At 45.0% G+C, this 72,089-nt stretch overlaps 2 non-coding genes and 2 pseudogenes across 2 annotated transcripts; all 4 read left to right on the forward strand.

The window, feature by feature from the left end:
- Window positions 1-23,284: 23,284 nt before the first annotated feature.
- On the forward strand, window positions 23,285-23,392 carry LOC138459862 (5S ribosomal RNA; annotated as a pseudogene).
- Window positions 23,393-23,499: 107 nt separating this feature from the next.
- On the forward strand, window positions 23,500-23,618 carry LOC138462980 (5S ribosomal RNA). The gene has a single exon (XR_011265567.1). It is a non-coding gene; the product is annotated as a 5S ribosomal RNA (ribosomal RNA).
- A 106-nt stretch (window positions 23,619-23,724) lies between these two features.
- LOC138455003 (5S ribosomal RNA) lies at window positions 23,725-23,843 on the forward strand. The gene has a single exon (XR_011261652.1). It is a non-coding gene; the product is annotated as a 5S ribosomal RNA (ribosomal RNA).
- A 106-nt stretch (window positions 23,844-23,949) lies between these two features.
- Window positions 23,950-24,067, forward strand: LOC138459391 (5S ribosomal RNA; annotated as a pseudogene).
- Window positions 24,068-72,089: the final 48,022 nt, after the last annotated feature.

Below are 72,089 nucleotides of genomic sequence, written 5' to 3' on the forward strand. Positions count from 1 at the left end.
GTTGATCAGTAGTGCAAGGTGACATGTGGGTTGGCTGGGGGGCATGCCCATGGTGGATGGGCGGCCTGCGGGACATGAGCATGGGTGCAGGGTAGTCCCCCGTGGTGTGGGCTGCCTGCAGGGTCCGTGGAGGTTGTGGAGCGTACACCTGGGAGGGCCCACACGGCCAATTCACGTGTGGTACTCCCCAGAACCCCTGAAATACACGTACCCTGATGAAATCGCGTGTGGAACTTCCCGCGCACCCCTGAAATACACGTACCCTGCTGAAATCGCGTGTGGAAATTCCCGCGCACCCCTGAAATACACGTACCCTGCTCGCACTGGGCCAATCGCGTGTGGAACTTCCCGCGCTCCCCTGAAATACACGTACCCTGCTGAAATCGCGTGTGGAACTTCCCGCGTACCCCTGAAATACACGTACCCTGCTAAAATCGCGTGTGGAAATTCCCGCGCACCCCTGAAATACACGTACCCTGCTCGCACTGGGCCAATCACGTGTGGAACTTCCCGCGCACCCCTGAAATACACGTACCCTGATGAAATCGCGTGTGGAACTTCCCGCGCACCCCTGAAATACATGTACCCTGCTGAAATCGCGTGTGGAAATTCCCGCGCACCCCTGAAATACACGTACCCTGCTCGCACTGGGCCAATCGCGTGTGGAACTTCCCGCGCACCCCTGAAATACACGTACCCTGCTGAAATCGCGTGTGGAACTTCCCGCGCACCCCGGAAATACACGTACCCTGCTGAAATCGCGTGTGGAACTTCCCGCGCACCCCTGAAATACACGTACCCTGCTGAAATCGCGTGTGGAAATTCCCGCGCAACCCTGAAATACACGTACCCTGCTCGCACTGGGCCAATCGCGTGTGGAACTTCCCGCGCACCCCTGAAATACACGTACCCTGCTGAAATCGCGTGTGGAACTTCCCGCGCACCCCTGAAATCCACGTAACCGGCCAAATCGCGTGTGAGACTTCCCGCGCACCCCGGTATACACGCACACGTATTTTTTGTCAGCGGGTGTCCGTGTTTGTGGGTACCCCTTTGCAGGTCATTTGTCCTGGAGGGCCACAGTATAGGACATTCATCATGGCAGTATATAGGTGCTATTTGTTGGCGCATCTTTTGGCGCACATTTCTTACAGCCGCAGAGACGCTACCGCCTGCTTTCTTGTGGCAGTCGTGTTTGTGCCTGTGCGCTGGTTTGAGCGTGCGCTTTTTTGCCCTATTCTATTCCATGAATACGTGTTGTAGGCGAGCGTGTGGGCGTTCCGCGCACTTGTGCCCTGTACTTCCCCCGTGACGCCCACGTTTTGGCAAGTTGTTCCCCATTCCGAGTGTTACGCCCGTGTTCCGCCTACTTTTGTTGCGTGCGCCGCGCTATGTGCGAATTTCGCTGTGGCCTGTGCGATTTTCGCTGTGACCTGGCACACGCTGTTAGATGGCCTGTGCGCCAACGTGCGCCGCACACTTTTTTATCGCACATCCGCTGGTTTTCTCACGCACGGACTTCCATGAATCGACGTGCGCTGCTTTTCGTGCGATTTTTGCACTTGCACTGCGATTTTCGCTATTCCACTGCGATTCGCACGTTTTTGCCCACTTGCGCCGCGCTAATTATTCCATGAATCGGCCTGTTAGTGGGGCCGTGGTCGAGTTAGGTGGCTTAGTTGGGATTAGGTTCACTGGGGGTTCTTCGTCTGTAAGAATAACTTCTGTTAATGTCGAATCTGCCCCTGCTGTTTGAGTCGCCCTGTCGGGAAGAGTAAGGCCTCTGTAACGCTCACCTGATTCCCGTAGAGGCGCCGGTCTTGACTGGGCGTATACCGTATCTTCAAAGGTGATGTGTAACACACGGCTGGCTCTTTGGGCTGGACCTCTGTGCACTGTATGTCTGACTCGAAGGGTAAGATGTCTGCAGATAGAAAATATGGGATTAATGAACTGGGTTATTGAATGTCTCTCTCTTCTTCCCTTTCTCTTCTCCTGTAGAACCCCAAAGGTTAACGCTCTCACCTTAGGTAAGTGAACGCCGTGCTCTCCATCTGCCTCGGGGCAGGGTGCTGTAACCAGTTTCTTCACTGGATAAGGGGAGCAGGCCTCTTGACTTCAGAGGACTGCTGTCCGTCGTTTACTGCACGAACGGTAAGTTTCGAGTAATTCTAATGTCTTTAAAAGTCTTTAGTAATGATGTCTCTTGTTTTGCAGGGTTCCGGCGATGGCGGATGACGGGCTGAAGTGAGTTGAAGATGGAGCCCGTGTGATGAATAGAAGCGCCTGGAAGCACGTAAGTAAGCGCTTGTTGCCTGCTTCACAATGCGCTCTAACTGTCTTTTTATTTTGCAGGTACAAGTTCGGAGCGGCTGCAGGGTGCCGGAATACCCACTGGGTTAGATGTGGAAAGGAGTAATGGCACGTGAGTATTAAAGTTCCCCAATGTCTTTAAACGCACCTTGTTTTGTCTTTCAGATGCGGGATGCAGCGCCGAAGGCCTCCGGAGCGTGCGAAGAGTTGGTAAGCTTTTGTCTTTCAGATGCCGGAATGCAGTGCGAAGACCTCCGGAGCGCACGAAGAGTAGGTAAGCCTTTGTCTTTCAGATGCCGGAATGCAGTGCGAAGACCTCCGGAGCGCACGAAGAGTAGGTAAGCCTTTGTCTTTCAGATGCCGGAATGCAGCGCGAGGCGTTGGTGACAGCCGATGGACCAGGTAAGTGAAGCGCTGTCACTGAAGACCGTAATGCTAACCTGTTCTTTCTTGTCTTTATAGGTGTTGCTGAAGACTGGATTCAGGATGGTAAGCCTTTTTCCTTAGGCCCAGGATCAGATGCAGAAGACACGATGAGCGTTCTGCTGCAGAGGATGCAGAATAACGCAAAGCAAGATTCATCCATCGGGTGTGGTTTAAATAGCCTCCTGTAGTGCTTAGGTGTCTCCTTCCACAGCCACGCCTAGGTAAGAAAAGAGTTCCTGCTTTCCAGAAGAGTTCCAGTGTTCTGAACCTAGGGAGTGGCTCCTGCCCCACCCAACAGGAAAAGTAGTTCCAAACAGAAGAGGATCAGAGGCTCAACTGGCAGGCAAGTAAGCAGCATGGTCTGCTGCAGGTAAGTCCACCCAAGCATTATGAGCCCGGCGCTTCCAGCGCTGGGACTGGGCATATTTATGAGCCTGGTGCCACTGGCGCCAGGACTGGGTCCAAAAGGTCCCAATTGGGACTGGTTGGCACTCGGAACCCGGGTTATGGATCTGCTTCCAAGGGAGTTGGGAAAACCCTTACCTTTTGGAAGCAGAGATCATGACAGTACCCCCCCTCAAGGCCCCTCCCAAACCGGGCTTCTCCGGGGGTTTTGGCTTGTCAGGAAATGTTCGGTGAAATCTTTTGATTAGGCGAGGAGCGTGGACATATTCAGCAGGTTCCCAGGATCTCTCTTGGGGGCCGTAGCCTTTCCAGTCAATTAGGTAAAATAGTTTAGATTTGGAGATCTTGGAGTCCAGAATGCTTTTGACTTCAAACTCGAGTTCTCCATCAACTAGGATGGGTTTTGGAGATTTAGTTAGTCGGGTTTGAGGTTGCACGGGTTTTAATAGAGAGACGTGGAAGACCGGATGTATCTTCATGTGCGGGGGCAAGTCCAACTTGACCGCTACTGGGTTTACTATGGTAGTGATGGAATAGGGACCAAGGTATCTTGGGTTGAATGTGCGTGGCCCTTTTAGAGGTAGATATTTGGTGGATAACCAGACTTGATCCCCTACTTGATATTGAGGGGCTTCCTTCCGATGTTGATCTGCTCCTTTCTTGTATTGTTCTTTAGCCCTTTGAAGGTGAGAAACAGCTTCCTTAAAGGCTTGGGTGATTGTAGAATGCAGGTAGTCTACTGCTGGTGTTTCAAGATCTTGGAGGGGATCCAACTCCGAGGTTCGAGGGTGGCTGCCGTATAAAAGAAAAAACGGGGTTTTCCCAGTTCCCGAATGGACAGAGTTATTGTAGGCATATTCGGCTATCCAAAGGATGTCTTTCCAAGTTTTTTCAGTTTGTTGCAGCATGCAGCGTAAATACTGTTCCAGAGTTTGATTGGTCCTCTCGGTTTGTCCGTCGGTCTGAGGGTGGTGACTGGTCGATAGTCTCACATCAATTTGAGCCGACCGACAGCAACTTCGCCAAAAATGAGAAATAAATTGACTACCTCGATCCGAAATTAGAACCGAAGGAAAACCGTGCAGTCGGACGATGTTTTCGAGAAATTCTCGGGCCAGAGTTGCTGCTGTTGGCAAGCCTTTGAGCGGAATGAAATGCGCCATCTTGGAGAATAAGTCCACGATTACTAGAATCGTATTGTATCCGGAACATGGAGGTAGATCGGTGATGAAGTCCATAGAAAGCGTATGCCAAGGGCGAGGTGGGATGTCAATAGGGCGTAAGAGGCCTGCTGGTCTTTCCTTTTGACTCTTGTTTTGGGCGCATACTCCACAGGACATTATAAAGTCTCTGATATCTTTTTTCCAAGACGGCCACCAGAAGTAGCGCTTGATCTTTTCTGAGGTCTTGGCCATACCGGGATGTCCTTCCATTAAAGAATCGTGATAACAAGAGATTACTTTTTTCTGTAAATCTGTGCTGGGCAGGTATAATCGTTCTTGGAAATACAATAAGTTGTCCTTTACTGCAAAGTCCTTTCCCTGCAGATGCCAATTCTGTATGTCTGCTGGAGTTACAAGTTGCCTGGCTTTATCCTTAACTTCCTCTATGGATTGTGTGGCGATTACACCCAGAATTCTTTGTTCGGGAATGATTGGTACAGGTTTAGGGTTGATCAAGTGTTCTTCCACTCCCATCCGAGAAAGGGCATCAGCTTTACCGTTTTTTGTACCAGGTCGATAGGTAATTATGAAGTCAAACTCGGCAAAGAATAATGCCCAACGGAGTTGTCTAGAGGATTGGGCTTTTGCGGTTTTCAAATATTGCAGGTTTCGGTGATCCGTAATCACAGTAACAGTGTGTCGGGCCCCCAGCAGATAATGCCGCCAAGCTTTAAAGGCAGACTTGATAGCCAGAAGTTCCTTGTCAGTAATCGTGTAATTGATTTCAGGAGGCGAGAATTTGCGGGACCAAAATGCCACGGGATGCAACTGATTGGTTACCGGGTCCTTTTGTGATAGAACTGCCCCCATGGCAAGGCTTGAAGTATCAGTTTCCACGATGTAGGGGAGTTCGGGGCGAGGGTGTTTTAAGATTGGTGCAGAGATGAATTTAGTCTTCAAATCCTGGAAAGCTTGTTCCGCCTCGGTAGACCATTCAAAACGTTTGTTTTTCTTTAACAAGGCAGTGATGGGCTGGACTATTCGAGAAAATTCGGGGATAAACTTGCGGTAAAAGTTAGCGAAGCCTAACATGCTTTGCACACCTTTTACGGAGGATGGTGATGGCCATTTGAGAACTGCATCGACCTTCTTTGAATCCATACGCACTCCGCTAGGTGATAATATGAATCCCAAGAATTCAACTTCAGTCACGTTGAAAACACATTTTTCCAACTTAGCGAAAAGTTTGTGTTGACGCAATCTTTCGAGGACCATTTTCACGTGTTTCCGATGTTCAGATTCCGATGAAGAATAAACGAGGATGTCGTCAATGTAAACAACAACACACACATCTATGAGCTCTCTGAGGACATTGTTCATAAAATATTGAAAGGCGGTCGGGGCATTGCAAAGTCCGAAGGGCATGACCTGATATTCAAATAGCCCATATTTGGTGCGGAAGGCCGTCTTCCATTCATTGCCCTCTTTTACTCGTACCAAGTGGTAGGCTCCTCTAAGATCCAGCTTTGTATATATGCATGCTTTTCTGACTTGGTCCAGGAGTTCAGGGATCAAAGGTAACGGATATCTATTCTTGACGGTGATCTGGTTCAGGGAGCGATAATCTATACAAGTTCTAAGGTCTCCTTCCTTTTTTGGAACGAAGAACAAAGCTGAAGAAGCAGGGGACTTGGAAGGACGAATAAACCCATTTGCCAGGTATTGATCCAGGTATTGTCGAAGGTGAAGGTTCTCAGGCTCGGTGAGGGCATAAATTCTACTACAAGGAGGAGTAGATCCAGGTATCAGGTCTATCTGGCAGTCATAAGACCTATGAGGAGGTAGAGAGTTAGCCTGATCCTTCCGGAAAACATCTTGGTATTCTAGGTATTCGGGAGGTAACTGGGGAGTCTCTGAAGAAATTGCTGCCAGTGCAACACCAGGTGGAGGGTGACAAGTAGAGACACATTCTGGAAATGTATTTATTTATTTATTTATTAAATTTATATAGCGCGCAGGCAGCCCGGGGGCATTGTGGCACTGTTACTTGCAAGGAAGACTTAGTTACAATGTGAGCAGGTTGTGCCTTGGGTTACAGTAACTGGACCTTTCTTGCTCGCCAATCGATCAGAGGATTGTGTTTCTGTAACCAAGGTATTCCTAGAATAATCTGAAACTGAGGAGCCTTGATCACATCGAACACGATCTTCTCATGGTGTCCATCTTGACTTACTAGCGTCACTTCTTGAGTGGTATGCTTTACTGGTCCGGAGGCTATCTCCGTTCCATCCACCGTAGTAATGACGTCCTTTACAGCCTTGGGACAAAGAGTTAGATTCATCTTCAAAACCATTTCATGATCCACATAATTGACGATGGCACCGCTGTCGACGTAAGCTTCAATTGCATGTAATCGATCCGGATTATCAGGGCTAATGAGGACCATAGGTATCACGAAATGCGAGGTCACGGAACTGGTTTTCACGCTCGGCAAGAGGACCTCTATTCTTGTCGGGCAAGGTCGTTTCCCTGCTCAGAGTTTGTAACTTTGGTAACTGCAGCTCCTACTGCCTTCTTGGCAGGTTTCATCGGACAGTCTCGAAGAAAGTGCCCTGAGGTTCCGCAATAGAGGCATAATTGCAACTGTTTTCTCCTTTCCCGCTCCTTTTGTGTTAGAGGACCTTTCAGGCCCCCTATTTGCATGGGTTCCCCGGAGTCTACTCCTTTGGAAGGAGTCGGCGGTTTGGAAAATACTCGAGCATCAAACTTGGAACGATCGGCCTTCCTGTTCTGCAGTCTGTGATCTATTTGAACGACTAAGTCTATATAGTCCGAACAATCTTGTGGGGGATTCACTACTTGGGCTAACACATCTTTGAGCTCTCCACGTGGACCTCTATAAAACAGCGTAATCCTTTTGTCCTCAGGCCATTGAGTTTCCACTATCAGTCTGTTGAAAGACGCAATATAAGCCAAAAGGTCTTGATTACCTTGTCGCAACGAAAGAAGCTCATTGTCCAAGGCCTGCCCCTGTGAATGTCTTGCGAACAGTTTTTCCATACTGAGCTGAAAAGCTTGAAAATCATGGAGGACCGGATCATCTTGATTTACTAGAGGGATCGACCAGTCTGCCGCATTGCCACTAAGGTACGAAAGCACGAAAGCTACTTTAGCTTGATCAGTTGGAAAGGCTGCTGGCCGGCATAAGAAATGCAACCGGCACTGATTGATAAATACTGCAAACCTCTTTGGGTCACCAGAAAATCGTTCGGGCGGAGCCAGAGGTACATTCCCAGGTAGGTTGATCTGCACTGGATTCATAGAGGATGTAGAAGGAAGATTTCCCCCAGATGCGGGTAACGGGGTCTGTCCGGGTTGTGACTGTAACAATTGTCTAGCGAGATCATCTGTTCGCTCCTTGGAAATAATCAGTTCCCTTCTTAGAGCGTTCGTTTCCTGACGGGCTGCATGCACTTCTGCCCTTAGTTCCCCAAGTAACTGGGCTAGCTGGTCGGTATCCGAGGTTTCCATAGCGCCTGGACGGGAGTTTTGCGGTAGGCTTTGCGTTCTGTAACGCTCACCTGATTCCCGTAGAGGCGCCGGTCTTGACTGGGCGTATACCGTATCTTCAAAGGTGATGTGTAACACACGGCTGGCTCTTTGGGCTGGACCTCTGTGCACTGTATGTCTGACTCGAAGGGTAAGATGTCTGCAGATAGAAAATATGGGATTAATGAACTGGGTTATTGAATGTCTCTCTCTTCTTCCCTTTCTCTTCTCCTGTAGAACCCCAAAGGTTAACGCTCTCACCTTAGGTAAGTGAACGCCGTGCTCTCCATCTGCCTCGGGGCAGGGTGCTGTAACCAGTTTCTTCACTGGATAAGGGGAGCAGGCCTCTTGACTTCAGAGGACTGCTGTCCGTCGTTTACTGCACGAACGGTAAGTTTCGAGTAATTCTAATGTCTTTAAAAGTCTTTAGTAATGATGTCTCTTGTTTTGCAGGGTTTCGGCGATGGCGGATGACGGGCTGAAGTGAGTTGAAGATGGAGCCCGCGTGATGAATAGAAGCGCCTGGAAGCACGTAAGTAAGCGCTTGTTGCCTGCTTCACGATGCGCTCTAACTGTCTTTTTATTTTGCAGGTACAAGTTCGGAGCGGCTGCAGGGTGCCGGAATACCCACTGGGTTAGATGTGGAAAGGAGTAATGGCACGTGAGTATTAAAGTTCCCCAATGTCTTTAAACGCACCTTGTTTTGTCTTTCAGATGCGGGATGCAGCGCCGAAGGCCTCCGGAGCGTGCGAAGAGTTGGTAAGCTTTTGTCTTTCAGATGCCGGAATGCAGTGCGAAGACCTCCGGAGCGCACGAAGAGTAGGTAAGCCTTTGTCTTTCAGATGCCGGAATGCAGCGCGAGGCGTTGGTGACAGCCGATGGACCAGGTAAGTGAAGCGCTGTCACTGAAGACCGTAATGCTAACCTGTTCTTTCTTGTCTTTATAGGTGTTGCTGAAGACTGGATTCGGGATGGTAAGCCTTTTTCCTTAGGCCCAGGATCAGATGCAGAAGACACGATGAGCGTTCTGCTGCAGAGGATGCAGAATAACGCAAAGCAAGATTCATCCATCGGGTGTGGTTTAAATAGCCTCCTGTAGTCCTTCGGTGTCTCCTTCCACAGCCACGCCTAGGTAAGAAAAGAGTTCCTGCTTTCCAGAAGAGTTCCAGTGTTCTGAACCTAGGGATTGGCTCCTGCCCCACCCAACAGGAAAAGTAGTTCCAAACAGAAGAGGATCAGAGGCTCAACTGGCAGGCAAGTAAGCAGCATGGTCTGCTGCAGGTAAGTCCACCCAAGCATTATGAGCCCGGCGCTTCCAGCGCTGGGACTGGGCATATTTATGAGCCTGGTGCCACTGGCGCCAGGACTGGGTCCAAAAGGTCCCAATTGGGACTGGTTGGCACTCAGAACCCGGGTTATGGATCTGCTTCCAAGGGAGTTGGGAAAACCCTGACCTTTTGGAAGCAGAGATCATGACAGCCATCTTCTAGCTGTTCTTGGACATGGACAGGGCTTTGGACTGGATGTGTCAATGTGGTCACAGTTTCTTTTTGAGGCTCTCGGACATGATCGGGACTTTGAGCTGGATGTGTCGCTGTAGTCGCAGTTGCTTTTCAGGATCTTCAGTTGACGACTCTCCCTCATGCCTGCAATGTGGGTCGTTTTTGCTCAGAGGCGACTGTTGCTCCTTGGCCCCCAAATTATTTGTCTCTTTGGAGAGGAGGTCGTAAGAAGTAAGAGGAGGAGGTGTTAAAGGTGGGATAAACGTCGCTTGTCAGTCCAGCCTTCTGTGTTTTGACAGCGGGGGATAGTCCTTGATAGCTTCCAGGATTTCCATATCTGTTATTTCCGTGCTGCGGGCAAAGCGGCCAGCATTGATGCCCTTAAAGAAGCTCATTAGTGAGGGTTGAGAAGGTGTTTGTTTGTTCTCTTTTCCCTTCTTCGTAGGCAGGGGCACGTCCACTCTGCTGATAGTATCACTAGGAGTCTGGTTAGTGGATGGGTGGCCCCTCTTTAACAGTTCTTTTTTTCCACTGCGGATGTTTGTCCTGATCTGTGGGGCAGAAAGGATGGGTCTATGTCTTTTCCTTGGATTTATGTTATGCGGCAGGGCTGTTGCAACTGCCCCTAGTTCTGCCGAAATTGACTGTATTGCATCCGCCTCTGCTCCTTGGTTCTCTTCTCTTAGCTGGTTCTCCGTAGCCATGCTCTCGGAAGGCAGTTGGAGTTCCTCCGGGTGCAACCTCGTCTGACTATCACCAGCGCCGCAGAGGACTAGGGCCCGGACTGCGATGAGAGAGCCGGGGACGGCCTCTCCCAGCCTCTCCCCCGATTCTTCGCCTCTGAGCACCTGGGTCTTTCGAACACCGCCCTCGCCGACATCGCCGGGCGTGCTGCCTGCGGCGTGCTCAGTGCCTGTGAGTAGACCTCGAAGCTCCACCACTAGGATGCGCCGACCCGATCCCCGGGAGTACCAGGTAGGCGGTCCGTAATGGGAGACTTTTCGGGGTTCGCCAAGATTGTTGACGGAGTTCCAGTGCCGTCAGTGCTCTCGAGGCCCTTCGTAGGATCCTTCTGGGCTTGGGCAGTCTGTTGAGCAATTATAGGTTGAGTGTGATGATCTTCTGTTAACACATCCTTTGGCGCCTTGCATAAATCGAGCTTTGTGGGTCTTCCTTTTTTCCCTCTCAGGCTTTTCGCTGTTGCGCGCCTTTGATTACTTGGGGGATCTGAAGGTGTCTCTCCATCAGATTCCAAGTGAGGGCGCTTACTGCGCAACCTGCGCCTTTCCTCATTCGGGGGGGAGTTAACGGTGAAGGCAGCCCTCACAGCCTTGACTGCCATGACTGCAGGACTGCCACTCCGCGTCCGCTCCGCGTAGAACAGAGGGTTTTGTAGGTAGATTGTACATGCTCCTCCTCCAACAGTAAATGGCAGAGGACAGACTCTGCAACTGGAGTAACCTGCAGGACTGCCACTCGCCGCCACTCCGCGTCCGCTCCGCGTAGAACAGAGGGTTTTGTAGGTAGATTGTACACGCTCCTCCTCCAACAGTAAATGGCAGAGAGGACAGACTCTGCAACTGGAGTAGCCTGCAGGACTGCCACTCGCCACCACTCCGCGTCCACTCCGCGTAGAACAGAGGGTTTTGTAGGTAGATTGTACACGCTCCTCCTCCAACAGTAAATGGCAGAGAGGACAGACTCTGCAACTGGAGTAACCTGCAGGACTGCCACCCGCTGCCACTCCGCGTCTGCTCTGCGTCCGCTCCGCGTAGAACAGAGGGTTTTGTAGGTAGATTGTACACGCTCCTCCTCCAACAGTAAATGGCAGAGAGGACAGACTCTGCAACTGGAGTAACCTGCAGGACTGCCACTCGCCGCCACTCTGCGTCCGCTCCGCGTAGAACAGAGGGTTTTGTAGGTAGATTGTACACGCTCCTCCTCCAACAGTAAATGGCAGAGAGGACAGACTCTGCAACTGGAGTAACCTGTAGGTAGATTGTACACGCTCCTCCTCCAACAGTAAATGGCAGAGAGGACAGACTCTGCAACTGGAGTAACCTGTAGGTAGATTGTACACGCTCCTCCTCCAACAGTAAATGGCAGAGTGGACAGACTCTGCAACTGGAGTAACCTGCAGGACTGCCACTCGCCGCCACTCCGCGTCCGTTCCGCGTCCGCTCCGCATAGAACAGAGGGTTTTGTAGGTAGATTGTACATGCTCCTCCTCCAACAGTAAATGGCAGAGAGGACAGACTCTGCAACTGAAGTAACCTGCAGGACTCCCAATCGCCGCCACTCCGCGTCCGCTCCGCGTAGAACAGAGGGTTTTGTAGGTAGATTGTACACGCTCCTCCTCCAACAGTAAATGGCAGAGAGGACAGACTCTGCAACTGGAGTAACCTGCAGGACTGCCACTCGCCGCCACTCTGCGTCCGCTCCACGTAGAACAGAGGGTTTTGTAGGTAGATTGTACACGCTCCTCCTCCAACAGTAACATTTCCTAAATTTGCGCATTTTGATTTCATCCTGGTATTCTTTAAGAAAAAAATACACCTTGTCATAGTTTTTTTTTCCTTTATGGATGCTGCATTCTTCATAATTTCAATTTGCTTTTTTACTGTCTCAATTTCTGAGTGATCAATAATTTGATCAAGCGTTCTGAACTATTGGCAATATTCTCCTCCCATTCAGCTGCAAGGTCATGATCTGCAGGGTTGGTGAAACCTGGGAATATCAGGATTCTTAGACCACGTGGTATGATACTATTTTTCAAATCATTTTTAAGCGATGCCTGCTCCCAAAATGTATTGATTTCCCGTTTACATAGACGTTCCAATTTGATAAACTGATGGCCTACTTTTTAAGGCATTGCTAACACTGCCCCGTGGGGCAAAGAGGGCTGCTTTGTCCTCTTCCCTGTTAAGGAGATATTCAGATATTTTGGTTAGTGTCACTGAGGCCTGGCCTGGCTGCACTGACCTAGGATCAATTGACGGATGAATTGTGAGTGGGGTGCCTAGTATTGCAGTGCGCTCAAGGCCTTCATTAGAGATAACCTTGACAGTTCAAATTAGGACACATATTTGGTAAATAGGGTGTGCAGGGCTGCAGTACAGGTGGAAGTGGTGGGTGACCCCAACGCTCCTCTATGAAAAATATGTGAAGTAATTGTTTCCCTCTTCCGCGCTCTACACTCCTTGTACGTACAAAGAGAAAAGATATGCAACCATAATTGGGATTGGCTGAAAACAGTGACATTTTATTGGCACTGGTGCCAGATAATTACGTGCAGTAACGTCACAAATTAAACACAAACAATGAATTCAGACATTTGGTACTACTAACAATCTGCAAATTCATTTACTTCACGGGTTATCAGCTTGTGAGCTTTGCAAATACAGAGATAATCTGCTGAACCATTCACCGATATTCAGAAAGATCCCATTCACAAGTATCCACTTGAAAGTGAAACACACAAATACCAATGGCAGTTTCCTTGGTACAAAGTTATTGGATGCTAACAATGTCAGGGTCCAGAAATTCCAAACTCAAGAACGCCAACATGTGTTTCGACCCTATAGGTCCTCGTCAGGGCATGATGCACATTATGACTCTTAAGTTTAAATTCAAATGTGCCATTAAGACTGATTGTACATATTGATAGCAATCAAAAAAGAACGCATAAATGCACTGGGGAGGGGGAGAGGGCGGAAGAGGTAAAAAAAAGAGAAGAAAGGAAGAAACAGAGAAAAAGAAAAAGAAAACATATATATTCATGATGTAATTGTGACATCTTCAGTGATATTCACCGTTTGCAAACTTATATTGTGCAGCTATTTCTATAACACATGTTTTGATTTTGGAGCTAGAAATGAAAAATTCGAAAGCTTTCCCCAATTGGTTAAAATACTGTGTTCCAGCTAGCACAGAATAAGATGGAACATAACAGGAGCCCACATCAGGTAGAGAGTTTATTTCAAAATCGTTGACCTTGTTAAATTAATAAGATAACGTGTGAAATTAGTAAAAATTAAGTAAACTCATGCTGTTTACCTGTGCAGTCTTGTGCGAAATGTATGAAGGTCAACTACTGAACTGGATAACAATGTGATTTCTTGTTTGTTTCATCTTTTGAACTCGGCGATGCCCTGTCTGATAAGAAGAAGGCGCTGTGTGATCATTTTGTCCCTGACTATTTATAACTGCTGAGTTACTAGGCATGGTTGCCAGACATCTTACCTATTATGTTAGCTGTTCCGTGTATCCCATGTATGCAGGTGAAGAATCTTCACTCCTGTTTATTCAAAAGTTCCGCCCGAAAAACAGCGCGGCTGTCATTATTTAGATTGCGTGAGGGATTTTGTGTACCACACACAGCTATGACTTAAATAAAACATATGCGTGTTATCATGGCATGTTGTGGCAAGATAAATAATTTGCCCCTACTAATAACTGCGCGTACCAGATTTTCAAAACAAAGTATTTCTACACGGGAAAGCGAAGGTCTTGCCACTTGTCATAGTGTCCACATCTGTAATAAGATTGCAATGGGGTTGTTTTAGCACATGTGGAGAGGGAATTTAGTTCCAATTATTCAGACACAATAGAAACTGTGCTTACCGAAATAGTGAGACGTTGCAATTACTGCATGAACATATCACATTTTCACACACCGACTGTCACTTAACAATGTTCTACAAATATTATCCACCTGCATTTCCTTTACTTATACAAACATTTTTACACAATACTACTATAAATGCACATATGCATTGTGTACTAAGAGAAGCGTATTAATGAAAGGGGGAGTAGGGATGGGCAGGTGCTGCTGGGGGCCCGGGAAGGAAGAGCCAATGGGTGCCAATGTCGGAGTCCACTACCTAAGTGCTGGGGTGGAAGAGTCTTAAGGGTGGGGCGCACAGCCACCAGGCAGTGGGCCAGCAAGAGTAGTGCTGAAGGAGGGAAGTTACTAGTGTCAATAAGGTATAGTGCCTCGAACCTGAAAATCCAATGTGGTACCAGGCCACCACTCTCAGTGGCAGTGGGATTAGTTAGCAGAGAAACAAGTGAGGGAAAGAGGAAGAAGAAAGCAGAGTTTTGAAATGTTTCCAGGATTTAAGGAAGTCTGGGTCAAAGTCTAAAAGGCACAGGGACACCGTTCCAAAGAAAGGCACCAGCTAAACAGAAAGATCTACCTCCCCTCTCTGTTTGGAGAAGCATTTCACAGGTAGGCAAGCAGAGTTCAACAATAACAAGGCTATAGGAGGAGAGTAAACAGGGACAGAAAGTTGGAAATAGTAGGCTCCCAGGCCACAGAAACCCTTGTGTATCATGCAAAGGGTCTTCAATTTCATCATTTCAGCCACCTGAATCCACTTTCGAAATGTTAGAGCTGCTGATATACAATTCCTAGCCTTCAGGCTAAGCATAATCCATGCAGCCCTATTCTGAATTAGCTAAAGGGGCCATAGGAAACAAAGGAGGAAGTTAACAAAGAGGCTGTTGCAGCAGCGCAGCTTACAGAAGACCATGGCTCTCGAAACATTTAGCTTCTGAAGGAATGTAAGGAAGCGTAGAATTCCTGTGAAGAGGTCAATCTCAAAATGGCCTTCTTAAAAAGGTCCAATATTTGAGGAGTCAAGGGAAGAGAGGAGTTCAAAATACCCCCAAACATTTTTGCCTCACAGGATGGTGACGATACAGAGACCAAGGACAGAAGCCAGCAAGTAGGCAGGAAACAGGGCACAGGTTCCCCAATAAAATAAATCTACATCTTACTGGCATTCCCACAATGATCGGTAGCTGCACACCATGCTTGGATGGCGGTCAGGCAATCAGGGATCAGACAGGCAGAAAATGATGTAGTAGAGGGAAGTTTCAGGCAAACCTGTGTATCATCACCATAACACTGAAAATTAGGAAAGAGCAGCTGAGATGAGCCAGACGGGCAAGATACATATTAAAGAGGCACAGCCATAGGATAGAAACCTGGGAGACAATGCAGGTACAAAGTGTGGTGGTGGAGGACAAACAGCCCAGTTACAGCTGGAAAGGGTGGTTATTCTGGAAAGAGGTCAGCCAGTCCAGTTCCCGTCTGTGATACCAAAGGTATCATGCAGGCGTTCAGTAAACATAGAATGGTTCACTGTACCAAAGACAGAGAAGAGATCAAGGAGAACTATCCTCAATTGTACTATAGTCAACAATACCATATACATTATGTCATTACACAATATTACAAATATGGTATACTCCCCTTATACTACCTATAATAACTATGCACATATTACTATAGTGTACGTGGCCAGTGGCCAGATTCTTGGGGGCATGGACTACGGTCATGCCCCCAAGAATCTGGCCACTGGCCACAACCACCACAAGAGAATTAAACGATACAACAAGTATGTAAAATACACCTTCAAATAACAACACTCACCCAGACCCACCTTCCCACTGCCAATCCCAATAACATCCATGGATCAAAAATTTCCAGCACACACACTATGACCTACACAGCTTTTTTCACCAATAAAAAGAGCCCTATATGAACTTTTCTTCCACTACTCCACCCTTTCCAATCCCTCTTTTGTCCACAAAATAACCCCAAATGTATTTTCCAGGCGTCTTCTCCTCACAGCGCTGTGCGTGGACAAAGGCCCTGATCCACCCATCTAATATGGCCAACATTTCAAAAATTATAACAGACCTCGTATTTTCAAACATCCAATCAGCATGCACCCCTCTGAAAGCTTTGGTGACCATTCATTGCATGGCACCAAAGTTAATAGCTGTCAAAGAGTACTCTTTCTAAAAGTGATGCATACGAGGATAAAGAAGAACACGGTAGAGGAAGTGCTGACCTCCAGCGTCCAGAGACAGGGTGTGTCGGTTCTTTAAGACCATAGGGAAGGTCCCAAAGGGTCTGGCTGCCCGTGTTGTATGTATTGAGTGTGGGGTCATACTCAATTGCAGACTACACTTGCAGTACTCCTTTGGGATCAGCCTTTATCACCGCCACACCAGATCCAATCACCCAGGTGCTCTGAGAAAAGTTGCTCCTTTCTCAGGTAGAAGCAGGTTAACGTCCTCTACCCCATCATCCTCAACCGCTCCTGCCACCACACCGTGTACTCCTGTCGGGCAGAGGATCCACCAGCTGTCTCGCATGCCATACAAGAGGCTGTCGATACTTACCTTTCAAGGGTTATAGTTTTCGGCATGTACTGTGACACACCACTCTACAGGACGAAGCAGTTTTAATGGACTTTTGAGGGTTCAGTCAAGGAGCACAAGAAACACTGCCCCTACTTTAGGCCCTACTTTCCCTCAGCCACCTTACCTCCTTGCCTCTCATGTGACCGGTCTCCTAAACGTGAAACTGTTTTACATTAATTGCTACTATGTTGGAATTTCACTTAAATGCAAGAAAATATTCAAAGCGGTGGCTCCGCTATGCTCCAGCCCATATTGGTTTAGCATTTGACCATTTATTTTGCGAGATACACGGCCTATGAACAAAACAATTCGTACCCACTTCGTGATAGTCCTCTTATTTTCCAACCATGATTGTAGTTTTTGTTATTAAGTGGAAGTATGTATTGGATATCTTGCGTGGGATAATGCAAGTCGCAATCTATGCATGTCGGATAATGTGAATTAGGTGTTGGTAGATCATAACTTACATAGTAACCCATTTTTTGACACTTATTAAGAGATTATGTGGTGGCACTACATGGCAGATCTTGCCCGGGATACCACAAGTCCCAATCTATGCACAATCTATGCACATCTATGCACATAAGATTATACAAATTGAGTATTGGTAGGCCATTAGTTATATAGTAACCCATTATTGGACCCTTATTAACAGATTATATGATGGAAATAAATGGCGGATCATTAATTTATAATATTGGACATATGACTCATGTGTGGTTTTTGTTATCTATGTTGAAAAGTTTGTCTGGGGTCCCCCTTTTTCTATTTTGAATATCATGGACCAAAAGGTTTCCTAATACAGATAGGTAGGTGTGATTCATAAACATGCAATTTTCAAAACATGGGACATTGAGCTCATGCTCTTTGTTTAGGCCAAGTTTCAGACACCTCAGTTTACATATGGTCATGCTTCCAACTGCCATAGGTGTAGTTGTCGGTCTCCTCCTCTGGCATGCAGTTTTTCATATAGTAAGCCCACAAAATTGATATCTTTGTTGTTGTCATTCTGATGTTGGATTTGCCTATGGACGGCCAATGGTAGATTATGGTCCTGGTTTTTCAAATTTTCTAAATGTTCAAAGATTCTAACTCGCAGTTCTCGGATAGTGCTCCCTATAAATACTTTTTTGCACATAATTCCATACACTACGTATTTAGATTTGCAGTTGATAAAATCACTTATTTCCATCTGCAGTCCTCCATGACAAGTAAAGATCTTGGTTTGAGAAAGGGCAAACTTGCAAAAATGACATGTTCCACATTTGTGAAATCCTTTGCCTTGGCTGCTCAGCCAGGTAGCCTGCTTGTTGGGTTCAGATGGTAGGAAAGAGGGACTGAGTTTGGTCCGAAGGGTTGGTGATTTGGTATAGATAATGTTTTTTTTTCCAAAATGTATTGAGAGATACAATTTACCAGTGTCGCTTCAACATATTGTATTTGACTGCTGTCATTCGAATATTTAGTGATAAAGTTGACCGTGTCTGGAAATTGATTTTTGGTCTCCATTTGTTTGTTCAATAATTGGGCTCGATCTAAATTGTTCATAGTACGTTTTGCTTGGTCAATGATTTAGGTGGAGTACCCTCTTTTCTTAAATCTGTCACCACTTCGCTCACATTCTAAGTGTAGAGTCACGTGAGTACTGTAGTTTCGTCGTGCTCTATAAAATTCACTGTTAGGTATATTATTGATGACACTTCTTTTATGGCAGCTCGATGCATGTAGTATCGCATTTGCGGCTATATGTTTCCTATATATGCTTGTTTGGAGTGTGTTTTGCTCAATTACTATGTTGAGATCCAGAAATACTATGTGCGAATCGTGAATTTGACCAGTGAATTAAATCCCAAAATTATTGTGATTCCAATATTGAAATAAGCCACTGAATCTGTCAGATGGTCCATCCCATATTAGCAACACATTGGCCCTCATTACAAGTCAGGCGTTAAGGGTTTAACGGCGCCGTCGGCGCCGTTAACCCTTAATGCCTGATTCACACTTTAACGCCTGCTTTTTGCAGGTGTTAAAGTCCAAGGCGCTAAGCGACCTTGGTGCTAATTACGGCATCGTAATTTACGGTGCCGTAATCAGCGCCTTCCCCATCCCCATTATGCCGTATGGGGCAAAAATGGGAATGGGGAAGGGCAAATGGTGAATGGGGAATTACCGCCCCACTCACCTTGGAATGGGGCGGTAATTCCGCCATCCACCATGGCGGAATCCGGCATGGACCATGGTGCTAATAGCACCATGGTCCACCGCCTCACTTGTAATGAGGGCCATAATCTATATAGTGTTTCCACATATGTATTTCTCTTGAAAATTCATGTCCCTGGTGGATATGTGCATGCTCAAAAAATGCCATAAATAAGTTAGCCAATGCCGAGGCATATTTAGCACCCATGGTTATTCCACTAGTTTTTAAATAGTACTGTTGATTGAAAATGAATTGATTGTGACTCAGTTCCGAAATCCAAGAAACTTTTAATCATTTGGACGTGTGTTGTATATGAGGCAGAACAATTTCTAAATGAGACATCTATCGTTTCAAGTGCTAGGCGATGTTGGATAGATTTATACAATGATTTTACATCCAAAGTTTCTAGGTGGAATTGTGGTTCCCATGTGATTTGATTCAAAAGGGTAAGTGTATGAGTCGTGTTTTTAAGGTATGCCAGTATATTTGGTACTACGTCTTTGATTACTGAGTCTATGTTTTCAGATAGTCCATCGGTGGCCTAACCCTGTCCGCTCATGATTGGTCTAACAGGAGGGAAGTGCTAAAAACTTTTATGTACCTTCGGCAGAAAATATATTATTGGCATGAGGGGTTTGGGTCTGATAAGAAAAGATTTTTTTGTTTGTCTGTTAGTAGACCTTTGACGTGCCAATGCTGTACTAGTATATTCAAGTCTTTTACTGTATCTGATGTTGGGTTGTGGGGTTATTTTCTATAGCACCAGGTGTAGATAGATGCTGATTTCCCTTTTGAATGTAATATTTTTTGTTAAGAATGACAATATTGCCCCCATGTCTGCTTCCTTGATGTTAATATTCAGGTCTTGTGATAGTTCTTGTAAAGCTTTTCTTTCCCTGAAAGTCAAATTGGATTTTTTGCTGGTAAAGTCTCTTGTTCTTTCATCCATGTAATCGTGAATGTCGTTAGAGACTGCTTGTTAGAAAGTGTCTATCACATTTTCGATGGTTTTGGGTGGCATGAATTGGGAGCGTGCACAGTGTTCCTGCATGTCTATATTCCTATGGTGAATACCTAGTTCATGTTTTATTTCCTACACAGATTTTTCCATGCCATTCTCCAATGACAGTAACATTTGGATATTTTCAATATCTTCAATGCTCAATTTGCTTGGGGCTTCCTGCCTTATAGTAGGTTGCTAGATTACTGTTTTATTGTGAATTTTGTTTTCATTTCAATTTTCTAATGAATTTATTTAAGTCAATCTGGACTTCAATCATGTCAGTTGGGGTGAACGAGAGACCATGGTTAAGTAATGATCTTTCACTCAATGACAACTCCCTGTCGGAGAGGTTGATGACTAAGTTTTGAGAATTTGTTTCGCAATTTGATTTTTGGTGTTGGACCTGGTTAGTCTCTTATTGGTTTTTGGTTGTGTTCCTCTTCTTAGCTCCTCTTCCTCTTCTTCCTCGGAAGATATGGGGCTTGTTGTGATATTCTGCCCTAAAGGGGCACGAAAGCATACTTGTTTGGTCGGTGGATTATAAATCAGCTGATTGCCCTTTTTATATAATGTTTTATTTCAGCCAGAAACCCTCTTCTATTGTGTTTGGATCTTTTTAATCCTGTAGATGTTTCTGCGTCAGTAGACTCTGTCGTCCCCTATTCTGGCTCCAAATTCACATCAGAAGTCACCGGAGTCATTGTGGGTGTTTGGACTAAGTTGGGATCCCTATCGTATTTGGCCTGAAAGGTGTAAACTCTGTCGCTGTTGTAGTCTTTTTCATCACAGTAAAATTTCCTAAATTTGCACATTTGGATTGCATCTTGGTATTCTTTAAGAAGAGAATACATCTTGTCATAGTTTTCTATTCCTTTATGGATGCTGCATTCTTCTTAATTTCAATTTCCTTTTTTACTGCCTCAATTTCTGTAATGACTCTTGCGTGTTCTTGTTCTGCATGTGTGACCAATAATTTCATGATGCAATCTGAACTATTGGTAATATTCTCCTCCCATTCAGCTGCAAGGTCATGATCTGCAGGGTTGGTGAAAGCTGGGAATATCAGGATTCTTAGACCACGTGGCATGATATTATTTTCCAAATAATTTTTAAGCGATGCCTGCTCCCAAATTTTATAGATTTCCCATTTACATAGACGTTCTAATTTTATAAATTTGTTAACCTTTGTCTCTGGTACTAATGGCCTACTTTTGAAGGCATTGCTATCAATACCCCGTGGGGGAAAGAGGGCTGCTCTGTCCTCTTCCCTGTTAAGGAGATATTCTGCCATTTTGGTTAGTGTCACTGAGGCATGGCTGCACTGACCTAGGATCAATTGATGTATGAATTGTGAGTGGGGTGCCTAGTATTGCAGTGCGCTCAAGGCCTTCACTAGAGATAACCGTGACATTTCAAATTAGGACAAATGCTTGGTAAATAGGTGTGCAGGGCTGCGGTACAGGTAGAAGTGGTCGGTTACCCTAACCCTCCTCTATGAAAAATACGTGATGTAATTATTCCTCTCTTCTGCGCTCTGCACTCCTTGTACGTAAAAAGAGAAAAGATATGCAACCATAATTGGGATTGGCTGAAAACAGTGACATTTTATTAGCACTGGTGCAGGATAATTGGGTGTGGTAACTTCACAAACTAAACATAAACAATGAATTCAGACATTTGGTACTACTAACAATCTGCAAATTCATTTACTTCGCGGGTTATCAGCTTGTGAGCTTTCCAAATACAGAGATAATCTGCTGAACCATTCACCAATATTCAGAAAGATCCCATTCACAAGTATCCACTTGAAAGTGAAAAACACAAATACCAATGGCAGTTTCCTTGGTACAAAGTTATTGGATGCTAACAATGTCAGGGTCCAGAAATTCTGAACTCAAGAACGCCAACATGAGTTTCGACCCTATAGGTCCTCGTCAGGGCATGATGCACATTATGACTCTTAAGTTTAAATTCAAATTCACCGTTAAGCCTGATTGTACATATTGATAGCAATCAAAAAAGAATGCATAGCTGCATTGGGGAAGGGGAGGGGGGGGAGAGGAAGAGTTTAAAAAAAGAGAAGAAAGGAAGAAACAGAGAAAAAGAAAAAATATATGTTTGTGAGATAATTGTGACATCTTCAATGATATTCAACATTTTCAAACTTATAATGTGCAGTTACATCTATAACTAATTGTGTGATTTTGGAGTTAGAAATGAAAAATTCAAAATGTTTGCCCAATTGGTTAAAATACTGTGTTCCAGCTAGCACAAAATAAGATGGAACATAACAAGAGCCCACCGTCAGGTAGAGAGTTATTTCAAAATCGTTAACTTTGTTGAAACGGCCTCGTTTCTATTATTGTGACTCTTACTATCCATTAATACAGAGACTTTATATTGTCTAACCACTATTGGCGGCTGGCAATTTAAAACAAACCATGAATAAGATAACGAGGGAAATTATTAGAAATTAAGTAAACTCATGCTGTTTACCTCTGCAGTCCTGTGTGAAATTTATGAAGGTCAACTACTGAACTTGATTACAATGCGATTTCTTGTTTGTTTAATCTTTTGAACTAGGCAATGCCCTTCTGGTAAGAAAAAGGCGCTGTGTGATAATTTTGTCCCTGACTATTTATAACTGCTGAGTTACTAGCATGGTTTGCAGACATCTTACCTATTATGTTAGCTGTTCCATGTATCCCATGTATGCATTTGAAGAATCTTCGCTCCTGTTTATTCAAAGGTTCCGCCCGCAAAACAATGCAGCTGTCATTATTTAGATTGCGTGAGGGATTATGTGTACCACACACAGCTATGACTGAAATTAAATATATGCATGTTATCACGTCATGTTGTGGCCAGATAAATAATTTGCCCCTACTAATAACTGCGCTTACCAGATTTTCAAAACAAAGTATTTCTACAAGGGAAAGCGAAGGTCTTGCTGCTTGTCAATTTGTCTGGGAATAGGTGTAGCGTCCACGTCTGTAATAAGATTGCAATGGGGTTGTGTAAGCACAACATGTGGAGAGGGAATTTGGTTCCAATTATTCAGACACAATAGAAACTATGCTTACCGAAATAGTGAGATACCGCATGAAGATATCAAATTTTCACACACCAACTGTCACTTGACAATTTTCTACAAATATTTTCCATCTGCATTTCCTTTACTTATACCAACATTTTTACACAATACTACTATAAATGCACTTATGCATTGTGTAGTTAGAGAAGTGTATTAATGAAAGGGGGAGTATGGATGGGCAAGTGCTGCTGGGAGCCCGGGAAGGAAGAGCCAATGGGGGCCAATGTCGGAGACTACTACCTAATTGCTAGGGTGGAAGAGTCCTTGGATGGGAGACCGCCTGGGAATACCAGGTGCTGTAGGCTTTTTTGTGCTCCAAGTTCAGGAAGTGAGCCCTTTCTCAATTGCCTTTCAAAACTGCAAGGTCTAGCCGACTAGATGCTTAAAAGTACAAAACTCACTAGGCCTAGAGCCTACGGCCACACCACACTGAATGCGCCCGATCTCGTCTGATCTCAGAAGCTAAGCAGTGTCGGGCCTGGATGGGAGACCGCCTGGGAATACCAGGTGCTGTAGGCTTTTTTTGTACTCCAAGTTCAGGAAGTGAGCCATTTCTCAATTGCCTTTCAAAACTGCAAGGTCTAGCCGACTAGATGCTTAAAAGTACAAAACTCACAAGGGCCAGAGCCTACGGCCACACCACACTGAATGCGCCCGATCTCGTCTGATCTCGGAAGCTAAGCAGTGTCGGGCCTAGTTAGTACCTGGATAGGAGACCGCCTGGGAATACCAGGTGCTGTAGGCTTTTTTGTGCTCCAAGTTCAGGAAGTGAGCCATTTCTCAATTGCCTTTCAAAACTGCAAGGTCTAGCTGACTAGATGCTTAAAAGTACAAAACTCACTAGGCCCAGAGCCTACGGCCACACCACACTGAATGTGCCCAATCTCGTCTGATCTCGGAAACTAAGCAGTGTCAGGCCTAGTTAGTACTTGGATGGGAGACCGCCTGGGAATACCAGGTGCTGTAGGCTTTTTTGTGCTCCAAGTTCAGGAAGTGAGCCATTTCTCAGTTGCCTTTCAAAACTGCAAGGTCTAGCCGACTAGATGCTTAAAAGTACAAAACTCACAAGGCCCAGAGCCTACGGCCACACCACACTGAATGCGCCCAATCTCGTCTGATCTCGGAAGCTAAGCAGTGTCGGGCCTAGTTAGTACCTGGATGGGAGACCGCCTGGGAATACCCCTACCTTAGTCCCTACCTTCTCTCCTCCAAATTTCCTCCTTGCCTCTCCTACAAAAATCCCCCCCCAGAAACACACAAAAAAGGTTCCATTAGGATCCACATTTCCCAGTTAAAAAATAGAATAAAAATAAAGATACACAGGATTTTTTGCAGCATGCAAGGTTTGCGGACAGTATGGTAGTCTGTGGACATCTGGTACATTCCAAAGTGGGGTGGGGTGATTAAAATTATTTTAATAGTTTTTTTTGAAAAAATGATGGCTCTTAAAACAATCTTTTATTTTGTATGTCTTGAGGGGGTTTACATACTGAACTAACAGATGTTCTACTGAACTTATTTCTTTTTTCCACTGTTCACAAAAACTGCTTATATTATGTTTTCTGTTTTTTTTTATTTACTACAACTACTAAAAAAATATTTTGTGACATATTTCACAAGTTCACAAAAATCAGTGCATTTTGGATATGGAAAAGAAAAATATGATTTCCGACATCAGTCAAATTCTCTGCATCTCCTTGAAAATGAGTTACATCATTCAACTTGTTATTTTCGTTGTGGAAAGATTCATCTAGAGCATGTACAAAAGCACATACACCTCCATTCACAAGCTGTCTACCTTCTTCCATCTGAGGACAAAAATATTTTGGACATCTCCATATTTGTCTTCGATTGATTTTCAGAAAAAAATATATTCGCAGCTGGGAACAGTTCCATTAGGCTTCTCAACATATCCTTCAGTGCAACATGCAAAGTCCTGGAGTCACATATCCCAAACTGTTGCCTCCTCAATGCACAACAATAATATCTGGACATTTAAAGTGAGCCATCCTCCCACAGAATAGTAATAAGCTTACCCAGTTTAACCCACAATATGCATACCACAAAACTTCCACTTCGTCCAATCCAACAGTAGCAGAGATGCACGAGATCCATTATAAACCCTCAATGAATGGATCCAGGAATCTCCCACCATCCACCCACTCTGCTTCTTCACAGCCATAGCCATCTTCAGTACACACAACAAAGAAAATATATCCTCTCCTGTACTACTGTACACTTCAACTCCTCCTCCAGATCAACAAAAATTGAGTGACGAATCCCCCTTAAAAAGACCTGGATGGCACGTGCACTTCCGCAGACTACCGCAGTGTTCATGGCCTCGGCAGCAACTGCAATGCTTTAATTCACCTATAAAATATGCTCCCTATCAACTTTATTCCACTACCCCTCCATTTCCAGGCCTTCTTTCAGCTACCAAAAAACCCCAAATGTGTTTTCCAAACTGTTTGTTCACAGTGTTGTCCACAGACAACTGCGGTGTCTGCGGACTCAGCGGCACCTGAATGCCCTTTTTTCACCTATAAAAACATCTCCATATTATCTTTATTCCACTGCCCCACAATTTGCAGACCATCTTTTGGCACCCAAATAACCCAGAATGTGTTTTTCAGACTTTTTCCCCACTGCGCTATCCGCAGATCCAACATGGCGACTGTTTCAAGAAATATGACGCACCTCACGTTTTCAGCATCCAATCAGTGGGTGCGTATGATGTCCACAGACATCACACCAGCCCCTGATTAGCCCACACTTGTCAGATGATCCCGAATCAGGACCTAGACATAACTGAGAGCTTTTTACCTATTTTTTGGCAATTTTTTCAAAAACTACTAAACAGATTTACACCAAATTTACAAAAGCATTCTTTTGAACCAAGGGAACAAGCCACCCCTCCTTGTACAGATTTGGTGAAAATCCGTCCAGCGGTTTGGGCTGTACGCATGAGCCACATTTTGTTTGCATTGCGTCTATGAGGATTTCCGCACATTATGGGACCCCCTTTAATTTAACTTTGAACGCACTGGACGAAACCGCACCAAACAATGTAGGTTCTTTCTAAGGGCGTCATATACTGTTTTGCAAAGACCGGTGAGGATTCATCCTAGGGGTTCAAAGTTATAAACCACCCAAAACAAACTCTTTCTACGAGTTGAGCAACTTAACCATAACTACAGGGCTTCTACCACAGGCCCTGTAATTATGGGGTTGCCGTCACCGTCCCTGAAACCATTGCACCTAAACTTTTTCGAAAAGAACATTCTATTGCTCATAACCTTTGACTAGCTGAACAGATTTTGATTACATTTTCCAGAAACTGGAAATATTGGGAAGATTTGTTAAAAAAATGTAAAAAAGTTATTAAGGAAAGAAAAATATGTTTTTTTCAGCCTACTCCCATTCATATTCCCATAATTCCCACAGAGAAAAAGTGGAATTTGTGGGAAGCTGTAGCACAAAAACCGCTGGATGCTTTTGGACCAAATCCGAAACAACTTGGGTACAATGTGTTGACTTGATTTCTTAGTTGGGTTTGGGATCAATCCATCTATGATGCACACCGAGACACTTGTGTGCCTTAAACAGTGCAACCCTGTGCATTGCGGGCATGATATGCATGTGTGTCAACGTCTGTTTATTGTAAGAAATGCGTAGTGTTGAAATGATAGAGCATGTCTCACACAGCAGTGTCAGTCAAGTATCAGAGATATTTGGGGATCAGGGATAGTTTGGGGGCAAAATACTGGTGACAAGTGTCTACGAAATGTTTGTGTTCAGAAAATAGGTGCAATATAATGTATATTGTAGTGCTTGTGGTCCACGCTACACCTCACTGATGATGCCCAAAGAGGCTAAAAACATGTCTGAGGTAGCTTGTGGTCTGCGGTCTTGACTACATCCTTTAGGGTATAAGAAAATAAGATTTGCATTTGGGTTTGCCATTCTGTAATGTAACAACAGGGTTAAATATGCTGTGTTTAAGATGCATGCAAAACCTTTTCTCCATCGCTTTGCAGTTGTGTTTTGCCAGTGATTCAGGTAAATTGACATCATAAAAGGGACAATTTTCGGTCATTTGTCCTCGTATTTGTGCTCCTCACATCTATTGTGATATTCCACATCATGTTTTCATCTCACGGGAATTAATTTCCTTAACAATCTGTTTAAAACCACTTGAGAAAAAGTATAGCACTTATTCGTTTATGTATTTATTTGACCCTTCACTGCCAGGCTATTATGCAAGTCTATACAAAAAGGACGAGCCTACTCGTCATTTGCACTTTGCGAGTAACAATACGCTTTTGAACACGAAGGAATGCACAATTTGACGGGAAGCAGTGAGATTCTTACATTGAGGGGAGTTTGAGTAACATCCTGACCAGGTGGAGGAGGAGAGTAAATGGAGCAACAATCACCAGTGAGGATTCATGGATGGACTTACATAGGATAAGGACAATCAACATTAGACATGTTTAAGTGTGGGTAAGTGGTACAGGCAGCTATGTTAGGTATGTGTCCATGAGGGTTGAAGTGCGAAAGTGGAAACAGTAAATGCACGTGTTAATGTGCATTCATCTGTACATATTACATATTCAAGTGCATATTTAGTAAATGCACTTATCAATGTAATCATGAATGTCTCAATAATACATGATTCCATGTTTCTGTGGTCCTCCTGCGCACCCCAATGCATGCTAAGGCTTCCTTTGCAGACATCCTTCTCTGAGTGTCGTTCCCTCAGGTTCCAGGCCTGCCATTGCCTGTCATTGCCCCCACTGAAGAAGGCACTCATGCATAAGTAGTGCTTGGCCCTACCCAGCATTATGATATGCTTTGCACTGCGGTCGTTTCTCCACATCACTCTCTCCCCTTCCCTGGTAGACTTCCCTAATCCACGTTGGCTATCTTATTTCCTCCTTCTTTGCTCTTCTCGCCCGGCCACCATGGTTGGAAACGAGCATACGGCGTATTACTCTGTTGAGGGCCTTTGCATGGTAGAGATTTTAGAAAGGGTCATTTCTTAAGTTGTGTTATTTTAACTATGTACACAAGGCAATCCATTGTGTGCGTTAAGACATGCCACATAGCCGCAGCCTTGCCCTCCTAGTCATAATGTTCATGGCTGCCGCCTATAATGGCAGTCAGAGTTCCTTAAACTTTAGCCACCTTGGCTTTTCGAAGGATTCTACCATGGGTATCTGGCTATTGCTCACAGCCGCGCATTCAATATGTTGAAGGCATTAATCCACTTGTAATCAAGTAATACATTTCTTTTTTTCATTTCACAATTTAAAAGTACATGCTAATAAAATCTGTCTTATAACTATATTTTTAACTTTAAGTGGAAGTTGTTATATTTATGTATAGTATGTTGGAAACATGCAGCAGTACCTATATTAAAACATCTCTTTCATTGAAGTTATCGTGTTAAAATGTACGTTTGAAAACTTAATATTCATTTGTATTGCAAGTAAAACCTATTGCTTTTGCCCTGTGGTCGTTCCGGTTTAAACTCTGAGCAGTTAAGTGTGATTTGCCGAAACACATTTGACCTGCGCAATATGCATGTTTCAAAATCGCAACGCCTTTCTCATTAAAATTCCACTATGAATGGCAGATTTAATGTAAATATTATGTGATGAATGCTTTTATTTAAATGTGCACTCCTGTAACGATATTGGATTTCGCTTATGTGTTGATTAATATTTAATAAACGCAATAAAAATACAGTTGAAGCAAATGACACTCAGTAATAACATTTGTAATCTGTTCTGTGAAGTCCTGCTTTTATTGTTTTAACTGTTTAACAGCACTGCCTAGGTGTTCCTCATTACAGCCAGTTTTCTGAATCTCTGTTCCTGAATGTTTCATGATCCTGCACCTGATTTGCAAAGCGTTTTTAGATGAGGTTTTCCCATTGAAAAAGTCTTTTGTAAATCAGGCCCCACATATTGTCTGCATCTTCACATAGATCCGGCGTGTCATACTTTTTCCAAGCCACAGAGTCATATGTTTGACTAATCCTTGGAGCCCGACAAGATATTGTTTTCTTAACCGTGGGGTAAATTTTGTAAACCTTTATCATTGGAACAATTATTTAACAACAGTTCGATTTTTTTGATTGGTCATTTATAACGCGCTTAATACCCACAGGTTTCTAAGCGCGGACCCAGGGATCGAACCTGTGTGGCTCTGCGCCTTGTTTCCAAGGCGAGTGCGTTGCCCCTCAGCTATCCAAGATTCACTTTTTTAAATGTAATACATTTGAGCCTGGGCCTGGCTCACTTTGGTTTGATTTGGTAGCCCAGCAGGTCTGCTTCTACAACTTATGCGCCTAATTTACTAAATGTTTAGCGCGGTGACAAGTCACAATGCGCCGCAAATGTACTCTTTGCACCACGCTAAAAGGGTCTTTCCGATTCAGAGATCGACTTTGCGTTGGTCCTTCCCACTTAGCTGGACGCTTTGTGCAACACTAAATGCAACACGCAGGAAGAGCCAGTGCAAAGAACAAAATACGGGGCGGAACATGCACAGTCCTCATTAAAGTAGGAAAATGCTAAAGAACATAGGCTGGGGAGGGAGGCACCGTTCAAACAACCAACACACCCCATCAAGCACTAAGTAAACCCTATTCACAGAAACCATTGCGCTATCACTGTGACTCAAAAGTAGCAAACGATCACACTGTCACGTGTCACCTGTGGCAAAACACAAAGCACAATGAAAGCACACACATTGAAAGCACAATTGAACACCAATGAAAATACAATTGCCACATTGCCGGATCCTGAATTGTGAGAGCAGATACTACTATTTGGAAGGAGGAGGAGCAGGAGGGGCAGAATCTTCCATCCACTAACAACATTTTGGGGGATGCCAGATGAGGAGGTGCATGGATGTTTCTGCTTCCCTCCCCATGTCTCCCTAGACCTGGTCAGTGAGTGGCAGAATGGCCTTTAATCACCCACCATGTGCTCACAGGCTGTGACACCACTGGTCAAAGTGCTATCAGCCTTACATGTCCTGGCCACTGGATCATTCCAGCAATCCACAGCCATTTTTGAGGGTATATCACAGCCCACACAATCAAGCTGCATCCTAGCACATGTGCATAGGCACATTTACATGCCACACACACAACACGCAAGACAGTGTGCCAGGAATTCTCTGCAGTTGTGCACATTCCCCAGGTCCTGGGAGCCATCGACTGCACCCAGGTAGCACTGCAACTTCACCGAGAGACAGAGCACATATATCTTAACTGGAAACATTCGCTTTTAAACAATGTGCAGGTGATCTGTGATGCCAAGCGGCACATCATGCATGAGAATACCAATTAAGCAGGGTGCACGCATGATCTCTAGATCTTCGGGTATTCCCCCATATGCCACGCCCTTGCATTTGGGAACCTTTGGAAACACCTGGCTTGTGGTTGAGTATCAAATATCAGGCACATGACATACAGGAACACAAAAAATGACAGTACATGCAATCAACAACCATTTTGTTATTTTCAGGGGGCAGTGCCTACCTGCTGTCACCATTCCTGACTCAGACCAGGAATCCAGTCATCCCAGGTGAGGCGTGCTACTACGCAACACACATAGCCACTAAGGGCATAGTTGAGCGCACATTCAGAGTGCTTAAGTCACGCTCCCACTCCCTTGACTACGCAGTTGATGCATTGCTATATGCACGCCCTGCAGTATGAAAAATCATTCTGATATGCTGTGTCCTGCATAATATTGCCACATGTCGTGACATAGCAGTAGAACTGCAGGAGGACCTCCATCCTCATCTACAGGCACCACCCACTCCCTTAGCAGGACAAAGGGCACAGGGGCAGAACATGCACAACTAGGCAGAACAAACCTACTTCACATGAATTGTAACCTCTGTGGGACACACTCAGAAAATCCACATTTCTGCTGTCCTGCAATGATGTAATTGGGCTAATCCACCATGCCCATAACAACAACCTGAGCATGCGTCTCTTGGAATGGCAAATAGTATGTGCACCTTTACATGAAAAGTACAATGCCACCCCATACCAAGCCATCACATAAAGTGTGCAAACCATGGCCATAGTAGTTTCAAGTGGAAATGAAAGCTATCATGAAACATGCCCAAAACACAAAAAATTGCAAAGCCAGCCCCTAGCACAATGTCCCCATACCATGGCTTCCCCTGATTTCCATGCATCAAGTGCAACAGAAATGACTCATCTGACTTCCATATGCATAATGAGTCCCTCTGCACCATTGCTGCTGGTCCTGCTCACTTACACTCACCACTGACATGTACATGCTCCTACATGGCCATTATCCAATCTTAAAGATGCCCTGGAAATCCTACAGAAAGCAATGTAGCCACTTAGAGAAAAGACATACATGAAAAAATCCAGTAAGTTTACACCACCATCAACATTTCCTGATAACATCAATGTGAACACAGCAGCAACATTACACATTACACATGAGAAAGACATTTAGACCTTCTACACCTGCACCTCACCAGCAATGCATTGCAAACTTCACAACTCATCCACATGCATACGTTTCATCTGGATCATGCCCTTGTGTGGATTGTGAGAGTCAGTTGTGTTGCATGCCCATGCATCATGGACTGGCATGGACTTTGAAACAAAAGAGGCCCTGGTAATATTACTGAAAGTGGCCCCATATCACATGCTTCCCACAAAGCCAACCTTTACCCTATGAGAAAATGTGAAAATACAACACAAAAGAGAACCAGGGTGCAGAGGCCAACCAGGACATTTCCAGAGTCGCCTATAGGCCTCTCTACCCCTTATGATGGAGTGGCAACTTGATGTGACAAATGTCAGGAAATGGCATGCCAAGAGTGTAAATGTAATGCTACACAAAATAGAAACAACTGCATCAGTTCTCACCAAAACATGTGCACAGACACATCCTGGGGAGACTGACTCAAAGCAACACGTAATGGAGGTATAACCAGTAACACAAAGCACATGCATAGCAGAGCAAGGAGACGTGCACACACACAATCATGTAGGAAAATTCACATCAGTCTCAGTGAACATTACACAATCATCAGCATGTGTATTAAGAAATGCTGAACCCCAACTGTGACAAATAATGCTGCTATTAGGATGCATATGTCACCAGCCATGAAAATGCATGACAGTGCATAACCTTACCTGGTAGTACTGATATTGTGCTGTGAATCCCTCACCACCCCTATCTAACACTGGGCCTCTACATCGGTGCTAGGGGGGTCTGTGTCCAGCAGAGGGAATGGGGATATGGGTGGAAATAGGGTTATCAGGGTGTATTCCCAGGCAGTGTGGGCACTGAATGAAACAAGATAGCTAAAACGGTATTGGACATTTGTTTGGACCAGCTAAAGGAGTATATCTGACAGACTGCACTTATACACATAACTGTTGAATGGATGGAATGTTCACCTGGATGTGGGAGGAAATAACAGTCCAGAACACCATGTCAGTTGGCTCCAACCAGCATGACAGCATGTGCATCACCCCAGCTCAGAAATGTGCACAGGAGCATGAGCAGTTTTGTCACTGCCCTCAATAGCACAATGGCACAATAGCCCTAAAATGAAGACAAAAAAAAAACAGTCATTCTTGGGCAGGGGCGAAAATAAAAGAAAAATAATCCATGCTCCCTCCGCGGATGTATAGACACCAGGGTGCTGAAAAAAGGGGTGGTGGTGGCAAGAGGATGGAGGTGTGGGGGGACATGGCCAATGGCATCACCTGTGTGGTTCAGTTGGAACCCCCATCTTGTGGTGAATCCTGGGATGGTGCATTCTGTCTATGCAATACCAAAGCCTCGTTCTCATTGGCTACATCCACTCATGAGATGGATTTGTGCATGGGAGGCCCAATTGCAAACAAAGTCCTGATGATGGCTATCACAAGATGCCAAAGAGTCAGCATGGATGGTGAACCTTGATGTCTCCAACTGCATGTTGAGAGTTTCCCGCAAGGCAGACATCTCCTGGCGGTGTAGGACCATTGAGGCAAACAACTCCTCCTGCAGAGATTGACTCAGGTAATTCATGTCTTGACAACAGATTTCTCTTGAGGCCAGCATCTTCTCATGCAGAGATTGTCTCACGGAATCTGTGTCTGCGCAGTGGAATTCCATTGAGGCCAACATCTCCACATACAGAGTTTGACTCAAGGAATCTGTGTCTTGGTGGTGCCTTGCCCTTGAGACCAACTTCGCTCTATGCTGGGTTTGCCTTAAGGTGGCCATTTCTTTCCTCAGGAACTCCCTTGAGGCCATAAAACCTATCACACAAAGATAGCCTACAGGTTCAACCCTCCTCGCGAGTATCCTGGCTCTGGCATTGCGTGTTCTCTCTCCTCTCCTACCGAAGTAGTGGAGTTCAGAAGTGAGTGTGTTATTAGACAAGATGTCATTTTCTGCCAGGCGGTGTATGTCCCTGGCCATCTCTCGCAGCTCCTTGCCCCATTGGGCACTTGCACAGAGCAACTCTTCAACCCACTCCAAGTGTCCAGCAGGCACATGTCTACCATGTGTGTGTGGCATGCCAAGCCAGGAGGCTGGAGCCAGACCTGTCAGAGTGAGTGCACTTTTATAGGCTGGTGGTCTACAACCCTCCCAGGGACATAAGCTACGCTGCTGACTTCATGATGGAAGGATGGCAAACTTGCAAACACAGATTCCACCATTGAAACAGGCTTCTCCACTGATATTCCCAGAGTCACCTGGCTCTCTTCATGAGACTCAGCAGCCTCAAGGAACTCAAGGAGGTCCATGGCATCTGGACTACTCAGTGGTGGACCCTACACCATATCCCTCAATATGCCTTCCACATTAGATTCGGCAGCATCATCGGAAGATGAGTCTTCAGGCCTGCTGGTGATGGATGGCATGTAACACAAGGGGATTTACACAAGGAACAGCACCTTGGGCTGCACTGGTGGAGGGTTGTGCCTCACCCGCCTCCTCTTCCTCCTCCTCCGCCTCATCCCCTGCATCCTCACCTGCACAAAGTCAGACAACAATATTCAGAGGTCTGCCTACACAGCTGAACATCCATATGTGAATTCAAATGCATACAGAAACGATAGGGCCATTCACACATACATCAGACATTGAAAATGGGCATTCAGAAATGTGGAAGACAAAGCTGACTAACAAACAATGCTCTGTGAAATCATGTCGGTGTACATTAATTCCTATATCAGCCCATGGATTGGAGGATTAGTCACCCACACGTACACCATACACACATACAATAGAAGGATGGAGTTCCATGCTTAATTGCTGATCCCCTCCATCACTACATCCATGCCTACTTGAAACATGTGGAAGCATCACATTGTTCCATGCTGACAAAACCTGCATGCAGAAAATTGTGTCACCAACATCCCCATTACTCCCTTCGCCAAATTAGCCAACACCAGATATTTGCTTACCGACATTCACATGCATCTTCACCATGTGTGAGGAGAGTGCAACTCGATGTGACCATTGTGCACTTGAATGACCACTGAATAATTGACACTCCAAATTTGGAATGAACACCATTTGTCAAACATCTGTTTGCCAGCCACTGCATCTTCTGACTGAAACACACCCTCATGTGACTTCTCACTGACATTGTTGCTCATCCATGTCTACTGTCCACCAGGGCCAGTGAATGGATGACTCTGACATCGGCCACTACACATTGTCATTCCATGTGAGTCACAATTAGTGTTCAAAATGCACTATCCACAAGCATGACACCGTGAGTGGGTCCAATGGCATGTGTCTTGCAGGCCATTGCCACATATAGAGATGATTCCAAAGAATACTGCAAACAGTAATGTGTGCTGCAAGAGCAAGGTCAACCGCAAATATGGATCAAGCATCCACCTTCCAGGTTGCACAACATGCCCTGGAAGTGTACTTGTAGGCATTACTCATGGATGTCTGAGAAGGACCATTAGCAACTGTACTACAATATGTGATTGCATATCTTGTATGTGTTGAGGAAAGAACTGATGTCATGCACACCTGGTACTCACTTGATGTGGCTGCATAGATGTCGATGCCTTCAACGTCAACCACCTGCTCACTGCTGATGAGACCACTAGCAGCCTCTTCAAATGAAATCAGCTCTTCGCGCTCTGAAATACTTGTGTACGAGCGCAATAGAAATAAAATATCAATATCAATATCCACATGTGGTGATCCAACTCCAATAGCATGGGCTGAGGCCAAAATGCTGACAAACTTCTCTGTAGTCCATCTCATGAGTTCACCCATCTTCTTGTGGACCTCTTCCGCTGTCCACCTCTCCACACTACAGGCATTGATGTGATCTGTGACCTCCTGCACATCCTTCACCGCTGCACGCAAATCTTGCCACCTCCAAATACTTGTGCCCTCAAATCCATGTGATACACTCAAAATGTCACTGCCTCTTCACACACCACAGAAGATACTTGCAGGTTAGAGGGTCATGGGAGCATGTTGTTTACAGAGTTGCGTGCATATGCGCGCTTCCTGTGGGACACAATTTACACGCGTAGGGCCCTTCCTCTAATTTTGTCACTGCTGCCTCGTGCGTGGAGCAGAGACATCTGTGCATTGCTGTAACTTCTGCCTTGTGCCAGGTCTTGCCTCCTCCAGCCATTCCTTGCCTCCAAACCCCAACTTCTTCTGCTGCCTGGTAGTGTGTAACTGGCTGTTGACCAGTAGCCCTTCCATGGAGATACTGGTATTCACCCATTGCCTGTTCTTCTCTGTCTCTCTATTCAGGCTATGTGACCACCTCATCTAGCATGTAAGGACTTCCACATCTCTAAAGCACAAGCAGAGCTCCACAATATGCATAGCCAGGCCCCACCTTCACCCAACCAGCCTCAGGTGCACCGTGTCTGCAACATCGACCAGCACCCCCAAGGCGAGGCTGAGGGCTGTCGACATCTCAGCTGCTGAAGTTGGCATCCTCAGTGAGCAGGTCCTGGCAAATTATGAAGCCCTTTATGTTCCGCAGAAGAAACTTGTAACACATGGCCATCAAACGATCTCAGTGTACATCATGGCTGCCGTCAACCCGGAGGGTGGTAGTCGTACAGTGGACCATTCAAAGAAGTGCTTAGGGTCCCCAGCCAGAGTGGCTTGCACAAGCACTCCGAATGCTCGATTCATAGGTTCACTGGAGATAGAGAGGAAGTGCGCCAGTTCAACTTGGGGTATAGGACACAGTACCCACTTATGTGTTTTTTAGGGGTAGGAATAGTGATGCACTAAAATGTTCCTGGGGGCAAAAACACAACACACTCAGACAGTTGTTTCTTTTGGGTTCAGAAATGATACCAGAAGTCTTAGGCCATAGATGGTTACATGCAAGTACCTCCTGCCATCACGCTTATAAGATTACCTGTTCAATCTGCTCAGCATGTAAAAGACATGTTGTAGCTATGTCTATTTAATTTATTTGCCTATGGCACTCAAAGAATCCCAACAAGCAAGGCCCTTCCCAATGGAATCATGCTACCCCTACTTGAAGATGCGCTTGGACGACCAGCCTATCACCTTGGAAGACCTAGGGGTCAGAAAAACCTGACAAAGCAACATCAAAGATAAACTCTGTCTGTGTTTAAGGTATGTATAAACACATCATATCAGTGGACACGTGCCACAGGCATGTCTCCCATCCATGCACTCTAGAATGCAGCTACAGCTATGTCAAATTTGGTCTAACTGCTCACATGGTTTTTTGCACTGAAACCGCTGATGTGCTTCAACACTTCTGCCAATAGTATACAGTGACAACCTATGACAAATTCGGTCTAGCTGGGCAAACATCGAGTCTCATGCACTAGCAATCTGTCTTGACCACAAACAGCACCCGCCCATGTACATGACCTCTTGAGTTTCTTACTGGAGCCTAGCCCGCCCTCCTAAGTCCTAATCCCAGCAGAATGCACACATGCATCTTAAAGTCTGCTCTTAGAATTTTTTCCCAAACCTGGAATTCGGTCCCTCAGGGCGTTGCAACCACAAAGCGCTTTGCTGCCACACAAATGGGAAAATGACACTATATAAATGACAACTACAATACAATACAATATAATGCAATACAGGTGAAGGTGACCCTTAAGGCAGGCACCTCCATGAAGGTGCACTGTGCAGGCTGCCATCGGGTGTCACCTTCACCTCTGGATCCTGAAGATGAATAACCCATCTGTCCATGCCCAGGTCCTTGACCTAAAGCATGTATCGAAGCTGCTGGTGAGTACTCACAGGGTGAACATGTCCACACATTTGGTATCCCGCATGGGTATGCATGACTTGAGAAAGTCAGTGCTTTTCAAGGTATGTGTTTTGCACAATCCTCAACTGACATGCATCTTAATACCGACTCTGGAGGTATGTAATTGCACAAATCTGAGAAGTGGACAGGTGTAGGAATGACCTCAGTCAGCATTGTGTTGATAAAGTAAACCTGTGTGCATGCACAGTGAGATGCTGACAGAAAGGCATTGGACAGAAACAGTTGCCAGATTGAGATGTTGAGGTTATGTGAGGTACATTCATGCAGGCTCCTTTCAGTGGCAAAACACACAATGTGGGGTCCCCCCTGTGAGCCAGGCTGAGGGCCCCCCCAACTCAGCAACAAATCACAGGTCGTGCCACACTCTGGGCCGGCCTAGATTATCACGCTTGCACAATATGCACAAACGTGCTGCTGAAGGGCTATGCCGCACACTGTACTAGGAGAAAGATATAAATGTGTTTTAATGCAGACTACAGGGTGTTTGCCATTCTTTTGTAGGGTAATACCAAACCAATACATGCAAGTCACCAACAGTGCACAGGAACATTAATGCTTTACTACTATAAATGGAATGCCACTTGAAAACATGTCCCACTGGCTGCACAATGTAGAACCTGTAGACACATAATAACATTACAGTAAAGCATGCCAGGCCACATTTAGACATACCTAGACTGGTTGCAAAAAAAATAACAGTCGAAGCAATAACACTCATTAAGAAGAGAGCACACATTGAAGCCCGGGTCTCTGCGGCCTCTAACAACACGGCCAAACTCTAAAATCTGCATGGAACTGGTCAAGCCTGTTGCGGTCTCCACCTCTCCTGTTCCCTCCCAGGCCCTCTGTATGGCTCTGGCCTCTCACTTCTCTGGTAAAACTCAGGACATCCTGTCCACTATCTTCTCTTCCTCTCCCTCTTCCTCTCTCTGCCCCCCTTTGGCCATCTCTACATCTCCTCCTCCTTTCTCCTCTTCTATCTGACAACACCTGACAAAGTTTCTAGACATGTCTGATCCATGAAAGTGCAGTCCAAACGGTGCTCCCGTCCTCCTCCAGAACCATCAAGAACCATATTGACACCCTCGCAGCAACCTTGGCCGATTTCTGTAATCACTCTTTCGCCACTGGAATGTTGCTCTCTCTCCTTAAGCACACCCTTGTGCACGCATTCCTCAAGAAGCCGTCTGCCGATCCTACCTGTCTGGCAAACTATCACCCAATCTCCATCAATGCTTTACTGGGCAAACTCTTGGAAAAAAGCTGGCTATCTCCCAGCTTACTCTCCACATTGAATCTGTTGGTTGTCTCCATGACCATCAGTTTGGCTTCAGAGCTGCCCGAGGCATGGAACCTGCTCTCCTGATGAACACCCGTGAAGATCTGCTCTCTAACCTTGATTCCAGCATTCCTTCTGTCCTAATCCTTGATCTTTCCTCTACTTTCGACACAGTCAACCACGCTATCCTGATCAATCGACTACGTGAGAACCTGGGCATCACGGATCAGCCCCTGGAGTGGCTGACCTCCTTCCTCTTTGACTGCCCCTCCCAGGTCCAACTTGCTCCTTTTCTCCTTGCACCTCTCTCTATACCTGTGGCATTCCCTAGGGTTCAATCCTCTCACCCTGGTTTTTCAACCCCTACTTGACCCCTTTAGCCCATCTGATCTCTACCTTCTCCACTAATTTTCAGTGTTATGCGGATGGCACTCAGCTTTCCTTCAGGCTGTCTATCCATGATTCAGGATTGGTGCGCCTCCAACGATCTCTGCCCTAATGCCATTAAGATGGAGATCCTTCTCATTGGGACCTCTGCCCCTGGTTTCCCTATCTCACTCTGGCCACCCAACTTGGGCCCTCTTCCTTCACCTTCCTGCGAGGCAAAAAACCTTTTGTGTCATCTTTGACTCCACTCTCTCTTTCTCTCCTCACATCTCGGACGACGCCAAGATGTCCCACTAGCTGCTCCTCCTCAAAGGGACTCATCCCTTTCTCACTTCCCCCCAGAAGCTCACTGACCCGAGAACCCTGTTCCTATCTAGGCTCGACTACTGCAACAGCCTCTTTCTCAAGCTGCCTTCCTCTACTCTATGCCCTCTGCATCTAATCCAGAACAGGACTGCAAGACTTATCCTTGGCCACAATCCCGGGGATCATATCTCTTCAGCTCTGACAACTCTCCACTGGCTCCCGGGGGGTTGGAAGAATCGAGTTCAAGACCCTTTACATTGTCCACAAGGCTTTCTGGGGTCAGGCCCACACTATATCCAATGCTCTCTTCCAAAATACGTTCTTTCTCAAGCCCTTTCCCCAGCTACCTCCAACTCTCTACGGGCTAGACGATTCTCCAGGCAGAGAGTGGGAGGTAGATCTCTCTCCTCTGCAGATGCCTCCCTCTGGAATGGCCTCCCTGCCCCTCTCAAACTTTAGTGGGCCACCTAATGTTCCGGAAGCAGCTTAAAACGTTCCTCTTCTCCTCTGCTTTCGCTCTCTCCCTCCCCTGCTGACCTACCTAACTGACTTGTCTGCTGTACAACTGGTTGCGTGGCTACCCTCAGAGTCTCACTGAGTCCAGGCTATTTCTTGATCAGTCACCCTTGCACTGCCTCCGGCCTACCATGCACTTAGGGGCTGTAACTGTAACCCTACAGTACCTTGTTCTCCTTGCACTACCCAGAGCGGCACTGCCGTGGCTGCACTTAGTCAGAGCATTACTGCCCTGTTTTCCCTTCCCTTCTTCCTTGCACTTCAGCCCTCCCTTTCCCCTTGCATTTCTCGTTCTCGTACTTGCACGATCTGAATGACACAAGGCTGAGTAAGATCATTTGTCTTGCCCTCCCTCTATTTTCCCTCCCTTGCTTGTCACACCCAGAAACACTTGTGTACTGGTGTGTTATAATAGACAAATATATCATTTTTTCACAGTTGCCCAAAAAAATATACAGTGCCGCAGTAAGACACGGCTAGAATGGCAGCACCCAAATGCCAGACAAGCCAGGTAATTACACTTAGCAGGACTGCTTTATCAGAAATGTGCAGTTAAAAAAAGTCATAACAAACTGAGGAATAACTAGACTGGCTGCACCAAAATTCCTCTCTAGCCACTAATACCACATATCATGCCTGCTTAGCCTGGATATGGACAACGATTATGATTTATTGCACAATCCTGCTCCCCACACACCCTCTCTCCCTCGCATGCCCTACCCCAACCTTCAAAATCAGCTCCTTAGCCCAGATTTACATTAACATCCCTCTTCCTGGTCCCAGAGCTTACGTTTGAGGCTCCTTGCCTCATAGGTACGTGCTGGGATAAGGAAGAGTGGAATTAGGAGTAACGAAGATACAGGTAGCTAAGTCAGGCATTACCTTTGTGTACCTCTACCTCCCAGTACTTGTGTATGAGGAATAGTACCTCATACACAAGCACTGCCTTGTACACAAGTACATGGACAAGGAAGAATAAAGCTAGGAGTAATGACAATTACCAATAAATAATTAAGGCATTAAACACAAGTAGTGGCTTAACAATATTGAGTTGACTGGGCTGCAACACTCACCCCCAGAAATTTTGGTCTATGTTGACTCAACCTGGCTGACCTTCGGAGTAGTTGCCGACAGAACAGGACACAGATGTTAAACGGCACCTGGGTTTTGCTGTTAACAAGGGCTCAACAATTACTAACGTAAAGCATTTCACTGTTAGTACCTGCATTCAAATGCCAAATTGTTAAGGCAATTTAAATAGTGATGTGGGTTTAGTACTTTCATGCCAGGGAAGTGATTGGAAGGGTAGAAAGGGAACAGGAGACGATTCATTCTCACAGCAGTTCATAAGTGGGTGCTTTCACACTTAAAGGGGAGAGTTAACTGCTTGTATTGAAGCTGCTCTAGAATAGTCTCATTAAAATGTGTAAAGAAGTTAGATGCCCCACACAAATAAGTTTGCCCCTCCCACACCACACCGGCAGTGAAGTTAGCGCCTCTCCCAACATTTGAAGGATCAGTCCCCCAAATGTAGGTTTTGTGGCGCCCCTGAACACAAGCACACACATTATTCACCATATACACACAGGCAACCCAGCCATCCATAGATTTAAGTGTGCCCTCTTTCAAAAAACCTTGGGGTCATCTTCGACTCCACACTCTCCTTCTCTCCTCATATTTCTGACGTCGCCAAGAGGTCACACTACCAGCTGCACCTCCTCAGAGGTATTCTTCCCTTCCTCTCCTTCCCCCAGAAGCTCACTGTCTCCCGAGCCCTGGTTCTCTCGAAGCTGGATTACTGTAACAGCCTCTATCTTAATCTGCCTGCCTCCACTCTCCGCCCTCTGCAACTCATCCAGAACAGAACTGCGAGACTTGTCCTTGGCCTCAAGCCCAGGGACCGTATCTCTCCAGGACTGAAATCTCTACACTGGCTCCCAGTGGCTGCGAGGATAAAGTTCAAAACCCTCTGCATTGTCCACAAGGCCTTCTGGGGCCTGGGTCCTAAATACCTTCAACTCTCTCTTCCCAAATATCTTCCTCCCCGAGCCCTTCGCTCATCCGCCTCCAACTCCCTCATGGTCAGCCGCTTCTCGAAGCAACGAGCTGGGGGTAGATCTCTCTCCGCGGCAGGGGCCTCCCTCTGGAACAGCCTTCCTGCCTCCCTGAAACTTGAGGAGAACCACCTCCGGTTCCGGAAGCACCTCAAAACCTTCCTCTTTGCTTCTGCTTTCTCTCTCCCTCTCCCCTGCTGAACAGCTAATTAATTCTTCACTAAACTGCACTGATCCTGCAACTGGACCACTCTAAACTGCCTTCGGTCCTGGTCCCAGTCACTGATCCCCTGGAATCCCTCTGCACTACGGGACTGTCTCTGTATCCCTACAGCCCCCCCCTTCCCCAGCACTTGCTCTGCACTTACCTTGCACTTGCCACTAGCTGGCCCTTTTTTATTTATTACTTACGCCATTCACCTTTACTGCACTTCCCCCCCTCCCCTTCCCCTTGCACTTTTGCCCCCTCCCCCACCCCTGCACTTGCGCGATCTGAATGACACCTGGCCTAGTAGGATCGTTTGTTTTGTCTCCCCTTGTTCCTCCCCTCCCTGCCTCGTCGCGCCTTGAAACACCTGTGTATAGGCGCGTTACAAATACCATATCATATCATATCATATCATAACATACAGGCACACCGAGGCAGCCATCCATACATTTAAGTGTGCACCCTTTCACCATACAGGCACACACACCCAGACACTCACCCATACATTTAAGTGTGCACCCTTTCACCATACACTCACACAGGTAGCCACCTATACATTTAAGTGTGCACCCTTTCACCATGCAGGCACATCCAGGCAGCCACCCATACATTTAAGTGTGCACCCTTTCACCGTACATGCAAACACGCACACCCAGTCACCCATACATTTGTGTGCACCCTTTCACCATACACTTACACACGCACACACTTACACACGCACACGTCATGAGGTTGAGGGGAGCCCTATTACTTCAAAAAGAAATTGTTTATTTGTGAAATCACTCTGACTTCATAAAGAAATTACTTCCGTTAAGGACCAAACCATAACGGAAATCATTTCTTTATGAAGGCAGAGTGACTTAAAAAATAAACCATTCCTTTTTGAAGTCATAGGGCTCCCCCACCCCATGACATGGAGGCCTCCCGTCTGGGGTTTTCCACGTCATGGGTTGGGGGGAGCCCTCGGACTTCAAAAGGAAAGTTTCGTAGTGACTCTGCCTTCATAAAGACATTATTTCTCTTACAGAAATCATTTCTTTATGAAGGCAGAGTGATTTCAAAAAGAAATGTAAAAAAAATAATTGAACAAATATTTTTTTTCATTTTTTTCCCCAAGTGGGGCCCCCTCCCAGAACATGGGCTAGCGGGCCCCCCCCGCACCGCAGGCACTTATGCATTGCCACTTATAATTGATTCCTATGTGCTTAGTTCCCTTTTCCACAGTTTATGCTGTTGTAGTTGAGGGTATGACCTGTGCTGTGGAGCTGCTTCCCAGGAGCAAGTCCTCGACACACAGGCACACACCCCAGGCACGCGCAGTTGTGTCTGCCCCCTCTGAGGCTGATGCGTCTGGGGGAGCTTCACCATTCAAATGGCATTCAGGTGGGTGTACTGAGAGGCATGATCAGGCTCAACACATGACCCTGAGACAGGCGGCTGTGCAGTCCACTGTGGAGGGGTCAGCACAACATCCTGTCCCAGAGCCATCTGCTGCAGCACTGCCCAATTTCACTGATGCCTCCACCCAGACTAAGCCTGCCCTTTTAGCCAATGTGGCCATCTGGGATGCAGTGCTGCCACTGCTGTTGGGTGTCCTGAGGTAGCAGGCATCTATCTGTGATGCTGTGCAAGCAACTGCTGAGCTGATTGTAAAGCATCACAGGCATATGGTCAGCCTCACATCCAAATTGGCAACAGCACTGCTTTCCAGTGGCCTTTAGGGACACGCCACTGCAATGCCCCCGCCTCCTCCTCCTCATCTGTGCCCCAGTCAACCTCAACTGAGGTCTCCATGGCAGCTACCACCATGGCCTGCTGTGCCCATGACCCGCCATTGGCCAGTCTGGATGTGTCTGTATCCCTGCTGAAGGTGGAAGAACGTACCATGGCAGATGAGATGGTCACTGAGCTTCCCAAGGAACATACAGGGATACAGTCTGTGAAGGAACACCAGGCACGTATGGCAGTGTTGGTGCTGTGCTCCCCAATGCGGACATTCATCCAGTCAGATGGAGTGTCTGTGCTACAGACACATTGCCAGGTTGTAAGAAATGTTGTTGTTTAGGAGACAAATCATGGATGGCACTGTGAACAGTAAGAGGCAAGGAGGTGCACGCATGGTGCAGGTGCGAGAGGAGGCACAAAAGCACTTGCAGGCAATGGTGTTGTTACAGGTACAATTTGTGAGGCAGCAGGACGAAGTAAGGCAGCAAACACACAAGGCGGAAATGCTCAGGGCGAGTGCTGAGTTTGAGGAGAGGTTGGTGTGAAAACAAGCTGAAATCCTGCAAGATTCTTGCAAGGCAGCAGAGGAGATTGAGTTTAGGATGAGGGAGTCCCTGCAAGCTCTCCCGGAAACAACAGAGGCTGCCTGCAAGAGACAGATGTGGATGATGAACCAGCCTTGGCTGAGGCATTGTCGGATATAAGGACTAGTGTCCGCTGACTCTTGTATATAGTTTACTAGTTGCAGGTTTCCTTAATTTTTTTTTTCATGGACCATTATTCTGTTTCCATCATTGTACATAGTTTCACATCAATAAACGTATATTTCATATTTAACACCATCATGTGTTTTCTCTTTGTGCCATGTGCAGCACGTCTTAGCTTGCTGGCATAAGTGCACGTTTGTGCTTCTTTGTCCATGTGCACCATTTGTTTGAACATGATTTCCACCTAACTGTGTCCTATTTCTGTCCCATGTATTTAGGGCACACTCTGTGGGTCCCATTGGGACTGTCCTATTTGATGAGGGGCATGTGTGCATGTGAGTATCATGTTAAGTATGATGCCTTCATGACCAATCTACTTACGTGGACGATGGTAAATGTGGGGAGATGACATATTTGGAGTTGCACATGATTCATGTCTTTCTCATACGCATCTGTTGATTGGATACTTCCATGCTTTGTAGTACATGCATGTTCGTCATTAATATACATGATGTGCATGGGTATGTCAAACATGAATGCTGTGGTTGGCATGAACCTTCCTTTGTAAATGTGTTCATGGGTGTTGGGTCATGTTGGAGGTTGTTTGAGGTAGGCATGGTGGCACTACTTTGATTGACTTGCCCATATGTTATGTTATGTTAATTGGCATTCATATTGTGCTCTATATATCATTGGTATGACCTCAAAGAGCTTGTGGGTTGAACGCGCTTGGGACGGTAGCCCAGGTCAGTCGAGAGAGTAGAGTATCATAGGGTGCTTGGGTGCACTCAATATGTGCGCAGCTGATGCGATTGCCTGATGGTAGCTGCATCCTAACATTATGTGCTTTGGTATTTAGATCAGTTGCATGTGTGCAGTCTGGAGGTTGGCCTCCGAGACTGGATCCTTGCTGCGTTAGGCCTGTGTCGGACGCTTATGTGTGCAGATAGGCCTATTTTTCATGGGGTATAGCTGCATTCTAGCAGGATAATGAGGCATTCATGGAGTATTGTTCGTATGTGAGCAGCTAGGCAGAATTGATCAAGGGGTGTAGCTGTGCTCTATTGTGTGTTGGTGTAGAGTAGAGAGTGAGCATAGTGATAGGAGAGGTGAGTGTCTGGTGCAGTGGTTTATTCTTACAAGCCCATTGTTCCGGATTTCATTTATGCGTTTTGCAATTGCTGTGTTCAGAGTGACTTGTTAGTGACTTATTAGTCACTTTCAGTGGTGTCCCAATCATTGCCAGTGCCATTGCTCGGTATCTCGTTAAACATTTGTCTGCAGGTTACACAGTCTCAGCAGCCTTACACGGTCTTAATCAGCTTTATGGAAAGAGCCAGCTTTTTACACTTTTGCAGAAGGCCATCTAGTATTGGGTGAATCGAATGTGTGGGGGGAGCGAGTTCCGCAGATTTGGGGCCAAGGTTGAGAATTACGATCCTCCAATCCTGGCTGAATTTGATGTTGGAATCACTAGTAAGAGGGCAGTGCTTGATGCTGGGGTGCGTGATTGGAAGTAGGGTATTATCTTCACTTGTAGGTACATTGGGCTGGTCTGTGTACTGCTTGGTGGGTAATGCATAGGGTCATGAAGGTGGCCCTTTGTCCAACAGGGCGCCAGTGGAGGATGCAGAGAGTGGGAGATATGTGATCTCTGTTTCCCAGGAGTTTGGCAGCAGCGGTTGGGCTCATGGCATATGGCGATGTGGACATGTGTTTAATAACTAGGAAATATACCATTGCAGGGGTGCGTGTAGCAAGGGATAGTTGCCTGAAGCCATTCCTTGTGCTGGCCCATTGCATGTTTGCTATCAGTGTATCTGTGTTGGTTGAGTATGTTTTGGATTGTGTGCCTAATGGTGGTGATGTAGGGAGACTTTTGGAGAGGAGAGGTATATTTCATGATGATGTTTTGGGTCCCTTATTGAGGATGGGTACTCATTTGCCTAGGTGTATGGCCATATGGTCCATGGAGCAGGGGTGTTTAGGGTATCTGTTGAAAACTCATTCACCTCTGCCCTGTCAATTCTCAAGATTTCATGTTCCTGTACGTTGTGTTCCTTTATGCTGCCACAGATGTTTAGGTGGCCCTTTGGCACTTGCTTATCCATTCTCACACTTCTGAAACAGGTATAGCTTATTGGTATTGTGGATGACGAGAAGGGATGTGGTCTCACTCTGATTAACTGGGCTAGACACCTCACATGTGCACTATATTACCTGAACATCAAGTCACCAAGGTGTAGCTGCAGTAACAATATGGTTGGAGGAGGATGTCTGCCAGGCATTATTCATGGAAGACACATGCCAGAGGAGTTAAGGTAGGTATGTGCTCCACAGTGAACTGGGCTATGGGTGGTCAAGATGTATGGCTGGCAAGTGTTATTGCTGTTACAAAGATTGCAAGGCTAACCCCACCATTGTACAGAACAAGGCCTGTAGGCCTTTTCATCACCTTTTGGGGAAAGTGAATGGGTGTGGGTACCCATTACTGTTGGGTATGTCACTATACCCTTTTCCCAACAGATAATGAGAGTGTTCCAGCATACTGTTTTGCCGGCTTAGTAGGCAACAGATTATTTCATCTGTGAAAGTCTGATTGTTGTGTAGCAATGTGCATAGCGGGGACATCAAGTGAGCTGTTGTCAGGGAAGTGTTGTAGCCAAATTACATGGGAGTGTATGTGGTCTACTCAGGTGGACATGGGATTCATCATTGACCTCTGCAAGCAAGATGGTTTATTGGATATAATTTCACATTTCATCCGACTCCTGGTGTCAGTACTGTGCGCTGAATGTGTGAGAGTGGTTGTTGAGGTGATGTGTATTTGTGGTGCATTCTTGTGATGTGGCACCTTGTTTGGGCAAGTACTGTTTGGGAGAGGAGTGGGTGTAGAGTGATGCAGATTTTGGAGCAAAGAATAATGGGGCTACTGGGATTAGGGCTGATTTGTGGGTGCTGCCTTAATGTAGGTGGTTCTGGTGCAGATTGGTGTGAGAACTGGGACAAGGGCAGAGTTGTGGGTGCTGCTTTAATGTAGTGGGTTGTGGAACAAATTAGTGGAGGTACTGCAATGAGGGCGGACTTGTGAGTGCTGCCTTAATGTAGGGGTTGGGGCGCAAATTAGTATGCGTACTGGGAAGAGGGTGGACTTGTGGGTGCTGCCTTAATGTAGGGGGTTGGGGCACAGATCCGTGGCAGCACTGGGACGAGAGCGGACTTGTGGGTCCTGCCTTAATGTAGGCGGTTGTGTTGCAGATTAGTGGGGGCACTGGGACAAGGGACGACTTGTGGGTTCTCTCTTATTGTACAGGGTATTGGTGCAGATTAGTGGGTTTCTGGGATGAGGGCAGATGTGTGGGTGCTGCCTTAATGTTGGGGGTTGGAGCTCAAATTAGTGGGGGTACTGGGAAGAGGACTTTTTGGTCTCAGGAGAGGAATTGAAGTAATTGTTGGTAAGTCATCCTTGATTACTTATTACCCATGGTTCTGGCGCAAAAGTTTTTGAACAGCGCTATGTTCTGTTTTCCATGGGGGTGTGTTGTGAGCATGACGGGCGCTACTAATTTTTCTTTGCAATGCAAGTTTCTGGGTGCTTTTCATTCCATGAATTTTCTCTCAGCGCAGTACATTTTCTTAGTGCAAAGTTCTTGCGTTAAACACTTAGTGTGGAATTTACGATTTTATTGTAAATGTGGCCGTTCCATTGTGTTGCTTATTATTTTTCACTTAAACTTGTTTCCGACTTCTTAGGCTCACAGTATTGTGGGTTCCCTTGATAGATTTGTGCATGTAGTAATTGAATGTCACTGGTTCAGAACCGTGATGGATCTGACACAAATATGAGTTTACTGTTGCCAGGGAAGTAAACAAATAACACACATTCAGAATTTTCACAGATGTGCACTTTTTTATGTTTTACATTATTTCCACAAACAAGCAGTACTATCATAATCTTCACCAACATGCAATGGCAATCCATCAACAGCAATTAACATAAGACATTATTCATTCTCATCATTGCGCACTTCTATTCCATACAATATATCATAGGATAAAATTTCATCCAGTGCATGGATTTTTCTCTTATCTGCATCGGGTGTTATATTTTGAACGTATCGTGTACGTATTTCTGAAATACGGCATGTCAAGTTTTTGTTTTATGTATGTATGTTTTTGTTTTGGGATTTGAAATAATTCATCTAGAAGGGAATCAAGGGATGTGGGGTGTCTGCAGGGCTATTTAGTCGAGATGCCTCCTCCACCATCCCCCCATGCTCAGACTAATGGATCTCTACACCACTCTGGCCCCTGGAATATCCTGTGGCCCATCCACCATCAGCTCCCTGGGCCACTTGAGGGGTGGCAGATCTCTTTCCTGTGCCCTTGAGCTACCTGGGCCCGTGGTGTATCTGTTCAGTCACCACTCTTTCCCCTTCAACTAATGCCATGTCTGTGGTTCAACCTAGCATGCTCCCATCTCTCTCATTGGCCTCCGGTAGGGCCCCCATGTGAATGGGTGCACCCGGGCCTCCCGCCCACTCGGAGGTCTTTCCACCTCCCTGCACTGGTACAGTCAAGTCCTCCGTCTTGCCACATATCTGTTCATTCCGAGGGGTGTGGGTGTTGCTCATTAGTTTTCGTCCAGTTCTGAGTTTGAGAAGAGCCAGGTTTTTAGGAGTTTTCTGAATTTTAGATGGTCCTTCATGTTTCGTATTTCTCTTGGGAGGGAGTTCAAAATTGTGCATCTAGACAAGAGAATGCTGATACACCAAGTTTTTGCCTTGTGTATGGTTTAGTTTCCAGGTGGATGTCGTTGCTGGATCGAGTGTTCTGGTCGGCTGGTAAATGGTGATTTTCTTTTGTAGGAATTCTGCTCCTTGGGCGTGAATTGCTCTCTGCATTATGCACATTGTTTTGAATGTGATTCGTTTTTTGACTGGCATCCAATGTAGCATCTTTAGTGCAGGAGTGATGTGGTCCCTTCATAAGAGTTTGAGGAGAAGGCTGGCCGCAGCATTCTGTATACGCTGCAGTTTCTTCAGTAGATAATCCTGCATTCTGAGGTGTAGGCTATAGTCTATCCTGGGCATTATGAGGGAGAGGATGGCTAGTTTTTTGTGCGTAAAGGAGAGGAATGGTATGATCTTTTTGATTGTTCCTAGATGGAAGAAACATTTCTTGATTATTGTGTTTACTTGCGGTTCTAGGGTTAGGTCATTGTCCATTAGGATTCCAATATTTTTGACTATTTTTGATGGCTCCGGCACTGTTCCTGGCAGGGACATGAAATGTATTGCTTGCTTTCTGATTTTTGGATATAATCATAATTTCTGTCTTCGAGGTTGAGTTTGAGGCTGTTTATGTTCCTCTATTCATAGAGTTATTTTATACTTTATGCTATTGTTGTGTTCTCCTCTTGTACATCTTCGATTTTGTAGATGATTTGGGTGTCATTGCGTAGTTGTAGCAGGTGAGGCCATGCCTGATGAGGTTGATTAGTGAAGTCAAGTCGAAGAGGAGTGGGGATAGGGAGGATCCTTGCTGTACTCCACAGGTGGGGTCCTGCAGTATGGATTTGAATGGTTTTATCCATACTGTTTATTTTTTTCAGATAGGAACAATTTAATCCAGAGCAGTGCTGTTTTTTATTTATTTATTTATTTATTTGCATTTATAAAGCGCACAGGCAGCCCGGGGGCATCGAGGCGCTGTTACAGAAGGCTTTATCTTATAATACATGCGTGACATGGTTAACTCAAATTACACACATACATTACAGTCATCAAATGTGTAGTTGCTTCGGGTGCAGTTCACGACGTTATATCAATACATGTGGTTATAGCAGAATAGTTTTGTTTTTAGCAGTTTGCGGAAAGTGAGGTAGGCAGGGCATTCCAGTTCTTGGGTGCCAGGTGCTGAAAGCTGGACCCTCCCGCTTTGGTTCTTTTGAACGTGGGTACATCTAACTGGTTGGAAAGATGTGACCTAATGGGTCTTGTAGAAGAGCGGAGGGTGATTCTTTCTGACAGGTAAGGTGGTGCTTCCATGGAGATGCACCTGTGCGTAATGGCCATTGTTTTAAAGAGAATGCGTTCTTTGACTGGCAGCCAGTGGGCATCTTTCCTGGCTTGAGAGATGTGCTCCCTCTTAGGAATATTAAGGGCTGCCTAAGAGGACTATTTTGAGTGACTTGAAGTTTATGCAGGTTTTTAGCCGAGGTGCCCAGGAAAAGGGCGTTGCAGTAATCCAATTTGGTACCGACTGTGGCCCTGGCGATGGATAGGCAATTTTTCGTGCAGAGGAATGGCTTGACCGCATTGATAACATTGATGGTGAGTGCGGCGGAGGAGGCTATGGCATTGACTTGGCGGGACATGGAGAGAGAGGACTCAAGGCAGACTCCAAGCGTTTTTACCACTGTTGAGACTGTGATGGTAGAGTTGTCAATCGTGAATGTTTTGTATTGCGTTGGGAGTTTGTTGAGGGTCTCGCTGGTGCCTACTATGAGGATTTCTGTTTTGTCCCCGTTTAAGCATAGACCGTTTGCGGCCATCCAGGTCTGGATGGCAGAGTACATTTTTATTATTGCTGTGGCGTCTTGTTCATATATGCCAGATAGAGGGAGAAGCACTTGGGTATCGTCAGCGTAGTTGGTATACGCTATGTTGCGATGGTCAAGGTCGTTGAAAAGCGGGAGGGTGAAAATGTTGTATAGTGTGCAGGAACCCTGGGGGACGCTGCAATGGATTGTGGTCGGTGATGCGCAAGCAGTGTCTGAGAAGAGTTTCATGAGTCTTCCTTTCAGGAAGGAGGCTACCCAAGTGATGGCTTCTGGTGAGAAATGTGCCTCTTTTTTTAGGTGCAGTCCTAGAATGTCATGGTTAACTAGGTCAAAGGCAGCGGATAGATCTAATAGGAGGAGAAGTGCTGTTTGCCTGTGTCCATAATGTCACCTAGTTGAGATCTAGTAGCGCGGATTCCGTGCCATGTCCTGGGCAGAAGCCAGACTGTCTTTTACCTAGGATATGATTTCTTTCAAGATATTGTTGAATTTGGGTGTAGGCGATTTTATCCAGTATCTTAAGCAAGAACGGGACGGTGGTGATTGGCCTATAGTTATTAGCGATTTCAGGGTCCAGGGTGCTTTTTTTTATCAGAGGACGCACCCATGCTTCTTTTAGGCTATCAGGTACAGTGTTGGAGTTGAAGGAGGCATTGATGAAAAATTTGAGGAACGGTGCGAGTGTTTCCGCACAGTCTTTGATTAGTTTTGCTGGGCATGCATCTCCTTTGTAATTGGAGGGCCTAATTTTGTTCACTATCTCGATTACTTCGAGTTCGGTGACTTCCCTGAATTTGAATGGTGTTATGTGCTCGGCTGAGACTAGTGGGTCTGCGGGGGTGGTGAGCACGTGTTCATTGTTGGTGGTTAGTTTGATGTGCTGTGTTAGGTTTTTGTGGTGCTCAAGGATTTTGGCTTGTAGGATTTCGATTTTCTTAAGTAGGGCAGTTTGTATTGTGTTACACCAGTTTTGATCTTTAACAATGTCTTGCGATTTGGTGGCTGGTGTGGAGAGCTCTTTAAAGATAGCAAAGAGTTCTTTAGATTCAGAGCTTGCGTGGTGATTCTAACATTATAGGAGGCTGATTTTGCAGTGATGATAGCTTTTTTGTGTTGCGAGGCAAGTTCTTTGTATGTGGTTAGAGTGCCAGGATTTGATGTCTTTTGCCAGTTGTTCAGCGCTTTGCGTTTTTGGGTACGGAGTTCTTTTAGTTCTGTGGAGAACCAGGTGTTAGAGTGTTTGATATTTTTAGCTTTTTTCTTCTGCAGGGGGGCAATGATGTCTACAGCGGTGCTGATAACAGATTTGTAAACATCTGCTAGTACCGATGGGTCTCTGTACTCAGGGGGGTTGGTGGTGAGGGTGCTGAGATGTGGTAGGATCTTTTCTTTAGTGAGGTTTTTTCCACTTCTCGCAAATGTTGAGGGCAAACACAAAATATCATATTTAAATTGGGCACATGCCTTGAGCTTCAATATCAGGGCACAGTGTAAACTATGTCAAACTCCAGACTATACAAGCAACACCCATCTAATGGTTTATGACTAATCCAGAGAAACAGTTCAGATAGACAGGTGAGTGACATTTAAAGATGATTTTAGAAGTAGCATTGCAAAACAATTTGTATATTATTGTAATAGAATCAGAAATACAATAGCCATGTTTTTAACACTTTAGAATGTGCTAGTGGAGGATAGTTCATAAATGCACACTAGGCAATACACACACTTTCTTTCTCACACACACACACACACACACACACACAACAGAGGTGACAGAGACATGCTTTGCATCGTCTGCAGAACGTTACAGGCACTGGCATTAAATGACACATACTATACAACAAAAATGTTTGGAGAGGCAGCAGAACATACCAGATACTGGCTGAAGTGGCACATAAAACACATTCCTTATGTAAAAGAACAGAAAATCCATTTACATCTAGAAGCACAGGTTCGGACACCTGGGTTACAGTGATTTATGAGGCAATTCCAAGGCTCAACTAGACACTGCTGGCACATACTGGCTAGATTGCTGAATATAGTTAACAATCAGCAACACAATAAAGGTGCTTCTGTTGGGGTAGTAGGCAGGTGAGCAATTGTATCTGTTAAGTCTATCTATCTTTTTTGAAATAGACAACCTCTCAGGTAGATTCCAATGAGGTTGCTGAGGAGTATGACAAAGAGGATCAAGTATTGAGTGTGACAACTGATCAGCAAAAATATGAATATATTTAGTTGAGGGGAGTGTGTGAAGATTCTGAAAAAGTTTCTAAACGTTTCAGTTTTCTTTTGGAATAGAGGCCACAAGATTTCTACGAAAATCTTTTCTGTCCAGGAGCATCATATCAGAAAAGTCATGAGGATTCAGTATAACATCTACATTACCTGCAGAGTCAGTCCTATACTACAGATTGTGTACCTCTAGTTCTCTAACGAACACAATGATGTGCATGAAACAATGTCTTACCAGATAGCTAATGTTGGAGTCCCAGTATCTATCACTTCTAAAGACCAGACAGTACAGACACCAGGCACTTTTACTGAATCTCAAATTCTATATTCTGAGAGGTCACTGAATGCTAGTAAATATCATTAGAAACCTGCACACAACAAAAGCGATAAAACTGAAAAAAACAACAAACATATTTCTTAATTAACATATAGAAAGCTCAGAACACTGAGGAACAGGTGATCGATCAGGAGGTTTGGGACAGATAAAATAGCATTCCCTAGAGGAATGGTAGAAATGGATGAAGGCTCCTTGATAGGTCTAATCATTAAAACTATTTAGCCACTTTAGGAAAACATGCCCGTGCTGGCTGCCCCATTTTATAATATTATCCCACATGAGAACATTTATCATACTGGCGTTGCCCATAATGCAAGTAACAAATACATGCTACTGTTAGAAAACATGTCCATGCTGTCTGCATCATTGCAAGTCAGTATTCCCAAATACAAACACATTTCATGTTGGCAATGCACATAATGCCAGTAAAAGGCCATACCACTGTAAGAAAGCATGTCCATGCGGTCTGTGCTACTATACAGCGTGCATGCATCCCCATGTTAGAACATTCATGTTGGCTTTGGCAATAAAACCAATAATTTAAGTAAATATGTCCATGATGATTGCACCAATATTGGTCAGAACCACTCTTAAAGTTGGATTTACACATAGCGGCAATGAAAGTGCCATGCCACAGAAGGAAAATTATTTCAGATTGGCTGCACCATTGTAGCCCATTATCACCTCATAAGAACACTTGTCATCTCCGGTTTGCCTATAATGCCAGTACATATTCCATGCCACTGTAAGAAAACATACATGTGCTGGCTTTACCAGTGTAGGCCATTATGCCCACATAAGAACACTCTCCATTTGGTTTGACCATTTCACCAGTTGAGATGCCATGACACTTTAAGAAAAGATGCCCATCCTGACTGGACCAATATAGGCTGGGAAAACAGGTATCTGTTCCATTAAACGAGAAAATTGACTAACACTTCATGAAGCTATCCACCTTCAATTCTATGAAACAATCCTATTCTCTAGTTGGTTTGATCTAATCACAGTGGATAGGCTGGCATTGGTCATACAGTGTGACTAGAAGCCCAATGTCACCAATTAAAATACATCAACAGATTATGGCTCTTGTGGTCATTATCTGTTTGAGGTATCTGTTACATGCCTGGAATTTCCCTCAGTGATCATCCTTCCCCATCCCACATGCACACAGATTCATATATATTCAAAAACACATACCAAAAATAAACACACGTTACTCTCATTCATATGTGCACATATGCACATGTTCACTTACAGACACAACCCCTCACACAAGCATACACATACACACACAAACATAGACAAACATACACACACTCAGTTTGGTTGTATCTTTATCTGAATAGTTTCATAGCTCCTCCACAGCTTGGGGCTCTCACTTCCACTATACAAGCTGCTGCAGATGGCCCTCTGGCTCATGTTCAGTTTGAAAGTGTGCACAAGGCAGTTGGGGCAAATGTCAAATACTTCTCCCTTCCTGGTTCCTAACATGAGTGGTGAAGCCGGAGCACCATCGAATTGCTACCCCAGGCCATCTGCATGTATGGGTGTATGCATCAGCACCAGCTGGAGAACCCTAGGCCCAGGGAAACAACATTCCCTTAACAAGAAAGTCAACCCAGAAATAAGTATTCAGCTGAATGCTGCATATGACAAAATGCTCATGGTTTTGCTTTACTTACTTGGTGCATCCACATTTGTGGCTAGTTGGTGCCCCATTGCTGATTACAAATGGCCCACCACTGAAAGCACTACATTGAATATACAGAATACCATTTTCAAGAATTACTCATGTCCCTATCTGGGATTAAATTCATCTATTAGAGATTGTGGAGAGGATGTGTTAACTGGAGCAGAAGCGAATTGGTGGCATTTATGTTTTTTCTAAATCATTGTGCCAGTCTCGGCAATTAGCAAGCAACTGGTCTCAGGCAAAATGTGAAGATCTTGATCACGTTAGTCAGAACAATAAAGTACATTTCCTGGGTACAACAGAAAGGGCTGAGAATGGCCAAGATCAAATAGAATGTATTTTTGAATTCCTCAAATAATCTTCAAAATGTAATGATGGGAATAATTAAATTTAGAAGAAAACACAAGTGCATAGGGTTCAAAGTTTACAAAACTTTGTGATCCAAATCTACAAATGTCCTTACAAACCTCTTTAGTTTTCAAGCATAAGGTCACATATTTTAATTGTATTCTGATAGTAAGGTAGTGCAAAAGCCTTATTTTATACATATGGTTAGGTTAAGCATTTTAGGTAAACAGAAGATAAACATTAGCAGTTAGGTCAAATTACCCTGTTTTTACAGCATTTTGAGGTGTTAGGATGGCACATTACATGATGAATGTATTTCAGGGTTGTATTTAAAATTCAACACAAAATATCCTATCTACACATGGGCAAAACAACACAAGCCATAACTCAATGGGTGGCAGATGGGACTCTCCAGCGTAGATGACCTTGAACTGCAGGCATTCCACCCAGTTTGTGCCACTCTAAAAGTATATATAGTTGATGGTTTTCTTGGGGAGGTCCTGAATCACTCTGTTGCAGTCCTTCTGTACAGTACACAGATTGGTTGGGTCACTACACAGTTCCATTGTAAGACCCAGATTCCAATTCCAAGTCGCTTTTGCTGGGGTGGGGGGTTGCCCCCTTCTAACCCCTTGCCAACAATGGTGCCCTTCTTAGGGATTGAGGTTTCTGGTGTGGCAGGGAGGAGGAAGTTGTATACCGATGCACCCTAGCAAGTAAGTCAGCCCTACCCTTTCTCACTACCATGCATCTCTATCTTAAGTCCTACCACATTGGGATCCAGTCCCCCAGTTGAGGGTCTTTCCCTGAACCACATCCCGGCCCCTCGAGTTTCCACCTTCACAAAGGTAGTTCTTTTCTTTCCTATGTTCTGCTCTTTAACTACAAACTAGGAAAATGTCTCCTTTCCCTCTTCAATCATCTCCACCCTCTTCAATCTCTTCTTCAAATCCATCATTTTCTTGATCTCCTCTGACCTACACTGGACTCATCTTACTCCTTTGTTACTCATTCTGGTGTTCAGTTCTTTCTCTTAACATATTTCCAGATTTCCTCCTTCCAACCTCCAAAAATCTTTAAAGGACCTCCCCAACAAACTAATATTTCACAGCCTCCTCACAATAACTATTCTGCTTTTTGATTGTTTTACCTTCTCCTCATATTTCCCAGCAACTACCTCAAACATCATCTTTCTTATCCCCCTTCTCCTCAGCTCCATCTCCTTCCTTAACTTCACTTTTAGCACCACCTATGTCTTTGCTATGAACATGTGTACCAGAACTTCTAATATTTCTCTGGGATGAACTGGGCAGTAGAGAAGTAGTCACATGAATTGGAAAGAGTCTTCCAATATTCATATTTCTTTCTTGACTTTCACAACTGATTGACAAATCAACATATTTTATAATAATCAAATATCATTATAGTAGTTGGTCCCTAACTTCAATCAGACTGGTCTGACTAAACTCAAATGGAATAAGTTGTATGATCACTTAATGTAATCTTTAATTTGTCATGTACCTATAAATGCTAACTATCAGCATCCTTAATAATGTAGGGGTCCCGAAGGAGGAGATAGACATATAGGTGGCATGGTTGTTGGCATAAACCTTTTTTAGTAATGAAAATAAAAAAATACATCACTTTCCCTAACTCTAAGAGGGGGTTCCCTATATCAACTAAAATGATAAGGGAATTGTTAAGATGTCAGTGTAAATCAATAGTCCACCATCCTGTGTCAAAAACCTACTTCTGTCATTTACATTTATAAATAAACCCAACATGTAGTGGATATTCTTGGTCCAGAAGAATAGACCCCTTCTTCTGAACACCAGATCACAATTCCAGTTGTTAGGTAGGATCTTACCTGAAGGAATGACTCACTTCTCCAGCTCTCAGTCCGTTTCCAAGGCACAAGACAGAGTTCCAGGTTGAAGTGACAAAAAGCAGTACGGTTCTCAATTCAAAATCAAAAGGTAAAGTTCTGGTTCAAACATTAAAACACTTCTTATTGCCCATAGTTGTTTCTTCACTATTGAGTTCCTGGAGAATACCTCCCTTCTCCGGGTATCTTGCTTGCTGTTTTTCACAATGCCAGGGCAGTGACTCCATTCCCCTTGCCCTTTTCCAGGCTTATTCCACAAATCACACCACCAGGGGGAATGTTCATTTCCCGTGGACGTTTCTCAGGCTTAATTTACAGTTCACAACAACAGGGGGAATGTCTCCCTTGCCCCAGCCTTTTTGTCGGCTTAATTTGCAGCTCACAATGTCAGGTGCAATGACTCCATTCCCCTGTCCTTTTCTCTGGCTTACCTTGGAATCCACAACAACAGGGGAAATGTCTCTCTTCAACTGGCCTTTTCTCAGGCTTACTTTGCAGCTCACAATGCAAGGGAGAATGTCTCCCTTTTCTCAGGCTTAGTTTGCAATTCTAAACACCATGGGGAATACCTCCCTTCCCCATGTCTTTTCTCAGGCTTAAATTACAGAGTTTTCAACTGCTTAATGGATCTCACCTCCTTTTCTCCCTCTCTTTGACTCTGCCCATTTGTTTCACTCCCCTGCCAAGCATTGCTGTGAGGAAGACGTCACATTTCTGTGGGGTCCCTGACCCGGGTTTCTCTTGCTCTTTGGTTTGACCAACTTGGCTCCCTCTCTTGCCAAGTACTGTCATAAGGAAGATACCTTTTTTTTTTGCATGTTGGTCCCCGACCCGGATTTCTCTTCTGTTTTGTTCTGACGAACTTAGCTCCCTCTCACGCCAAGTACTGTCACTTGGGTCATCTGTCTTCTTCCTCATCTCAGTAGAGGTCAGCCCTATGGCCCGACACACATACATGGGGTGGTTAGGTGACATGTAGCTAGGGTGTAAGGGATATGAGGATTCATGGGAGGTGGGTGTAGGGTTGGAATACCGGGTTTCCCTTAGATGATAGTCTGTGTCCCTAGAGGGGGGTCTGTCCCCATGATATCATCCTGCTGAGTACCATCCCCAAGGTAAATATAGGGTAACGGCATCACCTTCCTGGTCTCATAGAAGGGGCTCCCACTCGGGGAGAAGTGATGACATCTACAGATTTGTCACAATATTTAAAATGTGTCTTTCTAGCATTGTTTGACTTGTCTGCACACTTTCACTGCATCTTGTATTGTCTCAAAAAGTCACAATTATTATCCAGGGACTCCTTCAAATATGTTTTTCTTTTTCTCAATGATCACTAACCAGTTTAATGAATGTTCATTCTGCCAATGGCTTTTGAAGAGTTTCTGTGATAGCGTGCATGTAAGTGTCTCTTTCAGTTAGACTGTCTTTCTCAGTCTTGAGGTGTAAAAAGCAATCATCTCAATGGTTCACAAGCATAAAGCTCCCTTCTTTGTTAGTGGAAGTGGTGTACATCTGCAATGTGCCAAAGTTTTCAATAAGTCGAGTGACAATGTAAATACAGTTTCAATCATTATTATAAAAACCTACATATGGAGAAGAGGCAATTTGGGGTTCTCAGTTTAGGGGTGGTCCCTGTATCCATTCCTGTGTCCTTGAAGTCAGCTCCCACCTTCCTAGCCCAAGCTCCCTACTCCAATAGGAATTATCAGAGTACAGATTCTCTATAGTCAGGTGATTCCCTATTGTCTAGACTGTCCCTGTCCTGGGGAGGACCTAACAGTATCTATCCAACTCCCCAGAGACTTCCCATGTGACCTAGAGAGGGTAGTTTCATCCCCTGGCATGCCTTTTGTCTGGATGACTGTCTTTCCACCACTAACCTTTCCCTTCTCTCACTAAGGCTGTCTCCAGCCTCCTAGTCAGTATCCCTTTCACTCCACCGATCTAGATGACATCTGCAGTTTTTATTTCTTTTCTTCCTTCTCCTGTCTTTAATCTCCACCTCACTCCTAATCCTGTCATCCGATTACCATTCCTTTCTCTACTCCTGTCCAACCACTTCTAGGTATTTGGTGTTCTGTTCACTTTCCATACATAGGGATATAGTGCCCTGCTAACTAACCTAGCCCTGGAAATTGAGGGTTCTGCTGAGTGAATCCAATCCCAGGGATGCACTGACCTACTAGTTAAACTCCTTCTCCCCTTCCTCCTTCTGATTACCACCTCTATGCTGTGGTAAGAGTGTACAAAAAGAAGTAGTGGAGCTGTGTTCCTTACTGACCTGCACTCGCTCCCCACACACCTCATCGCCACCCTCCCTCCCATGCACAATACAAACTCCAAAACACATGAGCCTGCTGTTTAGGGGAACGTTCAGTGCACTGCACTATAAGTGCAAGTTTCAACTTCTTCCTACACTTTCATTTTAAAACAAAACTGTTCCGGAATTGATTATTTTTTAAATAAAAGTATAGGAACAGTAAAACTTAAAAGAAGTAGAGGAGCACGGCTCCTGACCGCTCCCGCCCACTTTGACCAATTCTTCTATGCCCACTGGCTCAAGTCTCACGTCTCTCTCCCACACACTCATCCACATACATACAAAAAACCTATATGGATACCACTCTCAATCCCAACACTTTACCTTCACTCTTTCTAAACATGCCAAAAGTCTCCTCCAAGTCCTCCTCCACCTGCTTCACAGTACTTTCTGGTTGCTTGGTTCTCCTTGCTCCTCTTCTGACCTCACCCGAACATCTCCTAATTCAGATTGACTCGGCAGACTTTTTATAACCCTGTTTTTCCTGCCTAGAAATCATTCCTGCCCATTGGCTACCTGAGTCAGCTGCTTCCATGGGCCAATCTCTTTCTCTTTCAAAGCTACTTTTAACTCCTTACCTCGCCTCACCCCGGGGTGAGGAAATGAAGTCATCCTTTCCCAGTCTCCATCTTTCTCCAACCAACCATGCAGTCACTGGCATTGTTTGCTATCTGCATCCCTTCTGGATCGAATAGGTCACTATCCAAATGAGTTTTGGGAGTGTTCCCTGGTCTCTTCTATTACTGTACATTTCCCTACTGGCTCCGGTTCCACTGCTTCTGTTCCACAATTCTCCTGTAGTAATTCTGGGGAGTCTGGTGGCTGTTGGATTTCTCCCTTGGCACCGAAGTAAGAATGAATAGTCCATTTTCATTTAATTAAACTCTCTGTTCTCCCTTTTTTGAGCCAGGTATTGACCATTCGGCCCAGGTGCATTGTGGTACTGGTAGTCTCAGTATATCAATTGTGCTGCTTTCTACAATCCACATACCTTCCTAGGCTTCAGAGAATCATGTTACATGCAGATTATTGCAGCCTGTGGTTCTTGTGTTAGTACATCGGGCTGCTCTGAACTCCATACCAGTGGGAAATTCCCAGAAAGATCAAAGAAAGTAACTTGGCCAGGGCAGAGGCTGATAGGCATTGGGTCAGAAACAGAAACACCAGTGCACATATATGGCCGCACCCATACTGGGCACCCAGAGAGAGGAAATCCCCTCATCTCAACGAGATTCTTTTTGGGGTCTTTGCCCCCCTCGACAGGGTAATACTCATGGTCCTGTCATAGTAATGACTGGTCTAAGGGATTCAGTTCTACACAAATGTTTGCTCCTACCTTCTCCACGTCTCTTATTTTGACTGTCCTTGACTGTAGATCCTGTGTCATCCATTGCTTATGTAAAGGAATATCTAGACAACATATGATGCTAGACCATTTTTAAATCACAAATTCCTCCTTTAACATGTTTAGACTGTGTAGTAGATTCCAAATCTCAATTTATTTTACTTATCAACAATTTACAATCAAATGAGCAATCCACCTGAATTATGTGTATATATCCCTCCAAAACTCAATTTTTATCATCCCATAAATCACACACATTTGACATAATTCCGTATACAGCTATCTCTGCCCTATTCCACAAACAACCTGTAGCTTTTATGAGATTATCCATGGGGGACAATACAATTTCGCACAACCAAAGAACTTCAGACATATCTGTCACCTTGGGCAAATTTTCTAAAATCTGATTTGCACCTGGGAATGGTGTTCTGACCAATCAGAATCTGCCTTTCCCAGGTGCGATTCTGCATTCACCACCTGCTGCGGTGAAAGAAAAAAGTCATTAAAAATGGCCCCAGCCTTACAAATTGAAAAGGGACTAGGACCCTTTTTGGATGACGGTGGCTATATTTTAACATGATCTCAATGGCCGCCATCATTCGAAACAGAACCTAGTTCCTTTTCTAAGTTTATGGATGCCATTTTTTAAAACTTTTTTTTCATTGGGATGGGAGATGTGCTCGAGCTGATGCAAAGGAGCATTTTCAGATGGCGGTTGCCATTTGTGAACATGTTTTCAATGGCCTCCATCATCCGAAAAGGGACCTAGTCCCTTTTCTATGTTTATGGTAGCTATTTTTTTGGACTTTTTTTTCCGAAACGGAGATGTGCTCGCGCTGAGCACCTCTCCCATCAGAATAAAAAAAAAATTATCTGCACCCCAAGAAATCCTGGGGTGTAAATAACTCGCTCCCCGCCACCTGGATGTACATGGCGTTTAATGGCCCGCAGCCTGAGTTCAGGCCCTCGCTTTGCTGTAGCCTACCAAATCTCAAACTGGCAGGCCAATAAACGCCATGTCCGCCCAGGTGGTGGGGCATGAAAATTATATTCTTGTTACAGAAAAATATGGCTGAAACAACCACCTACACCCCAAAAACCACACCATGACAATTCCACCTCAAAATCTGGCACAAGATACAGGCTGGTTTTAATCAGAATATTCAATTTTAAGTAAACATATTAAATTAAGAAAAGAATGAAGTCTCATAACTTTCAATTTTTGGGAAGTCACCCACATAATTCAACATAAATACAGGCAGATTGTTTACCGATAGTATAGCAACAATCTTGCAAGTATTGCACTAATGTTTACATTCACAAACCAAACACAAATCAATGTGTATAAAAGCAAATTGGAATAATTATTCTATATAAGAGAAAAATGCTCTCCAATTTAATCATACAAATTGTCATCACTTGTTGGTTTCCGAAACAAATACATTCTTAGAATACATTTTACAGTAGTACAATTCACTTAGTTTTGTCTGAAACCATTGAAAAGTGTTGGCATCAAAGACCAATATTGATGTTCCTTTTCTAGGGCTAAATGAACTATAAAAGGTTGGACACCATCAGTTTCTAGCTTGTACATAGATACAAGAAGGTGTGGTAGGGATGACTTGGATACACCATTGGTTTATAGCTTGGATTCAGGTTAGAAGCTTTTATTTTGGACACCAAAATATGTGTTAAAAGGTCCCACAAACATGAGAACATAAAATATAATAGAAAAGGTACCAGAAAGTTAACTTTTATTGGCATTAGGGATCCACTTAAGTCAGAATATGTATATTTCTGTAAAATGTTATTTGGTAAAATGGCATTGGGTATTTAAATTGAAATTATTTCCTTGGGAATGAAGTGAAGAATCTAACCTCCTTACTATTCCGATTTGAAGAGCAAAAAAACTCTACCTCGTATTTTTATTTTATTTAAAGTAGGGTTTTCACTGTACAAGAAGTTAATCAACTCCTGAAATCTGTGCTCACACATCCAGATATAATTTACTCCAGTGAACATTCATTGAATACATTAATAATGGATGACTGTCAGAGTTAAATTTGCCTGGCAAAATTCTGAATTTTAGGACATTCAATTTTAAATATATTTTCAGGAAGATTAATTTACAGGCCCAGTCTCCAGTGAGTGTTATTTCTTGCAAATAGGGTTCTTGCTAAAAGCTTTCAATTACTAAGTGAGATTTTATTAATTATTGGGACATGTATCTAAAGGAAGTAGGGTGATTGTACTCATTTTCGATTTGTCTTTTAAATCCCCAGGACAGGTTGAATCATCAACTCCTCAAGGTAACTTAGGCAGGTAAGTTCAGGGACATCATTTAGGGGTTACCAGAGGTCGCAACTGCGACATCTGAGTTCTCCCTTGCGACCTCTGTGGTCTCACTTGTGACTTCTAAAAAAAAAAACTAAAAAAAAAAAACTAGTTTTTTTCTTTTCTTTTTAATGCAAGCTCCTGGGCTGTGGCTCTTTACTTCTGGAGTGGCTGGCTTTCTTGTTCAGGACCCGTAAAAAAAAAGAAAAATAAGAACAGGGGTTCCGCAGGGCTAACACTTTCAGAAGTGACCCTGAATAAGAAAGAATAGGAAAACCAAACAATGTGTCTTTCTGGAATTATATACAATACTTGCTAGACTCATTAAAGGTTCATTTCAGGCACACTTCAGGGGGTGAGTCACTGATTTAGTCTGTTCTTAAACGCCTCAACTCAGCCTTTCATCCTTCTGAGGTCGATAAATGAGTACCAACACTGTTTGGGTGATATTGGGTGAATATTTTTTCTATATAAAGCGCTTAAGTCATTTGGTCATGGACGTCTGCTTGCATTCACATTAATTTGGTAATATGGGCCTATACACACTGATCTTAACGATACATATGGCGATCCATTCTTGTATGAAATGTACATCACATTATAGTTATATCGCAACCATATTTTTCGTAGTGAACAATGCTATGTGATGTAACTTCCTGTTTTGTCAACGGGTGAAAGGTTGTGTTCCATCGCTTCCCGCGATATCACTTTGAGGTGGGATCAAATGACATCACTTCCTGTGATGTCATCAGGGGTAAAGGGTCGTGTGATGTCACTTCCGCTCCATCTGGCATTTTGGTGAAAAGCCGTCCCTGGGGAAGTTCTTCCTTTCAGTCTGTACCCCACTTCCAAATCCCTCTCAGTCAAACTGGTTCTGTCTTGGAATCGTTTCTGTATTCAGACCCACTTGGAAAAGGCCTATATGAGGAGAATTCCCATCAGCAACATCCACAAGGAACTTCCATCAGCTTTATTTTGTTGCACATGCTCTCTTTCTCTGCTGCTTAGCCAAAACATATTGGGTTATGGGATTGCACCATTATAAAACACTTCCATGAATCAGGCCTTTTGACTCTTACTTTGGGCCTCATTACGACCCAGGCGGTAAGTTACCGCCTGGGCCGTGACTTTACCACCATGGCGTAAACTACGTCTACGCCATGGTGGTTGGCGGACTTACCGCCCCATTCCGACCTTGGCGGGGCGGTAAGTCCCCAATCCCCATTTACCCTTCCCCATTCCCATTTTTGCCCCATAGGGTATAATGGGAGTGGGGAAGGCGTTAATTACGCCACCGTAAATTACGGTGGCGTAATTAACTCCATGGTCCCTTAGCGCCATGGATCTTAACACCTGCTAAAAGCAGGTGTTAAAAGCGCCATGGCGCTAAGGGACCTCGTACTCAGGCGGTAAGGGTCGGCGCTGTTAACGCTGCCGTTAACCCCTTACCGCCTGGGTCGTAATGAGGCCCTTTGTGTTTAACTTTAAATACCCAACAAACGTCACCGATGCCACATAATTTGAGGCAGCAACTATGGATTGATCATAGCCTGTGATAGGTTCCGTTAACATACATCCACTAGAATACATACATAGATACATCCCGTTTTCGCTTTGATTGGCCAATTGTATTTCACCATGCCATAAGAAGTTGTATTTATTTACCTGTGGGTTAGCCCTGCCCTCAGGAATTATGAGCAAATTGGATTGGAATAGACCTTTCCATATAACTTATTTTATGGACTCATGCCATTAATTAAACTTATACAATCACAACCACAAGAACATTCTGAATTCAAGCATCCATCATGTTTCTGTAGTTGCAGTCATAAGGTAGTTATTAAAATATGTGAATTAATTAATAATGCATACATGTTGCTATATCCTTTTTAAATGTAAGGAGTGTTTTATATTTAGGGAGTGCTTCACTAAGTCCAAATCTAGACTTAGGGCCTGATTCATGAAAACATTTTCTATGGGATTGCGCCATTATAAAACACTTCCACGAATCAGGCCCTTAGTGTTTGAATCAAGGATAGAGTTAAAAAAATAAAGCCCATGATATATTTTGTTCTTTGTGCCTTTAAATTCATTTTGTTACCAGTGCTACACAGTACATCTTTGATTGGATCTTAATATCAACAGAAAATATTTGCTGAACAGATATAAGAGGATACGAGGAATGGTATTACAAGGGTTTATTTCATGAAGCATACACATAATAGATGAGGCCTTAGTGCTCTCCCAGACCAGGGTTCTGTCTTTGTGTAGACAACTATTCCGTCAAACGGGCTTGCCACATTTCTGAATTTCTCAACGTTTTTCAATATTTAGTTTGCATCTAGCTTTAGTTGTATTTTGTAACTGGGTATTTTATTTTGAGTATATTCAGCTGTGTCTATTCATCCATTTTAATAGCTAAGTCACTAATTATGCTTGCATTCCGTCTCTGACGAAGGCTGAGCCCTGGCTTAACCCACATCTTATGCTTAATCAGGGTACAACTAAACTAATGGAGGGAACTGTTATTTGTGTGATTCTTAGTGGTAATAATAATTTTTTAAGTGTAGGCCTCAGCTTCAAATGTAATTCAATCTATAGAATTTATAATACATATTGTGTCTATCAAATACTTGCAGGATATTCAATATAGTCAATATATAATTTTTTATAAGTCTGCATGCGTTTCATGTGGCATGGCTGCATAAATGAAAGCCACTCTTTTGTATTCGTTTTTTTTATTTTGGCCCTGATTCATGGATTATTTGCGCCATAAAAAATGGGGTTTGTGCGCCATTCTGCCCGTAAATCTCTGTTTAACAAATGGGGATTTGCGAGCAGAATGGCGCACAAATCCCGTTTTTTTTCGGCACAAGTAATCCATGAATAAGGCCTTTGTTTGTGAAAGGTGGCCTTTATCCTGTTAGATTTAAAATTATGCTACATGATATTTAAATGCAAAGTCAGATTGATTAATGAAACACAATCAATTTTTGTAAATAGTTTTTACAATAGACACTCTAGTTTTTAAACACTACATGCCTCCATGAGAAAATGCATATCTCAGCAAGTAATTGGAAGACATCACACACTGGCAAATTCAGCAGCCTCCTAAGTGAACACCGAATCAGCAAAAAGTTTAGATGTTTCACCTGGTGCATTGTTTAGTATAATGAGAGAATCACATAGACAGTGACCTGCATTTTTAATGAATCATGCTGGTCACGTACCCAATATTTCAGTAAATGCATTAATGTTTTAAAAGGTTTTGCCACCAGAAAAATCCAGGCATCCTTGCTAGCTGTTACAAATATTGCTAGACTTTGTTCAACATTGTTCTTTTCTTAGAATAGTTCACGAGATGCAGAATTCAAAAAGAGGATAATAACACTACTTGACGTTTGCCAAGCAAACAATTGTTGTTGTGCAGTTAATTAAGCCCATTTGAATGTTAATATCACACAGCTGCGTCATGAAGATGCCATGTGGATGGTGTACCTCCAGTGAATGGACAGGCATGACATCACTAATACACTTTGGGGCCGATTCATGGAACAAATGTGCGCCGAAATTTGTGGCGCAAGCGTGAAAAAGCAAGCGCTTGTGCACGTGTGCGATTCATGGAAGGCCCTGCGCGTGTTTTCCCCGGGATGTGCGCCAAATCCGTGGGTGGCACACACGGGCACACACGTCACTTCAACATCCCGATCTCCGTGTGCAACGCGCACAGCGAAAGCGCACAACGTTTAGCCCACACACCAAAAAGGGGGCGGAATACACGGAATGGGGAACCACGCGTGAAAATGAAGCGTAACTGGGGAAGTACTGCTGGGAAATAGACGGAACGCCCACATGCGGGCGAACAACACGTATTCATGGAATCGAATACGGGAAACCCGCGCATGTCAAAAGACACGCACAGGCATAAACACGTCCACCACAAGAAGGCAGGCGGAAGCGTCCCCACGCAGTATAAAAGTGCGTGCAAACAACAAACATGTATATACAGCTAAAATGAATGTCCCATTTCTCGCAGCACTGATCGTGGGACATAGCAGGAGGAGGAGAATAGCCAGGCCCCACATTTTTTTGCCCAGGACCAGCCTTTTTGGGATTCCTGATGACCAGGTCTATGGCAGGTAAAGGTTTCCACCTTGTATCATCCTAGACCTGGTCACTGAGTGGGAGGATGACCTCACATCACCCACCTTGTGCTCGCAAGCACTGAGCCCCTTTGAAAAGGTGCTCAATGTCCTGCATTTTTTGGCCACTGGGTCATTTCAGCAGACAACTGCCAAAGTTGGGGGCGTCTCACAGGCCATGCAGTCACGCTGCCTACACCAGGTGTTGGCAATCATGACTGCGCGCCCCTCAGTCCGCAGGCACATATACATGCCCAGAACACCCACAGAAAGGCAGGCCGCAGTCCAGGACTTTTACAGTGTGGCACACTTCCCCAAAGTGCTTGATGCCATAGATTGCACCCATGTGGCCCTACGTCCACCTAGGGCCACTGAGCGCATCTATCGAAACCGCAAGCACTGGCATTCCATCAACGTACAGGTTGTATGCGATGCCCATGGAATCATCACCTCTGTCTATGCAAACTATCCTGGGTCTACCCATGACAGTTTCATATACAGAGTATTCACCCTGAGCCGGGACCTGGAAGCTGGGAAGCATGGCAACACATGTCTGATTGGTGAGTACAAATGTCTGTGCACATGCATGCATGTCACACACAGACAAATACACAAACCCAACTAATGACAACCATCCTCACCTCCCCAGGGGACAGTGCCTACCCTCTGAGCAACCACATGATGACACCAATGCGGAACCCCACCACACCACCCAAGTAAGATACAACACTGCCCATATTGCAACCAAGGGCATAGTGGAGCGCACATTCGGAGTGCTCAAGTCACTCTTCCCCTCCCTTGACCGCTCTGGTGGGCAGCTACTATTTGCACCCCCAGTAGTGTGCAGGATCACTGTGGCAGCATGTGTCTTGCACAATGTTGCAACACGGCCGAGCGTACCGGTGGACATGGTGGAGCCCCTACATCCCCAACCACAGGCACAGGTGCTGCCCGTGGGAGGGGAAAGGGCATGTGGCGAGGCAGCCCGGACCCAGCTCGTGGCCACATTTTTCACCTAAACTCTCACCCCTGCAGAGTGCACACAGGCCTGGCACATACCAGGTGACAATCGATGATGACAAAGAGACAGTCAACTGTCACAACCTTACCACCTTGAGAACGTTGCCATGGAAGTGCAATGGTAATCCCTTACCTCCATATTCCGAGGTCCCTTAGCGGGTCCCTTCCTTAACGCCTGGTCTGACCAGGTGTTAAGGAGGGTACCCGCTAAGGGACTTCAGAGCTAATAACGGTACCACAAATTGCGGTACCGTTATTAGCTATTTCCCCATTCCAATTGAGCCCTATAGGGGCTCAAATGGGAATGGGGAATGGTTCTCAGAATGGGGACTTACCGGGTCCTCCAAGGTTGGAATGACCTGGTAAGTACCCATTCTGAGAGCCCGGACCCGGCATGCGGTAAGGGGGTAGCCATGGTGCTAATAGCACCATGGCCACCTCCTACCGCGTAATGAGGCCCATTGTGTGCATCCCTAGCTACTTAAACATAACCAATCCTGTGTGACCAAAAGGAATACATCCAAGGTGTATATCACACTAACCCCCTGCAAAACAGGGCATGATAATCACTGGTATGTCACCCAAACCCTCCCAACGCACATCACTCTTGTCTGCCACACCATGAAATGGCATGCAACAGCAAAGAGCAAACCAAAAGCCCAACACATGACCAATTAGATACAAAGTGACACGTGATGAATGGGAACAGGCATGAGACAATCACACCTGACATGGAATCAGATGAAATGACTGACCAACAACCTCCCACACATACAAAGTCATACACAAATGCATGCCACCAGCGGTACCATCTACAAAAGACAGAATGCCTGTTGTCATGCACATTGGCCAAGCCAAATCTGCAAATCCCTAACCCGTGTACTGTGTGTGTCTCCTGCAACACACTGCTCAGCACACAGCACAGTGAGCAGCCATTGTGTTGGAGATACACCTTGAGCATCTTATAAAAAAGACAAGCAACAAAAATAACCTATTGACGCATGTACACGATCCCCAAATGGTAAGTGATCATGTGCTGCAGGGACACAGCATGCGAGAGAAGGCAATCTGTGTGCATGTGTGGGCATGGAAGGGTGGTTGTATGTGTGGTGGAGCAATGTGTAAGTGTGTGTGTCAGTAGGGACATGCACTCAATACATGCATGTGAAATCAAGTGACCCTCAGTGTCCTGTACACATCACATGTGAACATTGGCCATGTGTACACCCAAGTATGTCAAACCACAACAATCCCCTGACACCTGAAAAGTAAACCCAACACAGGAACAGCCAATGACCAGCAGAACACATCATGTACATAGTACCCCACAATGAGAATGTCAGAGAGTGCACAAACACGGTAGGCCAAGTGTACTGTCAGACAACAAAATGCCCTCCCTCATCACCATGACCTTTAGAAGAACTGTGTCTGGGGTCCGTTGCCTTCTTCCTTCTAGTCTACCTGGCTTCAGGATACCTCTACCCCTTGTTTTTTTGTACTTCCTTGCGTGTAAATAGGGTCCAGCCCCTCAGAGGCCACCTTGACTGGTAAAAATACCAAATTGCAGAGAACTCCAAGGAGCCAAACCCCCAAACCAGGGAAAAAGCCTGTAGCCACCAGAAAAGCCTGGAAGAGTCTCTAGTAGATGACTTGAAGTCGCTGAATATGGCCAAGCACATGTTAAGCAGAATGATAGAAGAACTACCAAGGTTGCACAGTTGAACAATGGTTCAACAGGATGGGTAGCATTTTCAGTACACAATAATCAATGAAGATGCTACAACTGATGGGTAGTGTCACAGCTCCGGTCTCCAGGCGCAGGAGTGGCACAAACCAACCACCGCGGTCGGGGTGCCTGCAAGGTAAAACTTACACAGGCCTCCAAGACCCTGGCGGAGAAAGAGGGTTAGGGATCCATTGTTTGGATAGGCATCGGTATTCAGGATAACCGGAAAGAGGGTCAGGAGAGGGGAGGTGGATGGGCAAGGGAAAATAGACAAAAGACAAAATACAACTATTGACAATTACACATACTCAATCAGAGAAACCATGTTCTTCATGCACATTGTACAAAATGGCTCAAAGGCGAGGCAAAGAGAGACTTATCTCTGGGGTGAGTGTTGGCCTCCTGCCTGCACATCTCAGGTCTGGTAACAGGAGCAGTTCAATGCTGCAAAGAGAGTGTGAGTTACTATTCTGTGTGTGTTTTCCCTACACACACATAACACCATTCACGCCTCAAAATGAGTGACTCCTCCCCAAACAAGCACTCTTGTCTGCTGCTTTGTTCGTATACTTTTGCTTGCCCCCGTGATGGTTTATACACTGTCAATGCGGTAAGGTAGCCGCACGTGGCCCTGCAGTAAATGGAAGACCATGCATTAAGATTCACACATGCTAGAATGGTCCTTGGGTGAGCTGCTAGACGCGTGTGGTGAGGTGCGACTTCAGTACAAGTCGCGCTCTGCCAGTCGCGAATTTCTATAGGTAGCGCACATGGCAATTTGCATATGCTAATGATATGCACTGCACTTGAGTTTGTGCATCGCTGGGTGCCCCCCCTTGCGCTGTATTAGTTTGTGGCTAGGAACGCTACTGCGCCAAAAAATGAGCTACTATGGAGCAGGGTGGACTCTAGGATATGGGCGACGCCCCTTGCGTGTGCCCCTGAAAACTTGGAAAGCTCCTTGGCATTTGGTCCTCAGTGCAGCTTAGCTGTACTGTGCGCATCTTCCCCAACGCCTGGCCAAGCTCCCCAGCACTGGGGCTACTTAGCGTGCATATGTGAGCGGCCTGGAGGAAGGTCAGCAGGGGCATGGCCCCTCGTGCTGCTCACCTTGCTTGGAGCTCCTGGAAACACATCTGCTTCTGTCGGACATCTGAGCACAAGCCCTGTGCTTCTGCTTGCATGCACATGTGCACGTGTGCCCCACCCAACGTGGCAAGGGTTCAGTAGTTCTTGGCCCAGTGTCTGCTCGGGAAGGTAGTCTGGAGGCTCCTTTTCCTGCAGAAAGTACATACAAGGCTTTAATAAGACTTGGACGTTTTCTGTGTGTGTCTTCATGCTGCTTGTTACTGGGCCATGTCTGAGACCTCCATCTGACCTCCTCCCACACAACCCCATGTTCTGTACCCTGACAGCTAAAGCTGGAACTTGAGTAGAAAATAACCAAGGAGGCTGGCACAACTGGATCGTTGAGCTGAAACCCAATCAATCCTTGATAGCGTGAACTAAGAAAGGCAGAGACAGCACAAGCCTGGAAAGGCACAGAGAATGCAAGATAGCCGGAAACAGCTGACAGCAAGTTAAGAGCCACAACAGTTGAATAGCATTGGCAAAAGCCAACACTCAACATAAAAGCATGGATGTAATATATGAAAGACAGGAGGAGCAACAGAGAGATGCATTTGAACAGAAGTGTACTGAGGCAAACCGAGGCAGTGTAAGAGTATGTGGAAATAACTGCCCGAGA

The sequence above is a fragment of the Ambystoma mexicanum genome, chromosome 4p, assembly GCF_040938575.1.
Source record: "Ambystoma mexicanum isolate Mex_15411 chromosome 4p, UKY_AmexF1_1, whole genome shotgun sequence".
Taxonomy (NCBI): Eukaryota; Metazoa; Chordata; class Amphibia; order Caudata; family Ambystomatidae; genus Ambystoma; species Ambystoma mexicanum.